The sequence below is a fragment of the Solanum verrucosum genome, unplaced genomic scaffold, assembly GCF_900185275.1.
Source record: "Solanum verrucosum unplaced genomic scaffold, falcon-dt-bn FXZP01000270.1, whole genome shotgun sequence".
In the NCBI taxonomy this organism is placed as follows: domain Eukaryota; kingdom Viridiplantae; phylum Streptophyta; class Magnoliopsida; order Solanales; family Solanaceae; genus Solanum; species Solanum verrucosum.
The window spans coordinates 216,976-289,064 of NW_026020035.1; the positions used below are offsets into that span (position 1 = coordinate 216,976).

At 32.2% G+C, this 72,089-nt stretch overlaps 3 protein-coding genes, 1 long non-coding RNA gene and 1 pseudogene across 4 annotated transcripts in view; 1 reads left to right on the plus strand and 4 right to left on the minus strand.

Moving 5' to 3' along the window:
• Positions 1–2,717: 2,717 nt before the first annotated feature.
• Positions 2,718–7,431, minus strand: LOC125821625 (uncharacterized). The gene is made up of 4 exons (XM_049501039.1): positions 7,093–7,431; positions 4,903–5,537; positions 3,734–4,249; positions 2,718–2,924 (listed from the first exon to the last, which is right to left on the minus strand). Exons 1-4 carry the CDS (start codon positions 7,364–7,366, stop codon positions 2,718–2,720), a joined length of 1,632 nt encoding a protein of 543 aa, XP_049356996.1. The 5' UTR covers positions 7,367–7,431.
• Positions 7,432–19,814: 12,383 nt separating this feature from the next.
• Positions 19,815–32,426, plus strand: LOC125821626 (uncharacterized; annotated as a pseudogene).
• A 678-nt stretch (positions 32,427–33,104) lies between these two features.
• On the minus strand, positions 33,105–34,810 carry LOC125821627 (uncharacterized). The gene is made up of 5 exons (XM_049501041.1): positions 34,736–34,810; positions 33,862–34,068; positions 33,689–33,781; positions 33,511–33,609; positions 33,105–33,431 (listed from the first exon to the last, which is right to left on the minus strand). Exons 1-5 carry the CDS (start codon positions 34,808–34,810, stop codon positions 33,105–33,107), a joined length of 801 nt encoding a protein of 266 aa, XP_049356998.1.
• A 12,766-nt stretch (positions 34,811–47,576) lies between these two features.
• On the minus strand, positions 47,577–48,298 carry LOC125821631 (uncharacterized). Its single transcript, XR_007442602.1, has 2 exons — positions 48,009–48,298; positions 47,577–47,789 (listed from the first exon to the last, which is right to left on the minus strand). It is a non-coding gene; the product is annotated as an uncharacterized LOC125821631 (long non-coding RNA).
• A 16,690-nt stretch (positions 48,299–64,988) lies between these two features.
• Positions 64,989–72,089, minus strand: part of LOC125821628 (aquaporin NIP2-1-like) — an 11,587-nt gene continuing 4,486 nt past the window's right edge. Inside the window, exons 3-5 of the mRNA XM_049501042.1 lie at positions 66,612–66,809; positions 66,023–66,084; positions 64,989–65,380 (exon numbers count right to left, since the gene is read on the minus strand). Of these exons, the coding sequence (XP_049356999.1) occupies positions 65,122–65,380; positions 66,023–66,084; positions 66,612–66,809 (519 nt within the window). The 3' untranslated portion in view covers positions 64,989–65,121. The remainder of the gene's footprint in view (positions 65,381–66,022; positions 66,085–66,611; positions 66,810–72,089) is intronic.

Here is a 72,089-nt window from a genome sequence, read left to right on the forward strand (position 1 = left end):
CTAAAACATAAAATCAAGAAAATAATCAAAATGATTAAAATAATTTGAGGGATATTTTTTTCTTTAGATACATTAATCCAAGGTATTAAATCCTATGTATTACTAATACAAAATGGAAGGTCTTAGTAACACATCTTATAATACCATGTAGGGTGTATAACTAATCCATGGATTAGTTATATTCCTAACAACATAGTACTAAATAATACATACATAATACATGGACTACTTCTCCTAATACTTCTACCAACCGACCCTTAGAGGGTTAATTGTGTAACTTATGTTGTCTAGGTAGTCACCAAATCTCGACAGTTCAGAAATATCAAATCTACCGATTGAGTGAGCATATCTGATATATGTTCACTATGGAAGTTCAAAGGGAAAACCTTTTTGTCCTAAGACAATTAATTCTTACTTACGAATCACACAGTTTTTCATGCATATGTTTTAACAACATAGTCATTCTCCATTCATGGGGCTTGTTAGGTTTCTTTAAGGGTAAGCTTTAAGAGAAAAGAGTGTGTGAACTGAAAAATAAAGGGAACATAAAGTTCATTTTCCTCATTGGTGGTGAAGAAGAGATCTTTTGTGAGTCTACTAAGAAATACTCTTTCTAGCTGCTAAAGAGCTTAGAAGAGGATCTTCCCTCACACCATTGTCGCTCGCTCACTTTGGCTCTTTGTCCGATCTGCTTCTTCCTCTTCCAGGAATGAAGAATTTCCAAAAAAAAAGATTTTCGTTTTTTATTTTTGTTTATAGATTTCTCTAACTTTGCAATGATGTGATTGATCGATAATTTTTTTAGACAATTTATTTATCATTCTCATTAATTAATTTTTTTCCTGATATTAATATTAATTCATGAAACTTTATTTATTAATTAATTCACATAATTTATTCGTTAATTATTCACACAATTAATTTAAAATTTGCGAAAAATATATATTTAAAAAGGACATTTTCCTTTCAACCGTACATTTTTTTCTCAACATGCACCATAATGTTATGAACGGGTGAGTTTGCAGCTCTTCAACTCAGATCATTAACTATAAATAGTGAAGTTTCTCCTCAATTTCTTCATCGAATTTAATTTTTCTATAGTATATATTTTTATAATTAAATATCAAGTTTTCATATTATTAGTTGTTGACTTTTGGGTTCGCTGAATTATTAAAGTTTGAGATACTATTACTTTTTTAACAAATATATTTGTTTCATCTTAGGAGAGAGTTTCCATAACCTCAGGTACAGTAGTGAGAGAATTAAATTCCTTAAGGACCTATAGTGAATTATGTGGTCTAAGATATTTTCTAATTTTCTATTCTATTTTCTAGTAAACTACATTTTTCTAATGGGAAATTTTCAAAATCAATAAACATTTGACTTAAATAAGACTCAATAGCTACAATTTCACTAATTATAATTCGCAGCTACACTTTGGTTTGCTACGCATTTGTATTCTTGTATTATTTTTTGTGGATTTTGGAGAGAAAAATACAAATGCAAACTGATTTGTATCAAATGAATACATATTAATTAGGAGGAGAGAAGCGAGCGAGATCATGTGAGGGAGGAAAGAGATTATATTGTATTTATTTTGCATAATATTATGTGTCCATATTAGGGTGTGCTTGGTATGAGAGACAATGTTTTCTAATTTTCCCATGTTTGGATTGTCTTAAATGTTTGGAAAATGTTTCCAATTAACCATTTTTCTCAAATTTAAGAAAAATGACTTCCCTTCCAAAATTAAGGAAAACACGTTTCCAAAATACTACTTCATTTTTATTTTCTTTCCTACCTATCACATCCCTGTACCCGACCCTCCCCATTCAAAAAAAATATTATTTTTTTGAAATTTTTCTTTTAAAAAGATTCAAAAAGAAAAATATTTGGAAAAATTTCAAATTTAAAAAAAAATCATTTTTACGCCACCCCTAAAACCTGCAAACCTAAACCCCCCCCCCCCAGCACGATCGCATTCTATATCAATTATCGAGGTTGATCAGAAATTATTTTCCTAAAGAATTTTTTTTAGTCTCAAGCCAAAAATAAAAGATATTTTCTGAAAAAATATTTTCATTCACCAACCAAACATTAAAAAAGTATTTTCCAGAATATATTTTCTCTCACCAACCAAACATGAGAAAATAAGTTAGAAACCACTTGTTTTCCAAGGAAACATTTTTCTTCATACAAAACACACCCTTAATGCATAATTATTTTGTATCAATTGTATTCGAAATGCTATGAATACAAATAAATGTATTCATCATTTCTTTGATTAGATACAATTGATACATAATACATTTGACAGAGAAGATGAATGCATATTGTATTCATATGAATACAGATATAGTAGATACAAAAATACAAACATAGTTTTACGAATACAATTGATATAAATCTCTCACCTATATATAATTGAATACAATTGATACATAATACATTCGAATAAATTTCTTCTTATTGGCAAGGAGAGAGAGAGTTTGCTATAAAAACAACCTATAGGGATTCTTTTAAACTATAGTTCGTTTTCCATAAATATGTTGACATTTTTGTCTTGTTCCATAATTTCTCTTTTCTGATTTACTCTTTATAACACAAACTAATAACATGACTCATTTGATCAAATTAATGATCTCGATAGAAAAATAAACTAAACAAACTTATTAAAATTTAAAATGTGTGTATATATACAAATAAGCAAAAAAGTGTTACCCATTGTACTGTATTGTATTGTATGGACAAGGAACATACAACAGGTACAGAACTGCCCTAACATCACCTTCATAATCTTCAGGAATGAATACATCGAAATCACTGACAGTCCATTCAGCAGTGGCCCCTTGGCTGCTAACATATATTTCCGTACCAACATTAAGTGAAGACCACACACGCTTTGCTGGTTTGGTTCCTGGATCCTGTATAAGTAAGGTCACTACGAATTAGTCGTTTAGGTATATCCAGAATAGACCATCTACCTGAGTACTGCAGCAGTCTATATCTGCTTAATCTATAGAGGTAGATGCAATATAATTTAAAAGGGCTCAACTGAACCCAATATACTTTCCACATAGTGTGTGTATTAATTTATTATAAGTATATATATTAAGTGTATGTGTGAAACAAAGCACTGACACTTCAACAAATATTTAGTTCCAAACCCGTGATTGCAAATGTGCAATGGGTTCAGTGGTGAGAATATAAAAGTTGAACCCAACAAGTTCAAATCTTGTTTCCGCCTTTGTATGCATCTATTGAATGGGGTCATTTTAAGCAAAGTTGACCTCCCCATAAAGAGAAGCAAGCTCAAAACTAAAGGCAGGATTGACGTATTAGCTCACAAGTACAAAATGAAATGCATTCTAAAGCTCAAAGGAAATGGAAATCTGAATACATGCTTTCTTGTTATCAAGCATTAAGCTGTCTCACATCCTTGTAGCTTAATAACTTTCTGAAAAATTAAGTACAGTAGAACCATTTTGATCATGAAAAACCTTTTATGCTTGAATCTTACGTTCCTAGTTTTACAGAGTCAAAATCAAAGTAGAAAACTGTTAAAGCTCCAAAAACATTGGATATAAGCAACACAAGTAACCAAATATATCATCCATGTTAGATCCACGGCACCTACTAAGTGAAAGCACTGGACAAAATCAGAAGCAACACGAAGAAAACGACATCCCTTCTGCAGAATTTACAAGCTAGATTATGCAAGAATTAAGGTTACCTGGTAAAAGTATAACCGATTAGATAATGTTCCTACATCAAGCTCCCAACTCCTAGCATCACCAATCCACCCCTCTCCATGTTTTGAAGGATAACCATGCACAGCCCACTCAGGATGTGGCAGGATTTGTATCAGTTCTTGAGCTTGTGGATTGCTGTATGGATCACAGATATCATATGGTTTCTCTAAATAGTTTGCATTTCCAGGAGCACAATATAGATGATAAGCAGAGTATGGGAACCGAGAAGTATCATTTCTGTATATTATCTCCCCATTAGGGCTAATGTGGTAGGGTGGACAGGACACGAGGTTATCAGGACGACACCAACTTGTCGTTGCTGGATTGATGATCATCTCACTGTATCTGGTCACATCTGTTAAAACATCTCCATCACATGGCTCTCCACTATTTTTCCAGCAGCTTCCTATGTCGAGAAGATAAAACTGGCTATTCGAGCCTCCTCCTTGTATAACTTCAAGTGTCAACTTCACCTTGAAATTTGGTGACTCCGGAAGCTGCAAGGGAAAAGAAAGCAGAAATTGCTTAAATATTAACTCACAGCTCTTATTCTATCTGAAAGTGATAAAACATCACAGCATGAGACTCTGGTACCCTGTCTACAAGAATCATTCATGATGATGAAACAAAATCACTATATACATAATACACTTGGTTCACAATCTTTTTTAATTTTTTTTTTTTGAAAACCAAGAAATCCCCATTTACTAGTGGCGCATGGTTCAAATTTCATTGGATAATGGACTCCCCCCCCCCCCCATCACCACCACACACACACACACACACAAACACACTTCTCTATTTAGATACCAGGGTTTTTGTTAGTGGAGGAAAGATTCAAACCCATGATGTGCACCTAACCGCACACCAAAGCCCTAGTGGCCTTAGTTCCAACTTTTTATACCAGTAAAATCCTACATTTATTCATCAAAAAAATGAAATGATGTCACTATTTTCATATCCAAGAGGTAAATAGGACCAACCAAGAAAAATAGGGAAGAAAAGATGTAATTCTTTATCTCGAGGGTGAACAACAGGAATATTCAGTTCCTTTATTTAGTAAATTTAGCACGTTATATTTTTTATATGAATAAATTTGCACATTTATTGAGTAAGAGCTTTCATAGGGAACAAAGTTGTTGTCACAAACCTTTTTCATAATTCCACGGCCACTGTAGTGATATCCTCCATTAAACCCTTTTGCTGCATCTGATCTTAGATACAACATAAGCCATGGATACTTGGATGATGTCGTCAATTTATTTGAGATAATCCAACTACCTGTGCTTAAATTCTTCCGCCATGAAACTGAGAAAAAAGATTTTCCATCTACACCGGCAGTTAAATTGGCATCAAGGTCATATGTTCCATAGAAGCCTCCGATCAAGGATGAATGCTCCCTATCGACTATCCTTGAGTAGTTATGGTAGACAAGTGGCTGATTCATGCAGCCCTCACCAAAACATGGAAAAGTTCTACCAGTCACTATCTTAGAAACTTTCCTACCATTTTCAGGACAAAGAGTCGTCGTCTTGTCAAAATTTCCATTTTTAAGCATTATCATCCAATAATACCATGGGTCACCAGAATCATGCACTTCACAAAGTGAACCAAGGTAACACTCCTTTTCCACAGCATAAAGATCAGGATTCATATCAGCATTATGGCTCCCATCTGGAATTTTATCTCCAACTCCTAATCTATTGTCTACTTCCGTCACTTTGTGGTGTACTTTACAAGTGCTCCGTTTTCGAGGAAGCGGACCGCCCGGAATATCTTGGTGACCTCACCATAAAAGTAAACCAATAAGAGGTGGGCAGATCATAAAGTTGTTCAATGCTAACATTTACTCAAGGCATTATGTCTATGATTCATGTAATTGAGTTCATCAAAATTCAAACAATATCCTATCAAATCTTTCTGCTTTTTCATCACCTTGGGAATCAAATTGTATAACCAAACAACTACATTTAGAAAAGGGAAAATAAAAGGAATCAGAGAAGGATAGAGCTTCAAAGGAAAATTCGACAGTTAACGTTGAACATAGTCATAATGATGGTTAGTGGATAAGGGAAACAAAATCAGGTTCAGGTTCCTTTCAACCACAATGGCAGTCAACTGACAGCAACGATGGAGTTATGACTTATGCCAATTAGTAACAGCTTAGAGAAGTATGAAAGCTTCTTGAACTCTGATGAGTCACAACTTCTTTTTTGATCAGTCTGAAGTATGACAATTGAAATTGCAGCAAAATGCTCATCCCAATTTGGTTAAATAGTATCAAAATCTGTTTTACTACAAAATGCCACCACAACAGAGAAATTCAATTATTGAATTGTATTTCCTCCATAATTTGTGGCACTGGATCGCTCCTCATGGCTCCTGCAGTCTTTTAGTCAGATATGCGCAGGAATAAATTTTCCATCTTCCTATAAATTACAGATCCAATGGTTAAAATTTTATTTCCTCCTTCTCCATCTAGCTCTAGACACATCAAGCTAGAATAACCCATAAATTCACCAATCTTTCAGCCAACTCAGTAGTAACCTTGACAAGTTTTGGAAATTCCCACAGTAACTCGAAACACAATGATGAAGAAACTCACAGTTGTAGCTCTCAGGGTGCAACAAACAAACTGTTAAAGATCAGGATTCAGTTATGTCAATTGTTGTAGTCTTGATATTAAAGAAATACCATGTGTTCAGTGTCAACTCCAAAAGCCCCTCAACTCTATCTATTATGTATAAACTACTAAATCAGAAAATATAATTAAACCAACTTTCGTATCAACTTATGTATCATTCATGCTATCAAACTAGTAAACCAAGAACCAACTTCATAACATAACACAACATCAACCTCATACAAGTTCATGGTGTTGTGCTGAATAAATCTTTCCAGAGTAGACTACAAATTCAAGATTTTTCCTTTCAACATCTTTTTTAATGGGTATTTTTGTCTTTCCAATATCTTTTTCAATCAATTGCAGACTCGTATGATATTTATACATGTTAATATTACCATTCTCCACCACGACAACATCATGATTAGGAGTTCTTTAATACCATATGAATCGACATCAACATGCTTGAATCAACTCGCTTAGGCACTAAATGAAAAATAATATCAAGATTAATAATTCTACAATTTCCCAAATGCAAGTTTATTCCAATTAATTTATGCTTCACTTTTTTGTTTCAAAGTTATTGATTTTGGGATCTCAGTAAATTATTAAATTTTGCAAACTACCTTATTTCAAAATTGAATTGAATTATAACTTTTTTATGTTTCTGTTATCAGTTGTGCAATATAACTAACAATAAAATAACTAGTGTAAAACCTGTGAGAGAAGTAGAACAGTGAAGATCAGCACAGTCAGCAAGCCTGGGGCTGCCCATACGGGGAGCCTCACTTCCAACTTCATTGCAGAAATTCCAAGCTTCAAATGCAAATCTTGAATTTGGGTTTTTCATTCCAGGGTCGCCAATTGCAGAAACATATGAATCTGCATAACCCAAATCACAAATATGAACTACAACAACAACAAGACTTAAAAGTAAAGATGACCAACAGAAACCCATCGCTATTTCACTCATCAAAACAGCAACAACCATGAATTTATGCCATGTGTTGTTTCATTTTCAGAGTGCTTTCGATTGATGATTAAGGAATAAAATAAGACTTCCCTTTCGAGTCACCCCATTTTGCCGTACAAGCTAAGTGTCCAATTTAGAACAAAACAACATTATTTAGGCTATGTTTGGAAAGCCGGAGAATTGGAATTGGTGTAATTACTAGGGTACTAATTATCAGTCTAGTAATTATACAATCTAGTAATTATATTGACCCGTTTGTTTGTTTGTCATAATGTAATTACAAGTATACTGTTTGGTTGCACAAGTGTAATCATAAGGTTATATTGAATTTTAAAAATAAAATTTAATTATTTAAAATTAAAAAATTATATCAGACAAATAAGGATCTTTATAAATGATATTAAGTTAAATATTTAAGATATATATTGTCTCTTGAAAATATATTAATTAATAAACATATGTTTTTAACTAATATTACAAGAAAAAATTGATTTATATTTTTCAATTTAGTATATTTTAATTAAATTACTCATAAAAACTAAAAGTACATTATTTCTATGAATATCATGAAATGCATGTTTGACAAAAGATTAATATTATAAATATAATATCATAAAATCATAAAACATTTGACAAAAAGAATCTATCAAGTCTAACTTAAAAATTAGCTTATAATGTAAAATATCGAGTCAATACTCCTAAAACAAATGAGATTGAAAATATAGCATAAGTTCTAAATTCAAAACAAAAAATTTAACATAATACTCTTATGCCACATTTCAACATAAAATACATAAATATAATTTAAAAGAAAAGGAAAGCGTAAGTTCATAACTTTATTCAACAATGAATTCTACTTTAATTTAAAAATTAGAATACTAACAAAATTATACTAATGAATTTTTTAGAAGATACAAAAAATTGCATGGAATCACATGAAGTAAAGGTTGAGAATAAGAAGGAAATGATATATAAATGATATAAAAAAAAATTAAAAAATATTAGATTAATAAATCAAAACAATTTAAATTAATAAAAATAAAAAATACATTAAAATGAAAAAAAAAATAGAACAAAAATAAAAGAAAGAAATTAATAAATAACGATCTGTACTAGTCAATCGTAGACCAAGTACTAGACCATAAAACTTACCCAATTTTGACGAACACAATCTACAACTTGTAGACCCATCTACGAACCGTAGACATCAACCGTACCAACCTTTGGCCTTAAAATTTTACTATGCCTGAAAGCTACCTACGAGACCTAGCTACGACTCGTAGATCAGTTGACGGACCATACTGGTGAGCATTCAAAGAAGTACTGAGACTTGATATTTAGAAAATTATTTCCCCTTCCTACGGTTGCCATCTACGGCTTGTAAAAGCTACTATGGTCCGTAGGTGGAAACCGTAGACACAGCCTGCAACCTAAAAAAATTATTTTCCTTCTTTTTCAAATTTGAGATTTTACATCGATGGTCAAACAAAGCGCACAATTATGACTATTGAGGATATGTTGAGAGCTTGTGTCATTGACTTTAAAGGTAATTAGGATGATGAACTAACTATCATTGAATTTTCTTATAATAGCAATTATTGTTTTTGTATTCAAATGGCTTTGTTTAAGGCACTTTGAGCACTACTAAAAAAACAGTGAATACCGACCTACAAATTTTCGACCTCAAATGGAGGTCGGTATTTACAAGTAGTCGGTTTTTATGCAAAATAAAGAGGGAAAACCAAATTCCGACCTCTGGAAGTCGGAATTTTTCCCGAAAAAAATGAATTACAATAAAAATACCAACCTCGTGAGGTTGGTATTTTTTATATTTAATTGAGAAAATAATACCGACATCAAGAGGTCGGTTTTTATTGTAATTCATTAAAAATTCCGACCTCCTGAGGTCGGAATTTTTTCTCAATTAAATATTTTATAATACTGACTTCCGAATGTCGGTAGTATGTAATTAAAATACCGACCTCATGAGGTCGGTATTTTTATTTCATCTAATTACTATTAATTAAAGCGACATCCGGAGGTCGGTATTTTTATTTCATCTACTTACTTTAAAAAGCGACATCTGGAGGTCGGTTTGTGGAAAGCGGGAAAAACAAATTCCGACCTCTAGAGATTGGATTTTTTCCCGGAAAAAATGAATTACAATAAAAACCGACCTCTTGATGTCGGTATTAAATTATTTTTTCTCAATAGGTTTTGTGTAAAATAAAAAACTAAAAAAATTATAATACCGACTTCCGTATGTCGGTAAAATTAAATAGTAAAAATAAATTAATATAAAATACCGACCTCATGAGGTCGGTATTTTTTATATTTAATTGAGAAAATAATACCGACATCAAGCGGTCGGTTTTTATTGTAATTCATTAAAAATTCCGACCTCCTGAGGTCGGAATTTTTCTCAATTAAATATTTCATAATACCGACTTCCGAATGTCGGTAAAAATTAAATAGTACTCCCTCCATTTCACAAAGAATGACCTCATTTTCTTTTTAGTCAGTTTAAAAAAAAATGACCTCTTTTCTTTTTTGGTAACATTTTACTTTTAGCTTTCCACGTGGCATGTTTAAGACCACAAGATTAAGGGCAATTTTGTACATTTGACATAACTTTAATTTAGGACCACAAGATTCAAAAGTCTTCTTTAATTTCTTAAACTCCGTGCGAAGTCAAACCAGACCATTCTTTTTGAAGCGGAGGGAGTAAGTAAATAAAATACCGACCTCATGAGGTCGGTATTTTTATTTCTACTATTAATTAAAGCGACATCCGGAGATCGGTATTTTTATTTCATCTAATTACTTTTAAAAGTGATATCCGGAGGTCGGTTTGCGGTTTGCGGGGTAAACCAAATTCCGACCTCAAGAGGTCGGAATTTTTCCCAGAAAATGAATTACAATAAAAATCGACCTCTTGATGTCGGTATTATTTTCTATTTTGATTTAATTTTATTTAAATCATCTTCCAGAGGACGATTTTGTGTTATGTAATAAATTAATATTTTCAATTAACTTTAAATAAATTGTCCTCCGAATGACGGTTTTATTCAAGTTAAAAAATAATTTAATATAAAATACCAACCTCCCGATGTCAATATTATTTAATTAACATGATTACCTTTATTTATCTTAAAATTTAATGTGATACCGACCTCATGACGTTGGTATTTTTTATTAAATCTAATTACTTTCAATAAAAGCGACATCCGGAGGTCGGTTTGTTTAAAATATTCCTATTAATACTCATAATTTTGCTATTGTGCATAATACTAAAATTTCATTTTACACCTACAATTAATTGTTCAAAAAGTGTAACAATTTTGTATACTTTTATAAATAAAAAGTTAGAATTCGTGGAATAAATAAAAAAATATCTATAATCCATATTTAGAGTATGAAACTACGTTGATATGAATTAGGAGATACTTATACTTATATTTCTAGAGTAATGTACAAATTCTATCAGTCCGTCGTCTAATCATGAACTTAATATCTCATGTCATGATGTAGAGGTGAAGAGCTAACATATAATTCATTCGAGTATGAAATGCGAGATAGTATTATTATATACGTTCGATCTAATTGAATGGATGTTAAGTGTAGTGATCACCTCCTAATTATGATGACATGTAAACGATATCTTATCGGAGTATGAAATATGTTGATTAATTATATACTCCTCGAGTAGTTTAACAAATCAAGTCTTATATACTAGTGGTTTAGATATGAAATACATTATCAATTAAAGAAATACCGAGGATCAATTCAAGGAGATTTATATATTAAATTTGATAATGATAAACTTTTGTTGATCAATAAAATTAAATTTATATAATTAGGAGTTATATAATTTAAATTTCTAAAAGGACCTTGATCGATAAATTAAATTTATTAAATTAAACTTATGATGATGTGTAGTTAAATTATATATATATGTATATATATATATATATATATATATATATATATATATATATATATATATATATATATATATTTATTTTATTTTTTTGATATTGATAAACTTTTGTTGATCAATAAAATTAAATTTATATAATTAGGAGTTATATAATTAAATTTATAAAATTGACTTGATCGATAAATTAAATTTATTAAATTAAACTTCTGTTGATGTGTAGTTAAATTATATATATATGCTTCACTATAATGATGTATGTAATCTGCCACCACTATTCCTTTCCATATGTCAATTACTGAGTTCCATAATTGAGGGTCATGAGCTGCTATATTTAATATTTTTCCTCTATCTCCTCCGTCTTGAAGTTTGATAGGGGCTTCTATTGGCATTCTTATCCTATTGGTCTCACCATTTCTGGTTCTGTTGCCGGGTCTTGCCTATATACCTTGTGACGTGGTAAATTACCTATAGTATATTCTACTGGCGTTATGGGGGTTGTCTTCTAGAAGGGACTTGAACTAGAAGAAGCGGTTTCCATGAATTCTTTTAGAATGCGTGTTTTTCGTCATCGCTTTCTTCTTGGGCTTCTTCTTTTCGTTCCTTTTGTCTATACCATAATTGTCCATTCTAAAATGGCATTCTTTAAAGTGTTTTTCTACTGTAAATATATCTATTTTTCCTAATTTACAACCTTTACATTTAAACAAAGTTGTTTTATTTTCTTGATGTACTTTTTTAGCCTTTGCTATCGATAAATCTACTTCGTAGTCTTCTTCATTTATATTTTGAATATTCATACTTTCCATATTAATGGTTGATTCATTATCTTTCAAATCTTCTTCTATTTCGTTTGATCTGTATATTTATAATCAGTGAATCTAATTGATGTCTCTCCTTTATTATTAGTGTATGTGAGGTGGTCGTTTGGTCGTAATACTTCTTTTTTACAGAATTTTTCTAAATTCTATTCTCTTCCTGCATATTCTTCTGAATTTATTTTTAAAAGGTTCATTAATTTATTCCTTTATTTCCCATTATTCCTACTGCATCGTCTATCTTTATTTTAAACCTTGAACTGTTGTTGGTGGCTAATTTTCCTATAAAGCCAACACAAAACTAAAAGATTGTTTCCACAGTTCATTTCTTTGTAGCCTTTGGTCTGTATGCCTATTTTATGTATTTTCCAAATTCTTTTGAATTTATCATAAAATCTGGACTACAGTAAAAAATTCCTCCATTATTACTCATGTCTACTTCTGTTAAACCTATTATTGATCTTTAGATTCGGACCATCTGCTATCGTACAAAGTAATCAATACTTTGGTACCTAGATTTTTTCTAGCTAAGCCTTTGAGCCCAATTACTACCAATCCCATGTGCATGAGATTCATTCGTCTTTTCTGTATTCTTGCATAGATTCTTTACTAATTAAATTTATACTTTCACTATCATTTTCAGATACACTAATTGTTCTCACTATAGTGTCTGTATAGATGTGTTGTTGATGAAAAGAAACCGGTATTGTAAAGAACTTGTGGATTTAAGATTTTTAATTTATTTTGTTTGAATATTTCTATGTCTCTATCTACATCTATAAGTTCATCCAACTGATGACTACTACTAGGTCAAGATGAATTATTCATTATTCTAGCTAACATATTATTACCTAATCTACCTTGAGAGAAACTGGTCCTTTGTCTTTCTTGGAGTTTCTATTCCTGTTTGAAAAATTGTCCATGGTTTTTCTTTTCTTGTAAGTCTATCCTTTGAGGTGTGATTTCCGTTCTTTTGAGCTGTTCTATTAGGGCTTGTATATCGTTTTCTTGCTTATTTCTTTAGTAGGGACTTTTGTTTCTAGTAGACTATCTAATTTTTATTTATTTCGTTATTGGTCTTCTAGGTTTTTATTTAATTCTAATAACGCAAAAATTATTAGATTGTTTTGTTTTACACTTATTAGGTCTGTTTTGCCTGGTGGTGTATATCTGATAATCCTTCAGGGTTAGCTTGAAATTGTGCTGTTTTCTAAAAACTTCCTTATAAAAGAAATTGTTCATGAAAGGGTTAAGTCTTAAGCTTTCCTAATCTTTCTTAATTTCTTTGTTTCTTTATAAAGGTTTTCTAGTTGATTATGTATTGTTTCTATCGATTGTTATCAGTTATTCTATTGCTACTATGTTTGTACCTTAGAGACTATATCTATTTATTGGTTTTTTAGAAAATCAAAGTTTTTTCTATCCTTTCTAATGATTTGTTTTGTTTATGCTGCAGGTTTTCGATGGTCTCTATTATCTTTAAAAGTCTATCGTCTTTGGACTGACTATTATCTGCTAAATTTATAATTAAATCTGTAATAGTATTTAAATGTTGATTCTCACTATGTAGAATATGGTCTCCTTCTGCGAAATTACACTTAAGTAATGATCCAAATTTTAGTCTTCGATATTTCTTTTCTAAAACTATTTCTAAATCTAAGTATTCTAACCTCTTAATACTTCCTATTATGCTAAATATAGAGTTCTGTTTTTGCAATCTTGTGTTTCTATTCTAATTTCCTTTATGTAGTGATAAACTCTAGCTCCTATAGTTGGTATTTGTAAATCTATTTGTTTTATTTCCTGGCATATGTTCAAAATTTGTGAGGATGTTAATAAATCTAAAAATAACCTTAATTGTTCGAAATATAGTTGTCTTTGTTCTATTAGAAAATCGTATATATCTTTATAGTTCTGTCTTATTCTCAATAAATACCAATGATATTCTTGGTCAATTATAATCTGTTTTCGTATGGCCTAAATCTTTTCTTATATATTCTAGATGACATATACTCTATTACTTGTATTATAGGTATGTACTAAGTTACTTATCCTAAAGGGAAATTTAAATTACAAATATAATTCCTTTGGACCTCTATGCGTCTATTAGTGTGTTGGATATTACTATTTATACTATGTAGTTCCCACTTCAAAGCACTTAATAATTTTGGGTTGACTAAGGTTGGTCGATTTGATGTATATAAACCCCCTTGATTACAAAGTTTGTCTGTTAGGTCTCTAGTTTCTAATATTTCTAGATATAGACTTAATGCCTCTTTTATCTTAAGCCAGTCGATTTTAGTCTGTAATTCTCTATATAGATACCAATAATATAACCTTAATTGGTTAGCAAAAGGGTGTTTTTTCATATATTTTAAAGCTAATATAAATTCCTAAACAGTGTTCCCAAAAAACCTTCTCGCTTTGATACCAGTTAAAATACGTTTAAATATAATAGTTAAGTCGTTTAAATATAACAGTTAAGTATAATAAATAATCAGGTTGTTTGTAAATTATAAGTGGGAACTACATAGTATAGATAGTAACATCCAAAACGCAAATAGACGTATAGAAGTTCAAAGAAATCATATTAGTAATTTAAATTTTCTCTTAGGTTAAATAAGCGTAGTACTCATTCTAGTTAAGTATATGTCATCTAGACTATATAGGAAAAAATTTAGGCCATACGAAAAACAGATCATAATTGACCAGGAATATCACTGGTATCTATTAAAAATAAGACAGAACTATATAGATATATACGATTTTCTGTTAGAACAAAGACGACTATATACAGAACAACTTAGGTTATTTTCAGATTTATTAACACCAAATCAAATATCTTTTATACATCAAGAAATAAGACAAATAGATTTACAAATACCTACTATAGGAGCAAGAGTTTATCACTACATAAAAGAAATTAGAATAGAAACACAAGATTGCAAAAACAGAACTCTATATTTAGCATAATAGGAAGTATTAAGAGATTAGAATACTTAGATTTAGAAATAGTTTCAGAAAAGAAGTATCGAAGACTAAAATTTGGATCACTACTTAAGTGTAACTTCGCAGAAGGAGACCATATTTTACATAGTGAGAATCAACATTTAAATACGGTTACAGATCTAATAATAAATTTAGCAGAACATAGTCAGTCAAAAGACGATAGATTTCTAAAGATAATAGAAACCATAGAAACCTGGCAACAAAGACAAAACAAATCATTAGAAAAGATAGAACAAAATTTTGATTTTCTAAAAAATCAGCAACTAGATATAATTTCAAAGGTACAAAACATAGTAGTAAATAAGATAACTGATAACAATCCTTTAGAAATACTAAATAGCCAATAGAAAACCTTTATAAAGAGACAAAAGAAATTAAGAAAGAACTAAGTAAACTTAAAGACTTAACCCTTTCATGAACAACCTCTTTTACCAAGAAGTCCTTAGAAAAACAGCACAATTTCAAGCTAACCCTGAAGGTTTATCTGATTACGTTCCACCAGGAAAAACAGATTCTATAAGCGTAAAACAAAACAATTTGATAATATTTGCTTTATTAGAATTAAATAAAAACCTAGAAGACCAAATAAAGAAATAAATAAAAAATTAGATATTTTATTAGAAAATAAAGCCCCTACTAAAAAAGGTAAGCAAGAAAACGATATACAAGACTTAATAGAACAGCTCAAGAAAGTAGAATTAACTCCTCAAGAGGATAGACCTAAAAGAAAAGATAAAACATGGACCTTTTTTCAAACAGGAATAGAAATTCCCAAGAAAGACAAAGGGCCAGTTTCTCTCAAGATCGACTAGGAAACAATATGTTAGCTCGAATTATGAATAACTCATCTAAGCCTAGTAGTAGTCACAGCTGGATGAATTAATAGATGTAGATAGAGACATAGAAATTTTCAAACAAAATAAATTAAAAATGCTAAATCCACAAGTCCTCTATAATACAGGTTTTTTCTCATCAACAGCACATCTATACAGACATTATAGAGAAGAACAGTTAAGCGTATCAGAAAACGATAGTGAAAGTATAAATTTAATTAGTAAAGAATCTATGCAAGAAATACAGAAAAGACGAATGAATCTCATGCACATGGGATTGGTGGTGATAGGGCTTAAAGGATTAACTAGAAAAAATTTAGGTAGTCCCAGATTTTATGATAAATTCAAAAGAATTTGGTAAGTACATAAAAATAGGCATACAGACCAAAGGGTATGAAGAAATGAATTGTGGAAATAATCTTTTAGTTTGTGTTGGCTTTATAGGAAAATTAGCCACCAACAGCAGTTCAAAGTTTAAAATAAAGATAGACGATGCAGTAGGTATAATGGGAAATAAAGGAATCAAGTTAATGAACCCTTTAAAAATAAATTCAGAAGAATATGCTGGTAGAGAATGGAATTTAGAAAATTCTGCAAAAAAGAAGTATTACGACCAAACGACCACCTCACATACACTAATACTAAAGGAGAGACATCAATTAGATTCACTGATTATAAATATACAGATCAAAAAGAAATAGAGGAAGACTTAGAAGATAATGAATCAACCGTTAATATGGAAGGTATGAATATCCAAAATATAAATGAAGAAGACTACGAAGTAGACTTATCAATAGCAAAGCTAAAGAATTACATAAAGAAAATAAAACAACTTTGTTTAAGTGTAAAGGTTGTAAAATGGGAAAAATAAATATCTCTATAGTAGAAACGCATTTTAAAGAATGCAAATTAGAATAGATAATTATGGGTATAGACAAAAAGAAAAAGAAGAAAGTGATGATGAGACAACACGCAGTCTAAAAGAATTCATGGAAACCGCTTCTTCTAATTCAAGTCCTTTCAAAAGACAACCCCCATAACCCAGTAGAATATACTATAGGAAATTACCACGTCATCGGGTATATAGACAAGACCCGGCAACAGAACCAGAAATGGTTAGACCAATAGGAATAAGAATGCCAATAGAAGCCCCTATCAAGCTTCAAGATGGAGGAGTTTGGTATCTATATAGAGAATTACAGACTAAAGCTGACTGGTTAAGATTAAAGAGGCTAACAGACAGACTTTGTAACCACGGGGTTTATATTCTTCGAATCGACCAACCCTAGTCAACCCAGAGTTATTAAGTGCTTTAAAGTGGGAACTACATAGTATAGATAGTAACATCCAAAACGCAAATAGACGTATAGAAGTTCAAAGAAATCATATTAGTAATTTAAATTTCTCTTAGGTTAAATAAGCGTAGTACTCATTCTAGTTTAAGTATATGTCATCTAGACTATATAGGAAAAAATTTAGGCCATACGAAAAACAGATCATAATTGACCAGGAATATCACTGGTATCTATTAAAAATAAGACAGAACTATATAGATATATACGATTTTCTGTTAGAACAAAGACGACTATATACAGAACAACTTAGGTTATTTTCAGATTTATTAACACCAAATCAAATATCTTTTATACATCAAGAAATAAGACAAATAGATTTACAAATACCTACTATAGGAGCAAGAGTTTATCACTACATAAAAGAAATTAGAATAGAAACACAAGATTGCAAAAACAGAACTCTATATTTAGCATAATAGGAAGTATTAAGAGATTAGAATACTTAGATTTAGAAATAGTTTCAGAAAAGAAGTATCGAAGACTAAAATTTGGATCACTACTTAAGTGTAACTTCGCAGAAGGAGACCATATTTTACATAGTGAGAATCAACATTTAAATACGGTTACAGATCTAATAATAAATTTAGCAGAACATAGTCAGTCAAAAGACGATAGATTTCTAAAGATAATAGAAACCATAGAAACCTGGCAACAAAGACAAAACAAATCATTAGAAAAGATAGAACAAAATTTTGATTTTCTAAAAAATCAGCAACTAGATATAATTTCAAAGGTACAAAACATAGTAGTAAATAAGATAACTGATAACAATCCTTTAGAAATACTAAATAGCCAGATAGAAAACCTTTATAAAGAGACAAAAGAAATTAAGAAAGAACTAAGTAAACTTAAAGACTTAACCCTTTCATGAACAACCTCTTTTACCAAGAAGTCCTTAGAAAAACAGCACAATTTCAAGCTAACCCTGAAGGTTTATCTGATTACGTTCCACCAGGAAAAACAGATTCTATAAGCGTAAAACAAAACAATTTGATAATATTTGCTTTATTAGAATTAAATAAAAACCTAGAAGACCAAATAAAAGAAATAAATAAAAAATTAGATATTTTATTAGAAAATAAAGCCCCTACTAAAAAAGGTAAGCAAGAAAACGATATACAAGACTTAATAGAACAGCTCAAGAAAGTAGAATTAACTCCTCAAGAGGATAGACCTAAAAGAAAAGATAAAACATGGACCTTTTTTCAAACAGGAATAGAAATTCCCAAGAAAGACAAAGGGCCAGTTTCTCTCAAGATCGACTAGGAAACAATATGTTAGCTCGAATTATGAATAACTCATCTAAGCCTAGTAGTAGTCACCAGCTGGATGAATTAATAGATGTAGATAGAGACATAGAAATTTTCAAACAAAATAAATTAAAAATGCTAAATCCACAAGTCCTCTATAATACAGGTTTTTTCTCATCAACAGCACATCTATACAGACATTATAGAGAAGAACAGTTAAGCGTATCAGAAAACGATAGTGAAAGTATAAATTTAATTAGTAAAGAATCTATGCAAGAAATACAGAAAAGACGAATGAATCTCATGCACATGGGATTGGTGGTGATAGGGCTTAAAGGATTAACTAGAAAAAATTTAGGTACTAAAGTACTAATTACTTTATATGATAGCAGATGGTCAGAATCTAAAAGATCAATAATAGGTTTAACCGAAGTAGACATGAGTAACAATGGAGGAATATTTTACTGTAGTCCAGATTTTATGATAAATTCAAAAGAATTTGGTAAGTACATAAAAATAGGCATACAGACCAAAGGGTATGAAGAAATGAATTGTGGAAATAATCTTTTAGTTTGTGTTGGCTTTATAGGAAAATTAGCCACCAACAGCAGTTCAAAGTTTAAAATAAAGATAGACGATGCAGTAGGTATAATGGGAAATAAAGGAATCAAGTTAATGAACCCTTTAAAAATAAATTCAGAAGAATATGCTGGTAGAGAATGGAATTTAGAAAATTTCTGCAAAAAAGAAGTATTACGACCAAACGACCACCTCACATACACTAATACTAAAGGAGAGACATCAATTAGATTCACTGATTATAAATATACAGATCAAAAAGAAATAGAGGAAGACTTAGAAGATAATGAATCAACCGTTAATATGGAAGGTATGAATATCCAAAATATAAATGAAGAAGACTACGAAGTAGACTTATCAATAGCACAAGCTAAAGAATTACATAAAGAAAATAAAACAACTTTGTTTAAGTGTAAAGGTTGTAAAATGGGAAAAATAAATATCTCTATAGTAGAAACGCATTTTAAAGAATGCAAATTCAGAATAGATAATTATGGGTATAGACAAAAAGAAAAAAGAAGAAAGTGATGATGAGACAACACGCAGTCTAAAAGAATTCATGGAAACCGCTTCTTCTAATTCAAGTCCTTTTCAAAAGACAACCCCCATAACACCAGTAGAATATACTATAGGAAACTTACCACGTCATCGGGTATATAGACAAGACCCGGCAACAGAACCAGAAATGGTTAGACCAATAGGAATAAGAATGCCAATAGAAGCCCCTATCAAGCTTCAAGATGGAGGAGATAGAGGTAAGATATTAAACATAGCAGCTCATGATCCTCAATTATGGAACTCAGTAATAGATGTATGGAAAGGAATAGTAGTAGCAGATTACATACATCATTATAGTGAGACAGATGCAGAAAACTATGTATAGATACATGGAAACCTTTTTAGGAGAATCAATCAAAGGAATGTGGGAAGCATACAAGGTAACTTACCCTCAAGAATTCCAAGAACTAGTAAATATGGGACCAAATCCGTATAATTTCACTAATAAAATACACAGCCTAATAACAGGAGAAGACCCTAATAGGGATTAGTAGTTTCAAAAGAATGCATTAATAAAACTAGAACAACTTAGCATTACAAATTGGAGCCATATCAAAAAACTTTTTAAAAGATTATTTTTATTTATGTGCTATAAGCGGCAATGCGTTTGATCAAAGCTTAGGAAAAAAGCTTTTTAATAAACTCCCTGGAGCATTAGGAAGAGAAATAGAAGAAGATGGAGCAAAAGAGAAGGAGTTATGCAAAATCCAAATGTAATTGGTCTATTGGACATAAAATACAGCATGTTATGGAAATATTACAAGAAAAGTGTACAAATATACAAATACAAAAACAATTAAAGCAAAATGAGACTGGTTTTTGTAAAAATATATATACAACACAAAGCTATGATCAAAGTACACCAAATAAGAAATATAGAAGAAAATATCAAAATAACCAAGACTACAGACCAAGGAAAAAATATTATCTAAGAAAATCTACGGCAAAAAAGCCTTATCTAAATAAAGATAGACATGTAAGAAAACATAATAATAATAGAATCTATAAAAATAGACTATCTTGTTTTACATGCGGAAGTGAAGAACATCTTGCTAACACTTGTCCAGGAAGAAATAATAGTAGAACGAGAAATTCCCAACTCATAGAAGATTTCCAAGAAACCCTGATAAATGTAGATGAATACATGTCAGATAACGAAAGTATATATTCAGTAATAAGTATAGATGCTTTAGAAGGAAGACAACACGACTCGTCTGATTCAGAAGAAGAAACTTTAATAAATGAGATAGGATTAGAAAAATTAGACATCAAGGATTTTACATTTGTCAATCTACATTGCGATCACCAATTTTTAAAAGGGAAAGGTTTAGATAGCCAAAATGTTTTAATTGTACAGGATATCCCAGTAAAGACAGAAGAGCTAAATGTACGAATTGCTATATAGAAGGATGCCTCATGTGCATCAATAAAATATTTAACATTAAAGTTATAGACCAGACCACGAGTATAAAAGAAAAACATTAATGTCTCTAGAAAAAAGGATTGATAGTTTAGAAGACAGAATAAATAAATTAGAAAAAGGAAAAGAAAAGGTAGAAGAAGAGGTAGAAGAAAAGGAAGAAATTGAGCTCTTAAATGAAAAAGAAGAATACAAATCGTTTGAAGGATTAATTTGTAATGAAGACAAAAAGATCAATACTATCAAAATATTAACGAGAATAAGAATTCAAACTATGAAATAGAAACTTTAGCTCTAGTAGACTCGGGATGTACAAAAAGTATAATAAATAGAAATATCCTGCCTACAGAAATAATAAAAGATTTTCCCGAACCACAAAGCGCCATGCAAATGGACGGATCTTCAAATATATACAAACATTATGTTAGTAATGCTCAAATAAGTTGCTTAAACACATGTGCAGACTTCTATAAACCCACTTATAAATTAGAAAAAATATGGGTTAGAGATTTAAATATTAGGATAGACTTTGTTTTAGGCTTAGATTTCTTATTACATAATAACGGAAGTTGTCTCCTCATTAGAGACGGAGTAATATTTTCCAAAAACATGACTCAAACCTCCATAACAACAGAGCCAGTTCCTACAAAATCAAGGTATGTTAAAAATACCGATACAAATACATTAAAATGTAATAAAGGGAAAGAATGCAACTGTACTAAATTACATGTTATGAAAGAAGAGGAAGACATTAAAGAAATTGAATTATTAGAATTAAGTTTATCTGATGTACAAATAGAGAAAAGCTATGACTTAATAGAAATAAATACTGAACTTTATAATTTTAAGAAAGGATTACAGCATATAGGACTTATAAAAAACCAGAAAGACCTAGACGAAGTAATTTTCATCTTAGATAAACTAGAAATAATTGGAGAAAGACCCCTGAAGCACTGGGAAGCCAATCATATAACCTGCAGACTTGATATTATTAACCCAGAATATACTGTTAAAACTGCTTCAATAGAATCCACGAATGAAGACCTGAGAGAATTTGAAGATCAAATAAAAGAATTATTAAATTTAGGGGTAATAAGAAGGTCAACTTCAAAGCATAGGTCAGCCGCATTCATGGTACGAAATCATAATGAAATACTAAGAGGGAAAGCTAGGATGGTAATAAACTATAAAAGACTTAATGACAATACTAGAATGGATGGATATAAATTGCCAGACAAATCAGAGCTAATAAATCGGATACAAGGAAGAAATTTTTTAGTAAGTTTGACTGTAAGTCTGGATATTGGCAAGTCAAAATGCATGAAGATAGTATAGAATGGACAGTTTTTACCTGCCCAGAAGGACATTTCGAATGGTTGGTAATGCCCTTCGGTTTAAAAACCGCCCCTCCAATCTTTCAAAGAAAGATGGATAATATATTCAGAGACTATAAAAACTTTATTTTAGTTTATGTAGACGATATTTTAGTTTTTAGTAATAATACCAATGAACATCTAGGACATTTACAAATGGTATTCAAACTGTTCGTAGACAATGGAATTATAATTAGCAAGAAGAAAATGGAATTATGTAAGACTCTTATAAAATTCTTAGTAGTAGAAATTGGAAATGGAAAGATAAAATTACAACCCCATATAGCAAAAAAGGTCCTAGACATGCCTGATAAATTAGACAATACTAAAGACTTACAAAAAATTTTAGGAATACTAAATTATGCACGAAGCTTCATCAAAGATCTAGGGAAAGTAGCAGGACCCCTATACTCTAAAACAGGAAGTCATGGACAAAAGACTTTTAATGTAGAAGACATAAAACTAGTACAAAAACTCAAACAAATGGTTAAAGATATACCAGATTTAGCCCTCCCACTAGAAACAGATTACCCAATAGTAGAAACAGATGGAAGTCTCGAAGGATGGGGGGCAGTTTTGAAAACAAAAAACAATAAATATGGAGATAAAAAAGACGAAAAAATTTGCGCTTATCACAGTGAAAAATACAAAGAAAAAGGAAATATGAGTAGCATAGATGCAGAAATTTTAGCAGTTATATACGGATTAAATAGTTTTAAATTATACATTATTAATAAACAAGAAATTTTGGTAAGAACAGATTGCGAGGCTATTGTAAAATTCCACCAAAAAATAGAAGGAAAAAATAGTAGTAAAAGAAGATGGTTAAATTTTTTAGACGCCACATCAATATACAATATATCTTTAGAACATATAAAGGGGAAAGATAATTCTTTAGCAGATCAACTAAGCAGACTTATGAAAACTAACTGTTTGTTTTCAGCATGAGTACAGATAAAGACAGAGCATCCAGTTCAAGTTCAAGTGGACAGAAAGACAAAGACTTGTTGCAGACTCTCTTAGGAAATACTTTATTTCAACCACAAACAAGACAAAATACAACGAGCATGGAAAGAATATATTTTGGAAAACAAAATTTAATTTTCTATCCTCCATCTAATCTAAGTTTCAGGGTAAAACTAGAAACGAAGATAGACAGACCTCAAAGATGCTTAATAGACAACCTATGGATAGCATACAACAAGATTCCTCGAGACAACAGTTATTTCGTGTCAGTAGTAAATTCATTAAGCCATTATTTTACGGACAAAAATGAAGACAAAAAATTCAGATTTTATGTAGTAGTCCAAGGAAGATTACAGGGAGTATTTCAGACATGGATAGAAGTAGTAGATTCAATTAAAGACTTTCCTACCCCACTGTTTAAGGGATTCAATAATTTGAATGAAGCACTAGACTATGCCAGAGGAACTCTCGGGCCTAACTATTTCATAAGCCCAGCTTTGAGACAAATTTCAAGACCATCTTTGCAATACAATATTCAGAAAGACACAAACAGAATAATTTTCTGCGATCATTGTTCCTCAATGACAGAAGGATTCAAAAGACTAAATCAGACGATCGAAAGACTAGAAACAGAAAAAGGGAAAATGACACAACATATCCACTCATTACAAGAGAGGATACGATTTTTACTTGGAAATATCGATCAAAGTAAGAGTTCTCCATCTCACTACAAAATGGATAAGACGGGTGTACATTCCCCAACGAATGTAGAAAAAGTTATTGTACCAGCTCAAGGTACAGCTAGTCCCGTTCAAACGGTAGCGGGTAAAGACTCATCAAACCCGTTGATGGTTGACACTTTACCAAAAAGTGTAAGAATTCTGCCGGCAAGTTTCAGTTTGGCGGAGACAAGTAAAAAGACAAGAGGATTCCTCCAAAAAAGAAAAAAAATAAAAGGATAGAAAAAATAATAAAAAGTTCCCTTTACAAAATACTCACAGAAAAAACTAAGGAGGTAATACAAGAAAAAATTATATGCCAAAACCAGACCCAGCAAATTCTGACCACGAAGACATAGAGAGTAGCAGTGACGAAAATAATTTATCAGACCAATTTAATCAACATTACGACCCAAATGAAGACAATGATTCAGGGATGAGTTTTGATTCCATAGCACTACACAACCTGGATACCTAGAGGAAGAAATACGTAAGCAATGACATCAACACAAGAAGACAAACAAATAGGTAAGCAGTGACATCACAAGCCATTATAATAAAGAAGACTCCACTCATGTCCATTATGATAAAGGAGACTCCACTACATGTCCACTACTAATAGAGACGACTCCACTATCACAAGAAGACAAGAGAAGGACACTCAATTTCAAAAAAGGTTTCACAAAGCCATGTGACGATGGGGCCCAAAGAGCACCCGGCAGGTGAAGAAAGTTTTGAGAAATTGGAATCCGAATTTCAAATCCGGATGGACTTCTATAAATAAGAACCATGTTGCAAGAAGAGAGGTAGAGCGAAGTACAAGAAGAGCATCAAGTAAAGAAGTTTGTACGGATTCATAGTTTACAGATAGTTTACATATTCCCCTTCCCTTTCAAAAAAAAAAAGAGTGTGTACAAAGTGTGTGAGTGCTTTAATTTTCAAGTAGCTGCAAGGTCATTCGGGGACTCCCGAAAGGGAAACCTCATTCCGGCCATTATCATGTAAGTAGTCTTTAGTTTTCAAGATCTTTGTAATTTTCTCCCTATATCATGTAGATATTATTTTTGTACTATTGCTATGTATAATTATTTACTATTTATATAAATAATGTTTATATTACTATAATGTTTATTTAATAGTTGAATTACTCTTAGTAAATGGTTAGTTCCTTATCTTCTTAGTAACCCCGATGGATTAACATGTAAATACCTAAGGAAGTTGAAAGTCCGCCATGGTTATGGAACCAAAAGGACTGTGTATCCCAGGGTGGGGTTAAAGAAGCAGGTGCTAAGAAAAGGGGTAAGGAAAAGAGATGAACAGAGTAAAAAAAAAAAAAAAGTAATTTTGGGAGAAATTACATAGATTTAGTAACAAATCACTACTAAACAAGATAACGGAGTAGGAAGAGGGAGTATTGAGTAGAATTTTACAAGATATTTTACAAACGCGACCACTATTTACAAACAACTTAAGTGACACTGCTTAACATAATTTAACATACCTTGAGGTTGATTTTATTAATTAAACATATATAATTTAACTACACATCAACATATAATATATATATATATATATATATATATATATATATATATATATATATATATGTAATTTAATAAATTTACATATATATATATATATATATATATATATATATATATATATATACATATACATGTATATGTATATGTATACTCTCTCTCTCTATATATATATATATATGTAAATTTATTAAATTAAATATAAACTCACCTCTTGAGGTTGATTTTATTAATTAAACATATATAATTTAACTACACATCAACATATAATATATGTATATGTATACATACATATATATACATCTATGTATATATATATATATATATATATATACACATCTATATATATACACATCTATACATCTATATATATACACATATATACATCTATATATACATATATACATCTATATATACATATATACATCTATATATATACACATATATACATCTATATATATATATATATATACACATATATACATCTATATATACATATATACATCTATATATATACACATATATACATCTCTCTCTATATATATATATATACATATATATATTTATATATTTATTAAATTAAAATTATGTTGATGTGTAGTTAAATTATATATATATATATACATAATTATTTTAATATAAACTCACCTATTGAGGTTGATTTTATTAATTAAACATATATATATATATATATATATATATATATATATATATGTATCACATTAAATTTTAAGAACACAAAATGGTCCTCCGGAAAACGATTTAAAGAAAATTAAATCAAAATAGAAAATAATACCGACATCAAGAGGTCGGTTTTTATTGTAATTCATTTTCTGGGAAAAATTCCGACTTCTTGAGGTCGGAATTTGGTTTACCCGCAAACCGCAAACCGACCTCCGGATGTCGCTTTTAAAAGTAATTAGATGAAATAAAAATACCGACCTCCGGATGTCGCTTTAATTAATAGTCGAAATAAAAATACCGACCTCATGAGGTCGGTATTTTAATTACATACTATTTAATTTTTACCGACATTCGGAAGTCGGTATTATGAAATATTTAATTGAGAAAAAATTCCGACCTCAGGAGGTCGGAATTTTTACTGAGGTCGGAATTTTTAATGAATTACAATAAAAATCGACCTCTTGATGTCGGTATTATTTTCTCAATTAAATATAAAAAATACCGACCTCATGAGGTCGGTATTTTATATTAATTTATTTTTACTATTTTATTTTACCGACATTCGGAAGTCGGTATTATAATTTTTTTTGTTTTTTATTTTACACAAAACCTATTGAGAAAAAATAAAATATTGTTATTTATTTATTTTTTTAATACCGGCATCAAGAGGTCGGTTTTTATTGTAATTCATTTTTTCTGAGAAAATTTCCGACCTCCAGAGGTCGGAATTTGGTTTTCCCGCTTTCCGCAAACCGACCTCCGGATGTCGCTTTAATTAATAGTAATTAGATGAAATAAAAATACCGACCTCCGGATGTCGCTTTAATTAATAGTAATTAGATGAAATAAAAACACCGACCTCATGAGGTCGGTAATTTAATTACATACTACCGACATTCGGAAGTCGGAATTATAAAATATTTAATTGAGAAAAAATTCCGACCTCTTGAGGTCGGAATTTTTAATGAAATACAATAAAAACTGATCTCTTGATGTCGGTATTGTAATTCATTTTTTCCGGGAAAAATTTCGACCTCCGGAGGTCGGAATTTGGTTTTCCCTCTTTATTTTGCATAAAAACCGACTACTTGTAAATACCGACCTCCGGAGGTCGGAAATTACCAACCTCCATTTGAGGTCGGAAATTTTTAGGTCGGTATTCACTGTTTTTTTAGTAGTGTCCGCGATTTTATGATGCTCTATTTATTAAGTGTGTATTTGACATTGTTGTTGAGAAGTCAAAAGTGATATTTTGAGAAAAGAACACTTTTTTTAGAAAAAAATTGTGTTTGGTGAATCTTTAAAACTGCTTTTAAATTAGAAATAAAGGTAACAATAATATTTTTGTAGGATTAAAAATATGAAGGACTTTATTTATTTTTTATGGTGAATTTTTCTTATATAGTGGTTTAATTTGTGGAATGATTTTAAATTTATACTACTGATATTTTTAATTATACTTAAATCATCATGTTAATTAATATTAATATTTAAGTAATTTATATATGTATGTATAATATTGATTAGAAATTTTAATATGTACATTTTAAATTAAAATTTTGTAATAGATATTTAAAATAGTTTATCCCTATAAAATAATCTTAATATTAAAATTACATTGATACTTACCCTTTCGTTGTAATTTGACTCTCAAAAATAAATTTTTTTAAAGAGGAGTCAAACACAATTTACTTATCAAAATAACTTTTCAAATGAATTAGCCAAACCAAAGTATTGTTTTTTCAAAACCTTTTTTTTTTTAAAAGTTCTTGTTGTAAAATAAAGAATTGGATGTACATGTGGATGGGGCCCCTCATCTTGGAGGCCAAGTAGATTACTGTACAGCAGGGGAAATGGTCTTTAACGAAGGGAAATATGGTCGTTAAAGGTCCAAATCCGGTTGCTACAAGTCATTAACGACCGTAATAAATCCAGTCATCACCAGACGTTAAAAGTTAACGACCAAATTAACAGCCGGTCGTTAAAAGTTTTTTTAACGACCAGATTTGCCCTTAGTACAAGTACTTTTAACGACCAAATGTTCTTTCGTTAATTATATTCTAATTTCAATACCAATACTATTAGCGACCTCATTTCCTGTCGCTAATTGTTGTTTATTCAAAAATTTTAAGAAGCCAATTATAAAAGAGTTTAAAAGAACCAATTTCATTTGTTGTTTTACAAAATTTTATACGATGAATACAGAAACACTCAAAATAAACTAAATAATTTAATTCATTATATAAAATTTCATGGTCAATACAAAGAACTAATTAAAGAAAGATATATCATATTCAAGTAGCATAATATATCTTTATCAACTCCTAAAAAAGAAAAAAATTGCAAAAAGTAAATAATAAGACATTGTCTTTAATTTAAACCACCCGTAACTAAAGTAAAATCCCTAGCTCTTGAATTCAACTTGCTCCGTACATTGTTGAACGATATATTATTCATATTCAAATGCTTGATCTGTAAGAAAAAAACTTATGTCAATTTAAAAACAAAGAATAAACTCTTAAAGAAGAACCATAAAATCTCAAAAATATTTACTAAAAAAGATGCAAAACATTAAAGTTTGAAAGAAAAGAAGGCACGTCAACAATAACTTGTAGTCTCGTCCCGACATATATTATCTATTTAACGATTTTTTGTAATGATCAACAATTAGTTCGTAAGGCCAACAAAATAAAACATAATAACAAGGGACTAGTATAACTCCTTCCTGCTTTGGATGACAAGGAGGAGGATCAAGAAGTTTCAAATATAATGGAGAGTACATACATGAATTAAAGCTATTTGAACCTTGCAAACTTTGGATGAGTCATCTTTTGGGAAGCAGACTGCCTGTTCAATATAGAAATCACACAAGAAAAAGTATGACAGCCATCAGACCAAAATAGAGAGCACATTCGAGGCACCAACTTATTTTTTTTCTAAGACGGAGGCATAATATGTTTTCTGTTTGCTACAGTAACATCTCTAATATGAAGGAAGCAGAACATGAAAAGATTCCAGAGTTTCCAATATCAAGAGTCGAAGGTAGCAAGAGAGATAGTTGTGCACATGCAAATTAAGATATGCTCAACCACATTCCCTGAGGACATTCACGAAAAGACATCTGAAGCTCAAGCACACTAGATAACTTAGCAAATTGTAGTAGGCAAATATCGATAATCAAATTGTAATAGAAAGAGAATCTATACTCAGTACCTAATTAAGACTGTTTGTTGTTTTGGATGGGTCAGGCGGCCTGTTTGATTCGATGTTAAACTGCTGGATGCTGTAGTTCACCAGACTGAGCTCACCAATTTCACTAGAACTACTATTTAGTATTTACTTGTGTCATCTTTAAACAAACCCAACTTCATGAACTACCTTTTGACTTTGAGTTAAGCACAAAGCACATTTTTTAGATTCATTACACTTGAATAAGGAAAACCATATAGAGTACTCTACACCATATCTAAGGATATTTTGCATTTAATTAATTATTAACTTTACTTATTTGTAGACAAAATGATTGCCCACCTTATCATACATCACATAAAACTTCCTCTATAAGGAGGCAATCTTGTACATTGTGAGTTAATCAAGTCAGGAAGAAGTTTTCTCTTCTAATTTCTAAGTTTTTATGTTTGTTGTTCCAGAGAACAGAATAAAAAGATGTTACACAAAGAATCAAAATCAAATGCTTGAAATGGAGTGCTACCAGTTTTATGTGATAGAACAATGTGTAGCGAAGTGAAAGGTAAGTTCTATAGAATATTTATTAAGACCACCAATGTTATATGGAAGTGAATGTTAAGCCATTAAAGTACAAGACATCCCCAATTATAAGACCAACAATGCTATATGGAAGTGAATGTTTTGCTCCACATGGGAATATAGTGTTCTGTTTCTAAGCAAATTCACTAATTAAGATGAAACAGGAAAATGACATGGAAGTTCCTTTACACTAACAGAGAGGCCCTAAAATTCCATTACATTGGAGAAAGTGTGAGCAACAAAGGGATAGGAGAAGTACGAGAAATTGAAGTTTTCTTATTTTGTTCAATTTTAGGGAAAGAATAAAAGGATAAGGAAGAAAAGCTTAAACATACTTAAAATTTGCCAATGACCAAATTACATACTAAGGACAGAACACAAAATAAAAGCATTGCTTATGTTTCTTCAAAGAATCTAAATACAAGATAATGTGTGCTTTTAAAACAAGCACCAAGGACTATTATCTATTTCCTTCCTTCCTTCCAACTTCATTTGCAAGCACTATTTCTATCAGACCAAATGGTCCAGAAAATACATAAATAGATAGGCCTCCAAAACTGTTTCTGGAGGTTTACAACCTCCTGCCCATTTCAACTTTCCAGTATATTTATAAAATCAGAAGGCATTAGCCAAACTACATCACATTTATAACTTCTAAAATCTATAGCTTTTAAGTTAATAAAAACATAAATGATCACAAAAGCATCTTTAAAATGGAAATACAATTGAAAAGGAACATAAAGGCAGCATTATGCCATGACTTATAAATAAAGGTTGCATCTGTATAGAATATGCCATGCCACTAGGAATAGAGACCAACTTTGTAGAAACTACGGCTTTGAAGACTGGAATCCATTCACTGGAGTGGAATTGTGATTCACTCGTTTGGTTGAACTAATTTCTAAACAATAGCATCATTCCTTAAAAGTTACACTATATTTTCAAAAACACGAGAGATGCTGAAAAGATTTGATAATATGACTTTGAAGAAAGGACTCACGTCACTAGATTGGAATGGTGTTGTACTAATAGGGTGAGGAAAGTTGAAATTTGATGTGATTCACTCCTTTTACAAACAAAGGTATCACTCCTTGGAAGTTACACTATATGTCAGGTGGTTGAGCCTTGGTGTTTGAGGATGGGTATTCAGGTAAGTACTAATGTCAAGAAACACTCTTTACTTATCGAAAATTCAAAGAAATTATCTATCTATGAAGAAACAAATCCAGCAAGAGAAGTTGTTTATAGGGATATTTTCATTTAAAGTTGCTAATATGATGTCTAAGATTATTCATCTTCATAAATCTTTAACCGACTCTCAGATTCTTAAGCTTAAAAATGAGATCTTTAAGTCTATAGAAGTAAAGGCTTTAGTTTCTGATAATGAAGATAAGTTTCTTGAATTAGTACTTGTTGAAAAACTTGATGATTTGAATAGGGTTGCTAGTGTAGTGTCTAGGCTTGGGAAAATGTACAATTTCTGCCTTACAAGGGTTTCAGCATGCTTATGGGGATGTTATTTCTGGGGTTATTGATGTGAAGGATTTGGGATTTTTTGTTAAAGATGTGGAGGGGATGGTTAGGAAAATGGAGAGATATGTGCATTCTACAGCTAGTTTGTATGGTGAGATGGTTGTTTTGAATGAATTGGAAGTGGCAACAATGAAATTTCAGCATAATCAACATGAGGAAAGTAGAAAGGCATTTGAGCAGAAATTGGCTTGGCAAAAACAAGATGTGAGGCATTTAGAAGATGTTTCACTTAGGAATCAGACTTATGATAAAGTTGTTGAACTTTTGGCCAAGACTGTGTGTACTGTATATGCTCGGATTAGTACGGTGTTTGGTAATAATGTTCTCGTAAAGATGGATCTTTTAGGTAATCAAGGATTCAATGAGAAGTCCAGTGTAATTGTTGCAGATAGCAAGTCTGAAGTCATGGATGCTGATTTCAAAAAGCCTGTTTTGAGGAACAACAATGGAAGCTATCGATCGGGGTCAATTGAGAGAGGGGCGTCGGGGAAAAGGAGCATGATCCATAGTACTCAAACTAAGGTTGGAAGAAATGAAGGGAGATTATTTGATACTGAGAATTTTAATTTTGCTTTTGGAATGGGACCTAAGAGACTATTCATGGAATGTCCAAGCTTGAGTTCTGCTTCGAAAATGGATTTTGACAATGATGTTGGGACTGATGACAGAAGTAGTCAGATATCTGAATGTTTTAGTGTTTCAAGTGGTATGAAGAGGGACGAATCTAGCGTTTAGGGTTCATTCAACATAAGAGAAAGGCTCAACAAATTACTGTGGATAAAGCTCCACCATAGCACAAAACAGAAATGGAAAAAACTAGGCTATTCTACTAAGATGAGCAGTTAATGATTGGGAAATGCACAACTTGATGGAACTGCTAGCAGAAATGGAAAAATACAAAAAATGATGAGACCAAAACAGATACTATCTTTTGGGAAAGCAATAGCATATTCACTATGAAAGAATGCGACAGGCAGCTTGGTACTAGAAAAAGAGGTGTTACTTGTATATATGCTGAAATACACAGACAGCCAGCATGATCATTTAGATAAAGCTGCCATCTATTGAAAGATGGTACCATTAGCAACCTCCTAATAACATAGATGTCATATAGGAACACTACACCTAAAACATAAAAACATAGGGTATGCTTGTCCAAATAACCAGATGAAGAGTAAAACTTAGAAGAAAGGATTAAAATACAGCATTCACTATGTAATGGCACTTGATTTTGCACTCTACCAGAGGCAATTAGGATGTTGATGCTTGGAATCAATTGTACATGGTAAATAGCCAGCAGGTTATAACAACAAACTAAGGAAAAAAATTGAGCAGTCAAAGTCCTTCCATGTCTCTTGAGTACATCATAAAGAGAAAGAAAAATCGATTTACTAACCTGTTTAATGGTACCATCTATTGATCACTTGAAGACGCAGGTGTTGAAGGCTGACCAACCAGTACTCTTGCAAGTTGTTCATGTTTACTCTCCAACTCATCCATGCGTTCACATTTATTCTCTAACTCATCCATGCGTCTTTTTAGTGATTCATTTTCTTTTTCACGTGCATTCAATTTATCTAATAATGCAGCCTTTGAAGAGTTCCCACCTTTCAACTCTTTAGCCGTTATCCCGCCACCAAATCCAATTACATGACTCTTACATTGAGGTCCAAAACACTTTTCTACGACCTCAATATTTGTAAGAGAAGAATCAGATTGAACCAATTTTTGGATTTCAGCCTATAAAATACAAGAACACTTAAAATAATACAACACATAAAGTTGAATGATTTAAAATAAAATTTATCACTAAACATACATATTTTGCATTTGTTTCAGGTTCGACAAGCTTGTTATCCTTCTTACGAGTCTCGAAGAAGATAGTATCCATGTTTGGTGGCTTACCATCTTTACCTCCCTTAACATATAAATAAACAAGTCAAATAAATCATTTTAGCAAACAAGAGACTTCTTAAAGAGTTACAAAACTTACTTACCAATTCATAAATCATTTCTCTAATAGGCTTACTCCCCGTACGATGAGGCATACTCAACTTAGACCTGTTGACAATGTTTCTTGTACTTGTTTCCTATATTCACAACATACCATAAAAATTATAGTTAGTCGCTTCAAATAACATGTTAATAAATAAATACGATGGAGTTGTACCTTAAACTTGTCACTTAAGAAATGCTCCTTAACCAGCCATTCCCAATCACTCTTATCTACCCCTCTTGGAACATCTTTTAGAGCATCACAAAATGGCTTAGACTTCATATTCTTATGAAGTGATCCTCTCCAGTTATTCCACAACCTTCTCATAGGTTGAAGGACATGTTCTTTCTTAGCATTCATGTCGTCACAGCTAAATTTATCCTACAATATTTCACATGTACCATTAAACATAAACTCAAATTTTCAGCCAAACTAGAAGTCAATTGAATCTATATTTCTTGCTTATGGCACTCTTCCAGTGGAAGGTGATATATATGTCATGAGAAATGAGTGATTATCCAGAGGATTGTATCAAGAGAAAGAAGGAAAAACATACGAGAGATCAAGAGAGCAGATAACACAAACTACAACAGCAACATATAGGTTATTAGGAAAACATAACTATAACATTACATAGATACTGTTTGGCATAAAATGTGCCATGTTATTTTTGCTCTTTCATGATGAGAAGTCAGCAATGAAGCTATTAGCTATAGCTCTCTAAATAATTATCATAACATCCCACATGTTTGGTATAAAATGTGTTGTGTTAGTGTTACTTTTTCCAGATGAGAAGTCAGAAATGAAGCTATAACCTAATAGCTCTGTAAATACCTACCTTAACAGCATCTCAAAGGTTTGGCATAAAATGTGTCGTGCTAGTTTTACTTTTTCCAGATGAGAAGTCAAAACTGATGTTATCAGCTAATAGCACTCTAAATGCATACCTTAATAGCATCCCACATGTTTTGCATAATTATAGCTCATTAATTTTCCTTTTTAGATATGAGAAGTCAGATATTAATTTAATAACTCTATAAATACTTACAGTAACAGCATCCCACATGTGTTCTAGCTGATCTTCTTTAATGTCTGTCCATGAGTGTACCCGTAATGGGCACATATTACGATCACGAATTAAAATACCCAAGTGTCTCACAAATGAGGCATAATTTTTTACAACAACTCAATTTTGGTAAAAAGTGATCTTTAACTTTTCTCCAGGTTTGAGTCGTGCAACATTTTTACAAATGTTTGTTCCTCCAACTTTTTTTGCATTTTCTGACTCACATGCACCTGCAAATTAATTCAGATCGGACATAAAGAAGAGTTTCATCACACCAAAAACAACAAAAAAAATATAGTTTGAGACAGTAATACTTATTTCATTTGTTTGAGCATCTTGCATCAGTTCGACTTCTGGAGAGCAGGGAACAATATCTTCTGTTGGATCAAAACCAAGAGGTACAGGAACAATATTTTGTACTGGATCATTTCGATAAGATGTTGATGGATTGATGTTTAGACTTTTGTTGATTGGAGTTCTTTTTTCAACCCTTACTCTTACAGAGCCCAAAGATCGTAAGCTTTTCCCACGTCCCCTAATTGCTAAAGAACCAGGTGGAAGGTATGCAAGTTTATTAGGCTTGATAGTTGATTTCATTCCAGAGTTTTGAATTTTTGATGGATCCATGTAAGCCTAATACAAAAATCACTTCTTTGTTAGTTCATCCAATAAGAGAAAAGTCATTGAACAAGTTTTCAATACTACATCCCTTTCTTTATTTGAAAAGTAAAAGTATTTTATTTATCAAAGAAATTAAACTGTACAAAGACTGTGTAGGTACAACTACCCAAAAAAGTGAGCATCAAAGGAGCACAACCACTTAAGACTAGCTTCTGGAATGAAAAATGACATGAAGTTGACATTTCGTAAGTGGTTAATTTCCAGATATCTACAACCTAACTAATCTTCATCTCAAAACAGTGACTGTAATGACCCGTAAGGTCATTCTGAGAACTAGTCCTCTCTCTTTCACGAAATACCCTTTTCGTAAATTTAAATAGAAATTTTAATTACTCTCTTTTAGTTACAATTATATAATTAAAGGGATAATTTTTAAGTAGTTTATTTAATTTGTGGTTAATGGGTCAAACCCATGATTTAGTTAATAAAACTGAATTAAATTAAAGGGAGGTTATTATTATTTTATCCCAATACAATTAGTTGCGGCTGAAACTATCGTGTGAGAGAACTCAACTTTGACGCCGACAGAATTGATAAAAAACTTCTCCAGGTAAAAAGCTTAATCAATCTTCAATATTACTTTTACATATACTAATTGATTGAGGGAGGAGAGAATTGATATCATTAATTTATAGTTGAATAGAGATTTGAAATTGGAAAAAAATGGGTTTCTGTGCAACAGGGGGTTATTGAATTGGGTATGCTAAATTGTTAAGTAATTATCTCTTGTAATAATTATAAAATAATGTAGATGTAGAAATTTATTATTATATGTTTGATTGAGGGTAATGGGGTTACACCGGTTGCATAATTGTGAACGAGTACATTTTTGTCGTTTTCCCCTTCTTTTGCTATTGTTGATGTTATTAAAAAGTTGGAGACAAATTCCATGGTTGATGATCGAGTAATTACTCTTAGGATTATAGGATAACGATTGGAAGAGCATGATGGGTGGTATTGGATAAATGACAAAAGATTTTACTTGTGCATAATATTCTATAGTTACGGGTCTAGATACATGATAGTTGGTATATATTCATCTTTCGTGGTTGAATTTTTATTATACAATATCATATCACGATTCAAGTTTTATATATATTGAGATAAGAAATTAAATATTAAGGACATTGTATCATATAAATATCATTAGAGTTGTGGAATTGGAGAATGGAAACTTAACCCTAGACTTGAAATTTGGAAGTATGAGGGTTGACATGATAATTGACATCAAAATTTAGGAACTTGATTTTAGGTTTGTGTAAGTTTTTGGGTCTAGGCTAGACCTATAGTAATATGGTTGTTGTTAGTTTGAAAATTGATTGTGATTAATTATTTGAATAGATTGCATTGATTTGGAAGCCTAACGAAAAGGGAAGACTCAAGAGTCGGAGTGATTGTTCGATGATTCGAGGCAAGTGGATTTCTAAACCCTTGTTAAGTGTATGGAATTCATGTATTTCCTTGTAATATGTGTTTAGGGTAATGAGGCTTGGTGATGGATTGACTTGTCCACATATTCTAATGATGAAAAAGAGATAATAAAAGGCAATGTGATCAATTGTTTGTGTGATGTGTTGAGAATTGTTTGAAAGGCTTGTTGAATCATTGTTGATGTTGTATCCTGATTGTCTTGTTGTGAATTGTGCAATGTTATGAAAATGGTCATCTCGTCATTATTTGTGTGAACATGTCATTTGCATTGTTCTGAGACATGGTTGTGACCAAGTGTTATGTGCATTGAGAAAGAATAAGAAAATAAAGAGGATGTACCATTTCGAGGGACGTATCGCGCGCCGCGATGGATACTATATTTCGAGGGACGTGTCGCGCGCCGCGACGGATACTATATTTTGAGGGACGTATCGCGCGCCGCGATGGTTACTATTATCGAGGGTCGTATCGCGCGCCGCGATGGATGCATGGACAGATATGTCCCCCATGGATCCCGAACTGAGAGACAGCGGGTGTGTATCATTAGGTCAGACATGCATCACTATACTTGACATTGCATTGCACTTCTTTATTATTGGTGAACTTGATCTTGTGTGTTGCTGATCTTGTGAGTGCCTTTCTATAGAACTTGTGACTGATGAATATTGAGCTTGTTGTTGAAGATATGCAATTGTTAGAGTGTTGTTGTTGAGGATATGAAACTATTGTTGTTGTTGAGGATATGAAATTGTTAGAGTGTTGTGTTGAGCTATGTGCTTTGTAAACTGTGAACTGTTATGTTGGGCTGGTACTAAGCAGGTTATAGTTGTGGAGGTGGTAATTGATGAACTTGTTGTTGAGAATATATGGTTGTTAGAATGTTGTTGTTAAGATATGTGCTTGTAAATTGTGAAATGTTAGGTTGGGTTGGTTTTTTTACAGATTGTAGTTGTGAAGGTTCGGTTGGGGTGTAAGGAGTACTTGTATTCTATCCCCTTGGCTCGTGTTTAGAGGTTTACTTGCTGAGTACCGTGTGGTTTGGTACTCATCCCTTGCTTCTACAAATTTTTGTAGGTTACGAGCCTGGATTTTTGTGGTACTTGTTATTCTCTTCTTTTTCGAGGCTTCTGGGAGATTTGTGAGGTAGTTGTTTGTCTTCTCAGCGATCCTTCTTACTCCTGTTTATGATCTTGTTCTACTCTAGAAACAATGTCATATGAGACTTGTATTTTTCTTTTGATTCAATTGTAATACTGTAGAGGCTTGTACACGTGACAACCAGATTTTGGGGGTATATTTGAGTTTATTATAAAAATTTCCGCATTTTATTGTAATGGTTGAGTTTTAGGCTGACTTGTCTTGGTGGGTTAAGACGAGTGCCATCACGTCTATTTTTGGGTCGTGACAGTGACAGGGATGTGGTCAGCCCAGGAATAGAATATCAGTTTCAGAAGATGGATATTATGAAAGAAGCTTTGACAAAGAGAAACAATTAATTACAAGTCACTCAGAATCTGCGAATAAAATTCCAACAAGCTTCAAAGTTTTGAAGCACAATTTACATGTAAATAAAGAATATTACGTTACTACTAATAAATAGTCCATTTGTAAGCACCGACCAAAGAATCATGAAGAAAAATACTCGAATACAGAAACTATAACATCAAGAGTACTTTTAGGATCAAATTCAATACCATAGTAATAAAATGAGAACTCAGAAATAAAACATGAACTCAACAAGGAAAGGGAATGCTCTCAGGCGCTCTTCCCAAAAACTCTCTCTCTCCTACGTCCTAGGAGAGAGAGAACCCTCTTTCCGGTAGGTCACCTGAGAACTGCCTTCCTAACCTTCTCCTTCCTCTATATCCGGTGATCCCTTCCGATCATTGGAACACCTTCTCGTTTCTTCTCTCTCTCTCTCTCTTTTCTCTTTCTCTTTCTCTTTCTCTCTCTTTCTTTCCTTTCTCTTTCATCCTTAGCCAAGCATTAGATGGAAGACATCATTTATTTCGCGGTGGGATTCAAATCATACGATATTGCAAGAACCTTAGGTTCAACAGGAGATTGGTATGACTGGACAGAAAGAAACAGGAAGTCCGTGACGAGAACAACATTCAATGGCAAAGATATGGAATGGATTTCTTGGACCTTGCGAGAAGCTTCCAAATCGAAGGGGAACTCAGTTAGAAGATGGAAGAAAAAAGATGCATTTTCAGAAATCTATTGCGCCAGGAATTTTAACAAGTTTGGCAGATATATAAGCTTGATCATCATTATACCGGAGCTAAATTTTAACTCAGGTTGGACAGGAATTGCAGAGAAAGTTGGGAGATTCATTAGTAGTCACAAACGTGGGGGGAACTTAGAGAAGCATAGACTGGTTGACAACAACATTTCCTATGCGAATATGCTAAGGAGCACTAAATGGGGGAATGAGGGGAGGAAAAACACGCAAACAGTGAACATGGTTAAAAGGGGGGACAAAATCTGCATTTATGAGGACTTAAATTCCCAGAGTGATGTATTAAAGAAGAGTTTGGTGGGAAAATTTATGGTTAGTAAAGGTGAGACTCCAAATCTTACAGAGGTCAGGAAATGGGCAAATAATCTCTGGAAGCAGACTCATGGTCTCAATATTTACGAAATGGGGGAGGGAATTTTCCTATTCGAATTTGCATCCAAAACCACTGCAGAACAAGTGGTAGAAGGTGACTGGGTGTGGAAGAATTCTCCGGTCAAAATGCAGTGGTGGAGTCCGACAATAGGTACATCGGCAGATTATGACCGTCCCAAATCCACTTGGGTTAGAGTGGTAGGCCTGCCGTTGCATCTTTGGGCACAAAAAACATTCAAAGCCATCGGTGATTTTTGTGGAGGATGGGTCGAAACGGAAGAGGAGACTCACCTCCGAAACCATCTCAAATGGGCGAGAATCAAAATTAATGGTGATGGCTCTTGCGTGCCGAAGGAAGTGACGATTGACGACAGCTCTTTCCAGTACACGATGCAATTATGGACTGAAGCTCCAGTGAGAGTGGTTGCCGGAGAAGATGGAATTCAAATTCAGCCTCAGATGGTTTTTACCCAGCAGTCAACCAGTCGCGGACCAGAGGATTTGGTAGAGAACTCTGTTTTAGTAAGAGAGGGGACAGATAAAGCTGCCCAGCCACGTGCTAGGGCAGAGATACGTGGGGTAGCTGCCAATATCTCAGATCCGAATTTGGGCTTGAAAGTATTGTGCAATACAGACCTAGGCCCAAAACCTAATGTGGGTCTTTTAATGAATGGCCTTTCTAGCCCAATTAATTCAGCAAAGCAAAAAGAAGAGGCACATGAAGAGCATGTGGGGATTAATACAGGGCTAAGTGGACTTAAAACATTGGCTATGCAATTTTTAAAAGCCTACGATGCCTGGGAAATTTCTTCGATGGAAAAAAGTAGTGAACCCAACGCAAAGAACATTCAGGTAGAAGTCGCAGATATGCATCTAAAAGAATCTGAGCAAGTCAGGTCAGATGAAAGCGAGGGTAAGCAATCACAGGAAAAAGGAGAGAGTTCAAAGGGATGGGAAAGTAACAGTGATGAACACAACATGCAAATACAACAAATTCTTGATGTTGAGCCAGTAACATCGAATATGCCTGGGAACTACAATGAAGAGGAGATAAGGGCATCCAACTGGGTTAACCAGCATATCCTGGAACTAAGTGCCGCTTATGGAGTGGCTTTTGAAGGCTTTAGAGAAGAAACCTTTGCATTACTGAAGAGGTTGGATGAGAGAAAAACTGTTATGGAAATCAAGAAGGTAGGAAGTACAACTGCAACACCCAGACCTCGAGGAATTGGAAAATATGAATTGAAAAACTTGCAGTCCAGTTTAAACCAGCAGGTGGAGGGTTCCAGAACCAAAGGGAGAGTCCTTAGCTTAGCTTTTAAATGATGGTAAAATTACTTTCATGGAATGTAAGGGGGATTAACAATAGTTCTACTAGGAATATTGTTAAGAGTGCTTTGCTGAAGTGGAAAGCAGATGTTTATTGCTTTCAAGAAACAAAGATAAGTAGGGAGGTAGAGAGTATTGCAAAACAATTATGGGCTAGCAGATGGATGAGGTGTGGTTACTTAGAAGCTGATGGTAGTAAAGGGGGAATCCTAATCATGTGGGATTGTAGAATATGGACAGGAAGCTTAGTAGAGACGGGGCAATTCTCAACCACCTATAGATTAGATGCAGTCCAAACTACTTTTAGTTGGTATCTCACTGGTGTATATGCCCCTCAGAGTAGGAATGAGAAGTTGAAGTGTTGGGAAGAGGTGGCAGCAATCAAAGAATTGTGTGAAGGTCCATGGGTCACATGTGGAGACTTTAACACGGTTAGAGTCATGGCAGAAAGAAGAGGATGCAATAGGATCACAAATGTGATGAAAGATTTTGCCAAATGGATCGAGGATATGGAATTACATGATCCTCAACTAATTGGTGGGAACTTTACATGGTTCAGAGGGGCAAACCATGACAGTGCAGCTAGGTTAGATAGATTCTTATATTCAATGGAATGGGAAGAGACCTTCAAAAATATAAGGCAGACGATAATGCCTAGAGTGACATCTGATCATAGCCCTATTATGCTATACTGTGGGGACTGGGGTTAGAATAAGTCCTATTTCAAGTTCGAGAATTGGTGGCTCAAACTGGATGGGTTTGAGGGGATGGTGCATAGTTGGTGGAGTGAGTTTGTAGTGGAAGGTTGCCCTGATTACAAGCTCAGTATGAAACTGAAGTTGCTGAAACTTAAACTCAGAGAATGGAGTAAGCAAGTGGGTGGGGACCTAGTCACTAAGAAAAACAAGTTATTATCTGAATTAACTGATATTGATCAGGCACAAGACTCAAGACAGCTGACAGAGGATGAGCTAATGGTGAGGGCTAGAATTTTGGTAGAATTGGAAGAACTGGCAAAAATTGAGGAGTCTAGGTGGAGACAGAAATCCAGGATTTTATGGCTGAAACAGGGAGACAACAATACTAGGTTTTTCCAGAGGATGGCTACTGCTCACAAAAGATATAATAATATAGACAGACTGATAATTAGAGGAGAGGAGGTTAAAGAGCCAGAAGTCATTAAGGTGAATATGATTGAGTTTTATAAAAAACTCTATACTGAAACAGAGTTATGGAGGCCCTCTTTCGAGTATGTAAACTGCCCTAGAATCTCCCAAGAGGAACAAGACTGGTTACAAAGACCTTTCAGCGAAGATGAAGTGTTAAATATAATCAAACAATGTGATGATGACAAGGCACCTGGACCTGATGGATTCACCATGAGTTTCTTCAAAGTGTGTTGGGAGACTTTGAAGGAGGACTTGATGCAGACAATTCACAATTTCCACCAGAAGGAAACTTTTGAGAAATCATTCAATGCCACATTTGTAGCTTTAATTCCTAAAAAGCATGGAGCAGAAGAGTTGAAGGATTTCATACCAATAAGTTTGATTGGTGGAGTATACAAAATCATAACCAAGCTTCTCACAGAAAGAATGAAGAAGGTCATGGGGGCTTTGGTTGATGAGCACCAAATGGCTTTTCTTAAAGGAAGGCAGATAATGGATGCATCATTGCTAGCAAATGAACTAGTGGACGGTAGGGTGAAGCAGAATCTACCAGGAGTCTTATGCAAACTGGACATTGAGAAGGCCTACGACCATGTAAATTGGTCCTTCCTTTTGAAGATTCTGAGAGATATGGGCTTCGGAAACAAATGGATCAACTGGATTAAGGTCTGTATATCTACTGTGAAGTTCTCCCTTATCATTAATGGCAATCCTGAAGGGTTTTTTCAGTCACAAAGAGGTTTGAGACAAGGTGACCCCATGTCACCATTCCTATTTATCTTAGATATGGAGGGTCTCAACTCCATGATCAGGAAAGCAGTTGAAAATGGGTGGTTGCAAGGTTACAGTGCAAATGCAAATAGGGGAGATGCTATGGAGATCTCACACCTGCTTTATGCAGATGACTCCTTGGTCTTCTGTGGAGCTGAAGTAAATCATATAAGACACTTGAGGGCCATCTTAACCATCTTTGAGGGAATATCAGGACTCCATGTCAATTGGCATAAAAGTTGTTTATACCCAGTTAATCAGGTTCCTAATATGTAGGTGCTAGCTGAGAACCTAGGATGTCAGGTGGCCTCCCTCCCAACAAAGTACCTTGGAATGCCCCTTGGTGCTAAGAACAAAGAGGTGGAAGTTTGGAATGAAGTACTGGAAAGATGTGAGAAGAAGTTGTCAAGGTGGAAAAGCCAATATCTATCCTTGAGAGGCAGAATAACTCTTATCAAATCTGTGATGGATACACTTCCTACTTATATGATGAGCCTATTCCCAATACCAAGAAGTATAGAGAAGAAAATCAACAAATCAAGAAGAGTCTTCCTGTGGCAAGGAAATAAAGAGAAGCTTGGGTATAATCTGGTTAAATGGGATGTAGTGACACTCAACAAAATGCAGGGTGGTTTGGGTATAAAGAAGTTGAATATGCAAAATATCAGCTTGTTGAAAAAATGGCTATGGAGGTTCTGTAGTGAAGATATGGCTTTGTGGAGGAGATTCATATCACAAAAATATGGTCTCCAAAACAATTGGATCACTGAAGAAGCAAATGGTACCGTTGGTTGCTCTGTCTGGAAGACAATCAGAAGACTGTGGCCATCCTTTATCCCCAATCTATCCTTTAGGATTGGGAATGGGGTGAAAACCAGTTTCTGGAATGAACTTTGGCTAGGGGAAGAGAATTTGAAGATCATATTCCCAGATCTTTATGTATTGAGCCTACAACAGATGGACACTGTGGCACAAGTGTGGAGCCCTCAAGGTTGGGATTTGATCTTTAGGAGGGCTTTAAATGACTGGGAGGTTGATAGAGTAGCAGGATTATTACACACACTATATGCTTTTCCAGGTGTCACTGAAAGTCCTGATACTCCAATCTGGAAAATGCACAAGAAAGGGATTTTTTCTGTGAAGTCTTGTTACTGGAGCTTAAACTCTAACCAGGCTATGGAAATGGAATGGCCTTGGAAACTAATCTGGAAAATCAAGGTTCCCCACAAGGTCTCAGGTTTTATTTGGTTGGCAATTAGGAAAGCATGTCTAACTCATGAAGTGTTACAAAGAAGAGGTATACAGATTTGCTCAAGGTGTTTCATGTGTGGGGAAGAGGCAGAAGTTAATAGTCACTTATTCTTACACTGCAGAACAGCTGCAAATCTGTGGGACATGTTCTTATGTATACTTGGAATTAACTGGGTAATGCCCAAAACTACTTTAGAGTTGTTGAGACAGTGGGAAGGAGTGGGCAGAAGAAGAAGATCCAAAGAGGACTGGTGGAAATGCATCCCAGCCTGCATCTGGTGGACATTGTGGAAGTAAAGAAATGAAAGATCACATGATGGGAAACTTAACAGCACTCAGAAAATCAAGATGAATAGCTTGGGCCTGCTGTATTTTTGGTGTAAACAGGATTTGGTGGGGGAGGTAGATAGCTTAGTGGATTTTAAAGCTCAATTGTAAAGTTTTGCCCAGTTTTTGGCTTTTGAAATTACCCCCTGGGGGCTGTAAATCCCACCTCATCAGGCTTTACTGATGAGTTTTGATGTGAATATAAAGTTACCTTATCAAAAAAAAAAAAAAACATGAATACAAAGTCACAACTGCCTCCTAGATTCCTTGAAGCTATGCCGCATCATCATCCTTTTTTCCACCAACATCAAAAGAATCATGAGCTTGAACCTTTTGTACAATATGCCAGCCATTATTTGCAAGATCATCAGCATAAAACACTTGTGATGCTTGATTGGCTAATATAAAAGGCTCATTTATTTTCATAAATCGCTTGCAATTGACACTTTTTTTTTTTTTTTGATGACAAGGAAACCCGCAGCCGCTACCCTTTGGGTGCGCACAGGGTAAAACCCCCGCTCCTATGCAATAGCTCACAAACCACATAGGAGAGGTAACCCACACTAGGCAAGCCCGATGCGACGAGCTCGACCCAGAAGGCAAACCCCTTGCTATCGCAAGTAAGGGGTTTCGAACTTGAGACCTCCAACATGAAAGTCCCAAGCCCAAACCACTGGGCCACCCCTAAGTCATATTCATCTACTTTGATTCCCCTTTGTTGATCATATACGTCAAACCACATACATCGAAATAAAACCACTCTTCTCCCACCAGTAAATTGTAATTCAAGAATCTTAGTTAACTCTCCGTAATAATCAATATTTTTATTCTCTTCATCTGTCTCACAAACTACAACCACCCCGCAATTTTGAGTTCTCAAACCTTTATCATGATCTCGCATATGAAACCTATATCCATTAGTAACATAGATTTTTAAACATGTCACATATGGAAGAGGACCACGTGACAATGAGAGCAAATCTTTTATTTTCTTACTCTCAACGTGTTTGTGCAATTCCGCAACCTATCAAATTTTAGTACATTGTTTAGAAAATATTATTCATAAGTTGATTTAATATATACAAATGCTTAACTACTCACCTTTATTTTTAACCAACTAATGAATTGTCTAATCCATTCGATCTCTGAATGATTTTTGGATGTTTCAATTGAAATTTGTGAAAATTCTCTGCAAATTATTTGAAGTATAACATGTCATTTTATGTAAGGATATGGAAAATATAAGAGTAAATTATTTGAATGAGTCATTACTTACTCGAGAAATGGTTGAATTTCATCACAGTTCTTCAAAATATAAAAATGTGCAAGCTCAAATTCACTTGAATCAAGATTGCGTGGTTTTCACCCCTCAAACTTTTTCCAGGTTGAGAAAAAATTTCTAAACCTCCATCAGATTCAATAGAACCACCATCATAATTCCTTTCATGGCGATTAAATTTTGTCTCCATCGTATGCAAATACCTTGAACATAAGGTCAAACATTCAAATGATATATATCCTTGTGCAATACAACTTTCTGGGCGAGCCATGTTACGAATAAATGATTTTAGAAAGTAATCGCTCCACTGGATACATCCATCAATATTGGATAGGTCCAGCAATCTTAGCTTCATTAGCTAAATGAATTGGCAAGTGGACCATGATATCAAAAAATGCAGGAATTAAGACTTTTTCTAACTTGCACAAAGTTATTGGAATTTGGGCTTCTATTTTCTCTAGCTCATCTATTCTTAAACATTTTGCTCCGAGTATCTTAAAAAATATTGACAACTCAATAAGTGGTTCAAGCACAGATTTGCAGAGCATACCACGTAAAGCAAGTGGAAGTAAATGTTGTAGAATAACATGGCAATCATGGCTTTCTAATCCTGAAAGTTTTCTATCTTTAAGGTTGACACACTGAGAAATATTTGATGAAAATCCATCTGGAACCTTTAAATTCTTTAAGGAAGTGAAGAATTTGTGCTTCTCTGTAGGAGATAATGTGTAACTTGCAGTAGGTAACTCATATTTATCTCCCTCTCTATCGGATGCAATTCCTTCTTTATGTTCATTGCTTACAAATCCAATTGAGAATTCAAGGTGTCTTTGGTTTTTCCTTTGACATTTAAGATTGTCCCCAAAATATTATCACAAATATTCTTCTCAATGTGCATCACATCTAAATTATGTCGCAACAATAGAGTATTCCAATATGGAAGATCAAAGAAAATACTCTTCTTGTTCCAATTATCACCCCTATTCTTGTATGATATTTTAATCTTCTTCCTTGGATCCTTTGTTTGTGTTAGACCTTCTGAATAACCTACTTGATCAAGTATATCATTACCAGATAACGTTTTTGGCAGTAATCTTTGCTTATTTGTGCCATCAAAGGAATCTTTATCTTTCTTCCATTTGTGATTAAGAGGAAGAAAGTGTCTATGATGCATATAACACTGCTTTTGACCATTATCCAACCTAATTGAAATAGTTTCTTTATTGCCACACGGGTAAGCCAATTTTCCTTTGGTACTCCATCCTGAAAAAATTTTCATATGCTGGAAAATCATTAATGGTCCATAACAAAGCTGCATGTAGCATAAAATTTTATTTAGCTGACGCATCAAAGGTCTCAACTCCAGTTTCCCATAATTCCTTTAATTCATCTATCAAAGTTTGGAGATACACATCAATTGCATCCCCGGGACTTTCAAGACCAGGAATAAGCATTGATAAAATAAAATTTCTTGCTTCATGAATAACCTAGGTGGCAAATTATAAGGAATAAGTACCACATGCCAAATGCTATATGGAGTTTTCGAATTTTTAAATGGTTGAAAACCATCACTAGCAAGTCCAAGTCGAACATTACAAGGCTCAATACCAAAAGATGGATGAAGTTCATCAAGTCTCTTCCATGCAACTGAATCAACTGGGTGCCTCATTATTCCATCATCAACTCTTTCATCATGATGCCATCTCATCAAAGAAGATGTTTTTGAGGACATAAACAATCTCTGAAGTCTTGGCTTTAGAGGAAAATAATGTAAAATCTTGCATGGTATTTTTTTACCACGTTTAGATTGTGCTTCCCCATTGCGTTGATTCTCCTTCCATCTAGATGCGCCACACACTTTGAATAATTCGAGAATCTTATCATCCTTCCAGTATAAAATGCAATTGTTTTTACACGCATCTATATTCTGATAAGTCCAAGTTTTCGAATTACCTTCTTTGCCTTGTAATATGAATCTGGCAAGTTTGATCCATCAGGCAATAAATCTTCCTTTAGCATCTTCAACAACATTGTGAATGAAGCATTACTCCATTGGCCAATACTTTTAATATGAAGTAACTTAATCAAAGTAGAAAGTTTTCTTGCTTTCGAACCTTCATATAATGGTTGTTCATAATCATTTAATAGGCCGTAGAATCGTTTTGCTTCAGGATTTGGTTCTTCCTCAACAAAATCATCACTGTTAGTGTTCATATTCTCTTCAATGAAATCAGGGTGTAAATCCCTTAAGAGCTCATGCATTTCATCCTCATCATCATCATTTTCAATGTTATTGTCCTCTACGAATTTAGAATTTGACTCTGGCTGACCTAACCTCCCCCCGTGATGATACCAAAAAGTATAACTCTAAATTATTCCTTACACTAATAGATGTGACCTAACCATCTCATGAGTTTTGGAAGATGCATTACAACACCTGATGCATGGACAACGTATTTCTTGTGTTTCTCCCAATTTTGTAAAAGCATAATCCAAAAATTTCTCCACCCCAATGATGTAAGCATTATCAAGTCTATCTTGAACAAGTTGCATCCATTCCTTATTAGGTGCCATAATCTTCATTCAACAAAAGATATTATAAATACACCAACATAAGTAAGAACTAACCATTTATTGTTCAAAAGTTGAAGAAGACCTCTTTCTGAAAGATTCTAGGTAAGTTTCAGAAAACTGATTATGTGATTTTCAATTAGTTATTTGTGTAGTGATTGCTCCAATTATAAATGTACACTTAGTTCATGTACATTTACAGAAGTCAATATTTATTATGTCTTATTGGGAAGTGAAATATAATCCGGAGATATTTAACATTAGAGCGATGTTTCAGTTATAACTTTTGAGATAGATGATGGAAATATATATGGATAATACATAGAATAGTAAACACATGTTTCTGAGTGAGAAGTGCAGTGAAGATGACATGAAAATAGTATAAATCAAGAAAGGTGTGATTCTTAGATGATGCATCAAAAAAAACAAATGCTAAGAGATTTAAGAGACTTGATACATCACTATTCTCTTTTGTAAGTACAATAAATATTCATCATTTTAATAACGGATTAACTAGCTAGCTAAGATTACTAGTCAATTTAATTACTATCAATCACTTAAGAAAGACTTACAATTACATTTTATCTTTATATGTATCTTAAAATTGTTTCACTCTTTTAGATAGGAGGCTCGAAGGTTCGGAGATTATATTACTTTGCTGAGATTATCGAAACTCTTTACAATTTGTAGATTGTCATTTAGCACTTATCCAGATCTTTAGGCCTTTGTTACTAACTCTGATCTGTTTACTTTCGGTTATTACCATAAGGGGCTGCAATTTTAATACCTAACATATCATTAGTAATAACAAATCCTCAAATGCTAAGATTATTAGTTTCTTACCTTATTCCTTGTGAAGAAATTTTTTATATCTCTAATGCTCGCTATGGAGTAGGACTTCAGAAATATATTAGCAAGCTGGGTAATGAATTCTCCAAAAGGTATGGTTCAATTCAAGTAATGAAGAGCATGTCAAATTTTGGAAAGATAAATGGCTTGGTAGAAACACCTTATCTTGGTTTATATGATATGGAACTTCACAAGGTCTTCTCAATTGCCAAAAACTGGAGCAACAACATCTGGAATGTACATTTAAGAAGACACCCTCAAGCCTAGGAGTTAGAGGGCTTGCTGGAATTACTAGCCAAGGTGGAAGCTTCCAATAGTGATGCAAGTATTCCGGACAGAATGACTTACAGAAGTTTATTTTGGCATTTGGAGCTTATTTTTCAACATTTTTGGATTGAGATGGGTTACCTCAGGTTTAGATAGAGGCATATGTGAGCTGGAGTTGTTGGAAAGTTGATAAGACCATCAAGAACACCTTGTTGATGATCCCTGCTGCTATTTTTGGAGCCTTCTGAATGAGAGAAACAGAAGGTGGCTTGATGGAAAATATTGTCCCAAATAACTCCAAGTCGTCATCTTATCCTAGTTTATATGATATGGAACTTGACAAGGTCTTTTCAATTGCCAAAAACTGGAGCAACAACATCTGGAATGTACATTTAAGAAGACACCCTCAAGCCTAGAAGTTAGAGGGCTTGTTGGAACTGCTAGCCAAGGTGGAAGCTTCCAACAAGGATGCAAGTATTCCGGACAGAATGACTTACAGAAGTTTATTTTGGCATTTGGAGCTTATTTTTCAACATTTTTGGATTGAGATGGGTTACCTCAGGTTTAGATAGAGGCATATGTGAGTTGGAGTTGTTGGAAAGTTGATAAGACCATCAAGAACACCTTGTTGATGATCCCTGCTGCTATTTTTGGAGCCTTCTGAATGAGAGAAATAGAAGGTGGTTTGATGGAAAATATTGTCCCAAATAACTTCAAGTCGTCATCTTATCCTAGTTTATATGATATGGAAGTTGACAAGGTCTATTCAATTGCCAAACACTGGAGCAACAACATCTGGAATGTACATTTAAGAAGACACCATCAAGCCTAGAAGTTAGAGGGCTTGCTGGAACTGCTAGCCAAGGTGGAAGCTTCCAACAAAGATGCAAGTATTCTGAACAGAATGACTTACAGAAGTTTATTTTGGCATTTGGAGTTTATTTTTTAACATTTTTGGATTGATATGGGTTACCTCAGGTTTAGATAGAGGCATATGTGAGTTGGAGTTGTTGGAAAGTTGATAAGACCATCAAGAACACCTTGTTGATGATCCCTGCTGCTATTTTTGGAGCCTTCAGAATGAGAGAAATAGGAGGTGGTTTGATGAAAAATATTGTCCCAAATAACTACAAGCCGTCATCTTATCCTGATTTATATGATATGGAACTTGACAAGGTCTTCTCAATTGCAAAAAACTGGAGCAACATCTGGAATGTACATTTAAGAAGACAGCCTCAAGCCTAGAAGTTAGAGGGCTTGCTGGAACTGCTAGCCAAGGTGGAAGCTTCCAACAGTGATGCAAGTATTCCGGACAGAATGACTTACAAAAGTTTATTTTGGCATTTGGAGCTTATTTTTCAACATTTTTGGATTGAGATGGGTTACCTCAGATTTAGATAGAGGCATATGTGAGTTGGAGTCGTTGGAAAGTTGATAAGACCATCAAGAGCACCTTGTTGATGATCTCTGCTGCTATTTTTGGAGCCTTCAGAAATGAGATAAATAGAAGGTGGTTTGATGGAAAATATTTTCCCAAATAACTCAAATCCGTCATCTTAAAGCTAGTTTTAGTTCTATCCTTTTTTGGACAAAATTGTCCCCAGTAACTAGTTCAGTACAACTCAAGGATTTTACTAGTTCTTTACTTCTTGATTGATTTCGTATCAAGTGATAGGTGAATTGAGAGAGGATAGAGGATCACGCTTACAAGTAGTCGTTTCATCATCATTCGTTGACCCGACATATATTTGGGTCAAACAAAACAGAACACTAGTGTTGAGCAGTGACGACGAAAGGCTATATTTCTTCTTTCAACACGTGTCACTATTGAATAAATTCTCAACTTTTATGATTTTTCCTATTAAATATATCATAATTAACAAAAGAAGATTCTGTAAATATCATATTATATTATACAGTTGCAGCTAAACACCTAAGAACCCTTGACAATACTTCATCATCTATTAGCAGTAACTAAAGTAGCAGGTTAGCAGGTAAAGCAACAGCTAAATACCTAACAACAGCTGCTAGCAACAACTAAGTCGACAATCCAGGCCAACAACATGTTGTATACTTTATTTTTTTTAAAACACAGCAGTTTGTAGGCACTAACAGAAGATATCAAGTTATGACAATAATACAAGCTTCAAAAGTCCATCAGCTCAGACACAAAGAAACAGAGAGTACACATTATGCAATAGATAAGAATACTAGTTAAACATCTAACAAAAGTGATGTGGATGTCTTAGGGAAGCCTAAAAATCAATTGATCAGTGTTAGTACAATTATCATTTCTAAGCAAAGACACAAAATAGTGGAGCAGGGATATAAACAGTGAACTGTTGTTGAATTTCGTAAAGATGAGGAACTAACAGTTCATATTAGAGGCAATAATTTTTTCCATTTTCTTTTCCTCTTGTCCTGCAAGAGTTGTAAACTTCTGTTCAAAGCCTAAAAATGAAATGTTTGTCAATTTTTGTTGGTAACAGTTTAGTGTTCAAGTTACTCGCCCTCTTTTATGAACTTAAACTTTCCTTACTACACAGCTTACATCCACTAATAATTGAAATTTACGGTACATAAGTTATTGATATTTTTCATGCTCTTACTCACTGTTTGGCTCAAGTTCTATATCACTATAAGTGGATCCTCCATCAACTATCTAACTCGACAAAAGTACGCAAAGTGGACCACTCGCACACACAAGTAAGGATGGTGAAAATATCAATATGAATAATATATATATAATATATATATATATATATAAGTTCAAGAACACCAAAAAAAAAGAACGAAAAAAACCCAGATGAAACCCATAATTGGGAAAAACCTAAAATCGAACAAAATCAAGCATTCCACAAGGCAATTCATAGTTATAATAACAAAATCATACCTGGAAGATATGTAAACACCAAGATAGGGTCTGAATAATGTCAATTGAAGCAAAGTTACAACAAGTCGTAAGAAGAGAAAGACGATTTTGTTGTTCTGCAATCAAACAAGCGAGATGCAGATCATATTTTTATAACGTTTAACAGAGAAACATGTGTTACTGTATATGCTAATTTTCCTCTAACAAACCTTGGAGAGACGCACCCAATTAGATCTCTGCTTAGCTGATTTTATTCAAAGAGAACATGGGAGAGAAGGTGCTTGCGAAATTTCCTCCAACGATTCCTGATTTTTCTCTAACCATCGCTCCATTGACTATAGATGCTGAGAAAATTGAGCTTTTTTTTCACTTCTAGAGAGAAAAATATGGCAATGAGGAAAGTTTACGCAGGACTTTATGTTTTCTTTTTGGAGAAGTGGGAGAGTGGTAACACGTGTGTAGTGGAAAAATAAGGAAATAATGAAACTAAAATTTCAATACTTTTTTTAGTATATAAATAATTAATAAATTGATATAAATACTTTTAACGTCTGGATATTATACTAACTCTAATTATATTAAATAAAAAAAATGGACCTTTAACGACTGGAAAAAAAATGTGTCGCTATAAATACACTTTTAATGACCGGATTCATATCCCTTCATTAAGAAGTGGTCGTTAAAAGTACAATTTCTTGTAGTTATTACTCCAAGTTTGAAGGCTTATAAAACATTCCAATAATAAAGATATACAAGATATAAACAAAATATAGTTACTACTTTTTCTCTGTTTTTCTTTCTTTGTTATTTTAGTTTAATATTCTCCTTTTATTTTATAACACGTTATCAGCACGACACTCTAATTTTCTTGAAAAAATTATATTTCTATCTCAACCAAGAATTATATGTTCCATGTGAATGTGATAGCAATATATTAAAAGTCTAAAAGACGACAATATGACTTTATGGCTGAACATATGAATATAGACATAAAGGGACAAAATAATAATAGTCATTGTTATAATTATAAAAGAAAGAACATTACGAGTTCTCAAATTGATCCTTAGAAGAGTGAAAATAATTTTTGTCATCAAATTTGATATGAAAGGTATTAGGCAAACGGTTGATATGTAACCTAATAATTTGATAAATCTATAAATCCTTCATCTAAAGAAATGAAAGTAAAGTGATGGTACACTTTACCTTCAAAGTGATGTTGAGATGTGTCATATAAATATGATAAATGTCAAGATATGACAACAAAATTATAATGAAAAATTATGAAGCATGTATATATGATTATAGTCAATCCCTTGACAAGAATATGACTTGTGATAAGTATCAACAAACCTTCGATCATTCTTGAAGTGAATGTGTCAGCAGATAATGAAAATTTTGGATAATGTCGTGCTCATGTATGATTGGATAAATATCAGTGCTCACCTCTACGGAAGGTTTGAGAGAAATAATGTAATGATTTTGACCATGACAATGATGATATATATTTCTCCTTGAATGAGATGTTCACCACACAAACAATGTTATGAAATATGTGGTAGTATCCAATATTAATTGTGAGCTTTGGTAAGCTAATATGCTACTACCCAAATAAATAAAATTACTCATGATATTGGAATTATAGTAAGTCTCAAAAGAACCTTTTTAAGTTTCAAAGAAATAGTCAAGAAAAAATTATATTGAGACTATAAAATATGGAAAGATTTAAGATCTTCATTTATTCAGAGAGGGTTATAAACATTTATGTGAAATATTAACCATGTTTTCATGTTGTTTGTGGTAACTAAGTATGGGCATGATGATGTAATCACATGAAAAACAAAGTAGAAGTTTATTGAAATAAATATCAGTTGGCATGACTGGTTGATGACCATTTCGGTTCAAATATGATACAAAGATAAATGAGAATTTATGTGGTTATATATATATATATATATATATATATATTGAAGAAATAATAAATTCTTCAAGAATTGTCTTGTGTTGTTTGTTCTCATGATAAAATTATTGTTGTACCAGCTATCATTGAGATTTTATCTCCTAAAATTTTTTAAATGTATAAAAATGTGAATTTGGACCCGTTCACCCGCCATGTGGACCATTTACTATTAAATGATTTTAATAGATGCATCTATGCTAGGGTCACATGTGCTTTATTTTCAACTTATAATTTGATATTTGCAAAGGTTGTTTGCTCGAATTGTTAAATCAAGAGAACATTTCAAATTATAAAATTATATAGTAGTGATGTTGATTTATAGCCAAGTGGTTTAAATAGAAATTATATGCCTCCAATTATAGCTAAACCATTAGTTATGAGAACAAAACTCCCAAAAGAAATTTGATATGAGAGCTGTTATTTAAAGTACAGTAACATGTGTACGTATCAAGCCAACAAAGTTCCCCTATCACAATTGATTTTGGGTCAGGAACCAAATAATTCCCATCTATAAATTTAAATGTGTGGTATATTATTTCATTGCTCCACCATTATGCAATGCACAAAGATGAGTCCCCAAATGAGGTTGGGTGAATGTTAGATTATCTAACATTAGGGGGAGATAATCAACTAGAAATAAGTTATACGTAATGAATTATCATTGATATGATCTTCATTGAAGAGATAATTTAAGTCAATTGTCAAACGCATTCGCTGACCCTTTGTTATAATTCAGTTATAAATGCCCCAGTAAAAGGTCCTTGAGGAACATAATTTATGGCATGCATGAAGCGCGATAGATTAACCGATTCGAAACATAAAACTTTTTTAAGAAGAAAAGAAGAAAATGATCACGATGGTCATAATAATGAGGCATGTGCTTTAGAAAGAGCACCGTGACATAACACTTTATAAAAACCTTGGTAAAGGTTCAGGTACCTAAAAACGATTAAAAACAAAGTGAGCTTGATAAGTTATGTCACATTAGAATCGTTATCAAATAATCGTTGACGATATCTGAATATAATGTAGTGCTCAAAATTATAAATGGTGATGAGGATCTTGATATTAAATATGTCGAAAGTTGAAAGATAAATGGTTGGCCAAAGAATTCAAGTATATTTTTATTCACAAGGAAAAGTGATGTTTTTGAACTTATTTTATCCATATATCAAGATATAATGTCAGTGGGGTACAAATGAATTATTGTGCAGTAAGTGAAATCGTAAAATATGAACTAAGGCTTATACGTTGAAAAATAAGGATTTTTGCAAAAGTCCTGATATTATTGTATGGAGATATATACTCCTAAGGTGGATGCGATGAGGTTTCTATCAATCTGACAATATATGAAAAACTTGAATACGCATGATGAATGATTATCATAGAGACAGTAAATGTTATATGTAAATCCCTAAAGGATTTAAAAGATTTTAAAGTGATTCCATTGAATAGTACCCCAATGATTGTGAGATCACTTAACATAAAGATAAGTTTTTATCTCATTAAAATGGTAAGAAAGTACCATGTCATAGTGCAATTAGTGCACTTATGTATTCTGCTATTATTATTATTGTTATTCATGGTACGATAATTTTATTAATGTGCATGAAAAATATAACATTATTCTTATCAATAGTGATATCAAAGTGAATTAAATATTGATTTATTTATTCTAGCAATCTTGTCAAGGTTTATTGATTATGAAACTACAGAAAATCATTTGATTTATACCAAGTTTGATCTCAAAAGAGATATATGTTTTCATGTGGAAATACTATCATATTATATTATACAACAAGACAATCAATCTTATTATCAAGAAAGTTTTTGTCACTTGAATATTGCTACAAACAAGTTATATGAACAATTTGTCTATGCCGACGAAGTCACAAACTAAGTGATTGTCAAAAATGTTTTTGGCTGAATTCAACATATCCAATGGACAAGAAAACAATATACCAAGATAAGCTCAATGATGCAACATCTTTATGAATGTGATTTGATCACAAAGACACAATTAATATCAACATTTGGAAAGCTAAGTATAAGATTGGGAGACATCCTTTACAAGAATTAAATGATGTTTTAATTAGGGGGAGTAAATACGCACTGCACTCTTTTTTTCATAACCAAGGGTTTGTCCCACTGGGTTTTCCTGGTAAGATTTTTAATGAGGCAGATCTCAACGTGTATTTCTAGATTTGTGTACTCTTTTTCCTTCACTGGGACTTTTTCCCATAGGATTTTTTTTTCTAGTGAGATTTTAACGAGGCACATTATCTATGAAAAAACTCCAGTGAATCATATTGTGATGCCCATTACACAGTTTCCTAGATAAGCTTGAAATCAAGAATACAACTTACAAGTAGCTCCGCATGCAAGTTCCTATAAATAGCTTACACAAGCAGGTTTTTATAAGCAGCTTACAAGTAGCCCTACTATCTTTCTTCAAGCTGTTTGTAATGAGGGAACAAACAATGTGTCTTAATTATAACCATACATATTTGTTCTTTTACTATCATTTTTCTTTTACATGAACATCCAAAGAGGAGTGTTGTAAAATAAAGAATTGGATGTATATATGGATGGGGCCCACTCATCTTGGAGGCCAAGTAGATTACTGTAGCAAGTATACTACTCCAAGTTAGAAGGCTTATAAAACCTTCCATTCTATATGAAATAAAGCTATACAAGATAGAAGCAAAATACAGTTACTACTTTTTCTCTCTTTTACTTTCTTTGTTATTTTAGTTTAATATTCTCCTTTTATTTTATAACACTTCTATAAAATAAGTACTTTTTAGCATCAATGTCAAATAGTCTCTAAGTTAAGTTGATGGGTCACTAGAAAATTCATCTCGGATGACTTAGGGATTATTTCTTTTAAATTCTCTTCTCTCCTTAATCTCCAATACCAAGGTATGTTTCTCCTATGTATTTAATTTAATTCTAAGCAATCTCAATCTCTTATCACAATTCTTAACAAGATTCTAACATCAAGTCTTTCGCCTATATCTAGAAAAAACAAAAACTCATCCTTAAAGTTTAAGAAGAGAGTTTTGGGGTTCCTCTTCAGAGTTAGAGTTTCCATTAGAATGATAGTATGTAAGCTATTCATGGTGATGAACTAAGTTTGTGCTCACTCTCTATCTCTAAAATTTAGTTAGTAAGAGTTAAATCTAAGGTTTATACCAAGGTTTTCATGAACTTCAAATTGACTTTTATTCCTTGTTATTGAACTTTGATTCTTATCATTGAGATTATAGTACTTCATGTATCTCGGTTCTTAAATTGTTGTTCATGCTTATTTTATCACATGAACCCTATTTAGTTGTGAATTGTTGAAAGTTTTTACATAAATATTTTCATGCTTGACTTCTAAATTAAAGTAAAGTTCAAGTATTTTAAGTTACTCAATTGAGAAGAGTTTTTAAGGGAACGCTAATGAAACCAAATGAACTATTTTGTATTGAGAAAAGTATAACTAATTCAAGAAGAGCATAAATAGTTTTAGAAGAAATCTCAGTTGGTAAAGTAAAGATTAGTTTTCCTTAAAGAGGGTCTTTAGAGTAGTAACTCAACACAAATAATAGTATGAGCATTATTGCATATTTTGGGAGTAGTATTGAGTACCGATTTGAGTAAGACTTTAGATAGCTCAAACCCCATAACCTGTGCCACAGTGTAGATATGATTGTGCCATTGATTTGGGTGAATCCTAACCCGGCCTCATTGAGGGATTTTTAGATTGATCCATAACTTAAGTTTTGTTGTCATATACTCCGACAATGTATAGGACATCTCTGGAAATGTGAACTAGACGTTGTGTCATCACAAGACTCATAGTGATCCCAGAAAAGTAAAGTATATTATTTTAGTGTTTTTGGCTATTAGTGCATATCTCATTGTAAAACTTTAATGATTTTTCGTTCATGTCCATGCTTTACTTCTATCTCTTTTATTAAGTTCAGTTATGTATTTCATTTAGTCTTCTTACACACTGTATATGTACTGACATCATTTTACTATGCAAATTCAGATAATTTTGATAGAATACGTTCGGTAAGATTTCTTTCCATCAGTTGTTGGAGAGACCTCCTTGCTTCGGGAGGACTCAAATTTACTTAGTTCAGTTTATTTGATTTTTGGTCATCGTTAGTGAAATAGTCAGGTAGTCATGTTTCTTGTCCAGACACCTATCTTCAGTTAGTAGATGTTTCCTAGATAGACAAAATTAAAGAGCCGAATCAGTCATTATCATGCAAAAGTTTTAAACATTATTATGACTATTATTATTTATATTCAGATTTATTTAGACTTTTGCATGAGATATATTTAAATGATATAAAATATTTATTTTATAAACCTTATTTATGTTTGTTTAGTCATTCGCTCAGAAGTCAGTCTGGTCAAAGGTTTGCTTGGGAGCAAAAATAGTTTTTGTGTATTGGTCATGCCTAGGGTGTATAGGCTTGGGTGTGACACAAATCAACTTATTTTTCTCAAATTTAAGAAAAATTACTCACCTCCAAAATTAAGAAAAATATTTTCAAAAACACTTTTTTAACTTTCCACCCTAACGCATGTTTTGGGTACCGATTCCCAATACTAATACGAGATACAACTCTTGATTCTCCAATTAGGACCTAACTTGTAACCTCGATTCGATACCCAACTCCAAAGTCTCGAACAAGGTTGGATCCCATTATGGATATCGGGTTCCGACTCAAGATTTGAGGTCAAATCCCAGGTCAAGTATCGAGGTCAAGGTCAAATCTTGAATTCGGTGTCGGGTGAGGTTTCAAGTCATTTTTTGTGTTATAGGTCGAGAGTCGAGGTTAGATCCTAGGTCAGATGTCAAGTTTGGGTCTCAAATTGATCATCACGGTCAAAGGTTGGGTTTGAGATTGGGTCTCGAGATCTGATCTTATTTCGAAAGTTGGATTCTGGGTCAAACATCAAGGTTGAGTCTTAGTTCAAAAGTGAGGTCCCGGTTTGGGAGTTGGGATCGAGTCTTGGGTGGTAAGTCGAGGTCATGTCACGTTGAGGTCAAAATTGAGCCACGAGTCAGGAGTTTGGATCTGATTGTAAGTCAGGAGTCAGGGTCAGGTCATGCATTGGGAGTCAGAGTCGGGTCCGTATTTAAGAAGTCGGGTCATTCATCAAGTGTCAGGATTGGGTCTTGGTTCAGAAGTCTGTTCTTGGGTCAAGAGTTGAGGTCAGTGTCACGACCCAATTCTACACCCTGGACGTGGCCAGCACTCGAGAACCATTATTGGTCCCCAAGTGAACGCTCATCCTGGCTAACTACAAGCAGAAGACTAATTCAAGCATACAAAGCTTAAAAACTGAATAAAAATAATATATTCAACTCGCCAGAAATAGGCATCTCAAGTCTTTAAAACATTTAACAAAATAAATGAAATAGACTTCTCAAACTCTACTATCTATCTATGAAGCCTCTAAATGAAAAAGATGGAAGTCGGGACAAGACCCACGACATCCTCACAAAACTGAAAAAAGAAAATGAAATTCTCTGAAAACAAAGAGGCTCACCATAGCCAACTGGAACTCCATGTGGTATCAACGAAGCTCTTATTGATGACCCCGAATACCTGTTTCTGCATCATGAAACGATGCAGGCCAAATGGCTCAGTACGTGAAATGTACGAGCATGTAAGGGGAATTCTAAAGCATAAACATAGGCTTGAACTTGATAAAAAGGAAACATACTTACCTCTTCTCAACTCAACTCAAGAATAAGATACTCAACACAAAGATATGATACTCAACTCAAAGGTACTCAACTCAAGAGACTCAACTCATGATACTTAAGGATAAAACAATAGTAAAAGATGCAATATATATGGAAAGATTTTAAAATAGTAGATAGAAACTCAATGTATTGAAGAATACAATAATAACTTGGTTTGGATATATAAAAATACAATATAACTTTGTGGGAGTTACTCTAACCGACAACCATCACTATGAGCTATGTGATAATACATCGTCTCACCCACGCTGCCAGAACCGTCCTATACTTTGCTGGGGTATAGAACATCTCAACTAAGTGGATCCACTAGTCTATGCTAAAAAGTATTAAGGAATCATCTAAAAGTATGACCCTTTCTATCCACATTAGCTATATAGTTTATGGAGACTTGAGTTATCTGAACTCGTCCCCATATCGGTGCTCAATACTAGTCCTAAAAATATACTTAGCTCATATGTTTAAAAACATAAATTTTTTAGTGGTTTGAAATTATTACTAAAGAATCTTTCTCTTAAAAGAGATGGTACTCAAACTGCTCAAAACTCTTTTGAAAATCTCAGTTTCCTCTCATCTTAAATGTGAAAACATTTAATCTTAGGAATACTTAGTTCCCATATATAATTTTTAAAAACATGAACTCAACTCTACTCTTTCTCAAAAATATTTCAAAATCATATTATAATGTGATCATTGATGACTCGGGAAGTCATACTGCATAAACATTGATGGTATATCTAGATACCATACTGCTCATACATTGATGGCATACTCGATTCTCATACTAATCATATTTTAGAAAACTCTTTTCTCAAAACTCATCTTTAATTTCTCAAAACTCAATTTAAGAACTCAAGTGTTGGCTTTAAAAAGCTTTCTAAAATTTATAACTCAAATCATAGGGTTCATGTGGAATTATGAACATGAACGACTCAACATTGGGATCTTATAGAAATAAAGAACTTTAGTATTCAGAACTCAAGACTCAATGATACTACTCATCTCTAGACTGCTCGACTCATAGGGTTCATGCGGATTTATGGTCATGAACAACTCAACTCAAAGGCTTCATGAGTAACATGTAGTAGTCCCATCAGTAGGAATATAATCTCAAAAGGATTAGAAACTCAATTCTCAAAGACTTAGAACTCGAAGATACTACTCCTCTCAAAGATATTCAAATTATGAAGTTCATGCGGAATTTATGGGCATGAACGACTCGACTCGAGGGTCTACATAATAATATAGAACTCATGTATACGACTCTTCTCATTCTCATACTTACTTCCTCAAAACTCAGTTTAAAACTCAATAATTAGGAATATAATTTTTAAAAGAACCATGAACTCAAGAACTCAAATCAACTTATCTCAAGAATACTCAAATCTAGGAAAGAATCTTGAATTGCTCTTTTACTGATTTGAAAGTAGATGGAGGGCGTGAGGACGAACTAGTCCAACACTATGATAGCCTTACATACCTGGAAAATCAAGGTTCTTGAAGAATCTTGAAAGGATCTTGAAGAAGAACTTGATTAGAAGCCTTGAAACCCTAGCTTGAGGTAAACAATCAAGAAAACCTTTCTTGAGATTCTTGAATTAGTTTCTTGAAATCTCTATGGCCAAGAATTATGATTTTCATTAGTGATTCATAATTGTATGGAGGAATTTGAGTTGAAAAAATTGGAATTCTTGGAAAAAGACTTACCTTGAAGAAGAATCTTGTAAAAGATTGAAAGAATCTTGAATGGAGTCTTCTACTTTGATTTTTCCTTAGGGTTTTTCCTTAGGGTTTGAGATAGAAGAGAATAATGGATTAAAAGATGAAAATCATATTGTTTTGAGCCTTTTATTTGTCAAGAAATGTGTTTAGGGTTTTCTTGGAGGTAAAAAAACAAAAACAACCCTTTTAATGTTTTCCCGTGGGCTAAATTTGTAACAACACTGTATAGGTTACTAAAATAGTCATAACTTTTTACTCAGAAATTGGATTAACGCAAAATTGGTGGCGTTGGAAAGTAGATTCAAATACCTTTAATTTAGTAGGTTATGACTCATGTAACTATTTATATTCTAAGAGATATGGTTTTTTGAACTTGACTCAAGTAGAATCTTACATCAAAACTTAATCGATAAGGAAACTTCAAGAACACTTATCAAGAACTCATCAAGAAATTAAATTGCTCAATATTTATGGATAGATTCGCAAAAAAAAATGCATTATTGGCGTCTGGGTGAACAAACCCAACACTATGGAAGCTTACATACCACAAATAACTAGGTTCTTGGCGAAATCTTGAATTTTTGAACGAACGCTTGAAACTTTGAACTTTTTCTCCTCTTGAATCTTCTCTCTAAAATCCTAAACGCTTTTGGGGATGAATGAAACTAATTCTAATCAGTTTAGACTACTAAAACGTTACTAAAACACTTAAATCCAATTGGGTAAGGAAAACACCAAAATACCCCTCATATTTTTGGGTAACTTTCCTTAATTGGACAACCCGTCTTCAAACGGGCATATCTCTCTCACACGAGCTCAAAATTTAGCAAACTCAGTGGCGTTGAAAAGATAATTCGAAGGCCTTTCATTGGATATCTTATGGGTCACATAACTCATTATTTAATGAAGATTATGGTCATTTTAAGTTGACCCAAAACTTAGAAGAACCTAGGAATTGAATGAATTCTCTTTAATTCTTGTTGGAACTCAAGGTGCTATATCTAGTGATCTTAATACTTAAGAAATTTTGAATTCCTTGGTAAAATCCTACTCACCAGAAAGGATGGTTCAGATTTTAGTTCAAAAAATTCTAGGTGTTACAATAAGGTCCCTAATCGAATTTCAGGTTTGGGTCCTAAATCAGGGAGTCGATTCCCTAAATGGTCACCCAAGTTTAGGTAATTGCCTTGAAAAATCATTTATGTTTCATTTAAGACCAAAATATCACTCAACTATCACTATTTTCCTCCAGATATACTTGACACTTCAAAAGCCTCACTCTCTCCTAGTTGGTATGACATGTCATTAAAGTTTTTTATTAATAATAGACTAATTTTATTCATTAAACCCATTTAACTAAAATAGTGATCATATTATAATTTTTTTTATATTAGTTTATTAAGAATAAATCTTCATACTTAAGAATCTTTTATTATAATTAAACTTTTTATTTTTTTATGTTATGAAGAAAAGGTTTTTAAAATGTACTATAATATAATCAATTTTGAATACTTATAAACATATACATTCAAAAAAAATATTGATATACAAATCACTCATGAATGCTAACTTACATCAAGTAATCATAAATTTTATAATGAATCAATAATATTAAATATCAATTAACTATTACAATAAAATTAATTGTGTATTTTGAAATTCATGCTTACAATATTTTTTTCTTGAAAAAAATAAAAAGTGAATAATATTATTACTATTTTTATCTAATAATAAATAAATACTAAATATTTCAAAAGTCGCATTCTATTCTAGTTGATATGTCATGTTATTACATTATTTTAAAAAATAATAGACCTATTTAATTCATCAAACGTATGTCTCTACATAACAATATATAAATTACATGAGCATTTATGAAGATTACAAAAAAAAATTAAAAAAACTAATTCCTTTATATTTTTTACCAAACAAAATTCAATGAAAAAGACTTTGTGTGCAATTATTACTTGGTAATTTTCAAAATTCCTAAGTAAATTATTTGAAAATTTTAAGCAATTTTTTAAATAAAAGTATTAAGAAAAAGAAAATTATTATTTAACTTTTTTTTAATTTTATTTTTTTATTTTTATTCTTTAATTGCTATATTATATCATACTTTAACTTATCATACAATTAAACACCAATATATATATATATCATCCCAAATTCATGAAATACAAGTAATAATTAATTGAATTGTCTATTTTAATTTAGTAATATACATATTATATGAGATTAATATATTGATAAATAAAGATCAAAATTTTATTTTCTAATATAAATATTATTCACTTTCTATTTTCTTTTCAAAAAAAGATATTGTAAGTATGGATTTCAAAGTGCCCAATTAACTATTTTTTTAATAGTTAATTGACCGTTAATATTATTGATCCATTATATAATATATGATTAATTGATGTAAGTTGACATTCATGAGTGATTTATATATCAATATATTTTGAATATATGTGTTTATAAGTATTCAAAATTAATGACATTATAGTAAATCTTAAAAAAACTATTCTTCATAGCATAAAAAAATAAAAATTAATTATGATAAAAGATTCTTAAGCATGAAAATTTCTTCTTATAAACTAATATATACTTTTTAGAAAATAATAAGATCATTATTTTAGTTAAATGAGTTTGATGAATTAAATAAGTCTATTCTTAAAAAAAAAAGCTTCAATGACATGGCATTCCAACTAGGAGAGAGTGAAACTTTTGAAGTGACAAGTATATTTGGAGGAAAATAAGGATAGTTGAGTTATATTTTGGTCCTAAATGAAACATAAATGATATTTCAAGGAAATTCACCTAAACTTGGGTGACCATTTAGGGAATTGACTCTAAATCGGGTTTTGGTTCAAAAGTAGGGTATTAATTCAGGTGTCAGGACTTTTTTGGGTGTTGGGTTCCGAGTTAGCATCGGATCTTGAGCTAGCTTTGGGTCTTGAGTTGGCATCGAGTATCGGGTTCGGTGTCGTAATCGGGACCCGAATCAGTCATTGGATCAGGTGTCAGTGTTTGGATTAGGGTTGGGTCTACATCAAATGTCAGGTCTCGATCGAGAATTGGGGTTAGATCCCAAATCATGTGTCAGGGTCGGATTCTAAATCAATCTTTGGTCTTGTGTCCAAGTTCGGATGTCGCGGATGAGTCCTAGTTTGAATGTCGGGTACCGAATCGGGAGTTGAGGTTAGGTTTTGGGTAATTGGGTATCTATGGAGGGTCCTAAATCGATCGATGGGGTTATGTCCTAGTTCAAATGTTGGATCAGGTCCCGAATTAGTTATCAGAGTTTGTTTTTGAGTCAGAAACTATTTTTCTAAAAAGTATTTTAAATTCTTTACCTAAAAATAAAAGATGTTTTCTGGAAAATGTTTCTCATTCACCATCCAAACAATGGAAAATATTTTGAGTCACTAATCAAACATGAGAAAATAAATTAGAAACCAAAATTGTTTTTGAGACAGACGGGTGAAATGGGATTGGAAGAAGTTCAATCATTTAGAGGGTCTTTGTTTACACATTGTTCTTCATCGTGATTGCTCTTCATTCTTCTAAGTTTAAATGAGGAGTGTCCGGGTGCTATTGCTTGTACTGGTTTATCATTAACCTTGATGAAATTATAGGACCATGCCCCAAGTAATGTTCCACAAACGGGACCAATGATATACACCCATATTGCTCTGTAATCATTGCTAGCCATTGCTGGTCCAATGGTTCTAGCTGGGTTCATTGATCCTCCTGACACTGGCCTACAACAAATTCAATATAAACATTTATGTAACCGAAACTGATTTCTCATACTCCATTTATCCAATTTTATGAAGGCTTTTCAATCGAGCACAAAAACAAATTTTAAAAAATGTTTTGAAATTTGTAGTTTAATTTCATAAATGTTTGTGTTGTTTATAAATTATTTCATAAGAGATTAAATATATTTTTCAAAATTTTTGTTCCGAAAAAAATAATCAAAGTTAATCTATTTTTAAAAGTAAAAGTGTCATTCTTTCTTAAATAACAAAAATTGGGATAAAGAAGACAATATTTAAAAAATTCTTTTATGTTTCTTTAAGGCTCTTGATTAATGAAAAAAAACATTGTATTAAAAGGTTAAGTTCTACCATTAATCTTACACGATCATGTCCGTTTATAAAGTAATTATAAGTAATTAATTTCTTAAGTAAATATTAATGGCTCAATATTAATTGCTAAGCTTTGTAAAATGATTGATAATCAATTATTACAACTTAAATCATACTAAATATATAAAAATAAAAATTGATTCAAATAACTTTGAATTTTTTATAAAAAGATTTTATTTTTTTCAAATTATGCATTTATTTGTTTGGTGCTCGTATTTTTATATTCAAGATTTGAGACCAGTACCGGCTTACCCCGCCAAGATAGAAGTAATACATACGGCCGAACCAACTGCAATTCCCGCCAGCTCACCAATCTATTAAACACAGGTTCAACAAAAAGAAAATTATTTTTGTCAAGAAAATGTATTTTAAAAAAATAAAATTAGAAAAAGGATATTTTTAACCTATTAAGTAATAATAGGGCTATTTCTTAGAATAAACTATTATCGAAGTATATTTTTTGTTCAATTTTGTATAATCACATTTTTTTTTATCATTTTCTCTATTTTAAAGATTCATAAAAAGTTAGTAAAAACAAAAGTATTTTCATAAGCTATTAATAGTGTCTAAAATTTCTTAATTTTTGAGAATAATTTTTTTAAAATTTTGACTATAAATTTAATTATAAAATTTAATATTTTTTAAAATAAAATTAACATATTTAAAAACTATATAAAACATGTTATAAATAACAATATTTAAACATTCAAAAAAATGATTTGAGTGTGGAAGTGCATGTCAGCCGAGTAAAAGGTTATATAATCATAAAAAGTTAATTACTTAAAAATTAGTCCAAAAAAAGTGAATTAGTTATAACTTATAAGAAAGAGAAAATAGTTACAGCTTTGGTATCAGTGGCAACTGCAGAGGTGATGAACATCATAGAGAATGTGACGACAATTTCCATGATTAAAGCTTGAATGTCTGAGCCTGAGGGAGTTGTAGTTCCCACATGTTTAATTACTGGATGAAGTAATACACGCAACGTGAATGCAGCAGATATTGCTCCTGTAACTTGTGCTGCTGCATACACTGGCACCTTTACAAACAACATTCCAAATTATCTACCTGTTACCTCTTTCTTTGTGTAGTAATTCTAGAAAACCATTATATTGAGAATTGAAATGCAAATTTAATGGCAGTGATTCACTTTTTAGCACTGCTTATCAATCTATGGTTAGTTTTGACATATTTCATCAAAGTATATGTGTATATACACCACAACAGAACGGTGTGGCTGAAAAAAAGCACATGACTATTTTATACATGGTCAGGGCTCTCAAACCATCAGCTTGAGTGGCAGAGTGAAAGATTAACAAGCTACCATGGTTAGATAAGTCAATAAAATCAGTTAGAGTTAGTTAGGAATAAAACATAATACACTGTATGGTCTAAAAATACAGTATCTAGTTGTTCATGTATAATTAGTTGGTTATCAATGTATTATCAATGTAACTGTTTTTACTCTTTAGAGTTCTCTGCATTTCTCTCCTTTTCTTTTACTTAATTTAGATGATTCACAAACTCCGTTAATGGATTTATCATATATCCCTTTCAATTATTAATTAGTAGTGTTTTCCGTCTCAAATAATGTAACACAATTGCAATTATGAGAACAAATTAATTTATTTTTTAAAATATTTTAATTGTTGTTATTAATTATTATAACTTATAGTAATTTCTATATAATTTTAAAAAAACTTAACTAAAGATTATATATCTGAATTTACAATAAAAATTTTATTGTACCACGTAAATTAGGATAAAGAAAATATTACTTTGGATGAAAAATTATGTTGTTTGGTTTCGAAAAGCAATGGAAAAGAAACGAAATTCGAATTTTTGATGTGACGGGGAAAAGAAAATTGAAAAGCCCAAACCTTTTTATGGAAGGGAGAAAGAGATTACGTCATGAACAAAACCTATACGGGAATAATTATTACTACCTCCGTCCACTTTTAATTGTTATAACTTCCTCTTTTAAAGTTAAACTATAAAAATTTTGACTAACATTTTAAATATATTTTTTCATCATATTGATATGCGAAAAATTACAATTTATAGTACTCTTCGTGTAGTTTTTGAGTATCTAAATTTTTGTTTAAAATATCAAATTAATAAAAGTTAATTTAACTTTGCAAATTAGTCAAATTGACTTTCGAAAAGCGCAATATGACAAATAAAAGTGGACAGAGAGAGTATATGTAGTAAAAATTGACACTCAGGAATAAGTCAGAAACAACCCTTAAAATTATCCAGAAAATTCATTTAGAAATTTGAAGTAGAATTTATTCCTCTTTGAAATTTGTACATGTTAAGACACTTTGATATCAAAAGTATAAAAAATGGGTCGCTCTATTTGTTTGGGGCAAATAAGTTATTGTAAAGTTTTGATTTTAAAAGCTAAGGAGGAAGAACAATAGTATATTAGATTTGGAGGCAAACGAGGTGGTGAACTGCCGGAGAAACAAGGGTGGTGGCAGCGGCGATGACATTTGATGTGCGGTAGTTGAAGTGGTGGTAAGAAAATATTATAGAGAACAAAGATAAAAAGAGTTTTTTGGCCAAATAATGCAACGATCCGTTATATTATTTTAAGTACTAGAACTATTTTGACTTTTTTCGTAAATTTTAAATGGTAATTTTGAACTATTTGTATAACTATGTTTATTTAGTTGGCGGGTATTTATAAAATAATTAATTTTTATTAGTTGATGCTAATGGACAAAATAGATAATTTATTTAATACCACATGACCCATGTGTAGAAAGAAATTAGTGAAATTTAATATTTTATTAGTTCACAATTTTTGCCCTAAATAATTAAAAACAAATTGAGAAAAGGACTTACATGTAGACGACGAGAGCAGCCGCACGTCTTGATCAGGTAAAACTATTTTTAAGTTTAATTTTCGTATACGGGAAACTATTTAATTCTCATGTAAATTGGTTGGGAAAGGGTGATTTGGCTGATTACTTATGATTGAAAGGAGATTGGAGTTGGGAAAATTGCTCATAGCGTGGATTTATACAATTGGATTGGTAATGAATTTTTGGATAAGTATAAGCTTTCACAAAATAAAATAAAATAAACAATTCTCATATTTCCCTTTACAAAAGGTATACGTGTTTCATCATTTGACTAAAAAGTGATTTTTTTGGTTAAGTTGGGTAACTTGCCATCTATATTTAATTATTTTCACTTGCTTTTAAGGAAACCAGCAAACTTGTGTGTTGGGTTGAAATTTCATTGAAAGATATTATATAATAAATCAAGTTTTGATATATTAAGATAGATAATTAAATATTATGATATTGTATTATATGAGTTTCATTAAAGTTACTATGATTTGAGAAATTAAGACTTAATTCTAGGCTTACAATTTGAGAAATACGAGAGTGGACATATTAGTTGACATCAAAATTTAGAAAAGTGATTATAGTGATATGGGTGTCTATAGACTTATTTACTCATGAATAATGCATACTTGATAGATTGGAAACATTTTGAGGCATTGAGGAAAGGAAAAGCATTGGGGAGCTATAACTTGCTTGACTTTGGTTCTTCGGTGGAGGTAGGTTATGGTTTATTCTATGTGATAGATAGACTCTTAATAGTGATTGATAGTCATTGAGTCATATTATGATTTTTTTTTATGTACTTGCTTGTTGTTGTTTGGATAATTCAGGTGTTGTTTGTGATTGGTCTGTATTCCCAAGACCATGAAATCTATAATCTTGAACTTGTTCTATTAAAGTGATGCCTTGAATAAATAAGGCTTAATGAAATATTGTTAAGGAAGTTGAAAGAGATGATATAGAATGATGAATTAACGATATTATTGGATCGTATGCCACGAACAGACACAATATATTTGGATTGGGTGCCACGAGCTGACACGATATATTGGGTGCCACGAGCCGACACAATATATTTGGATCGGGTGTCACGTTCCGACACGATATGGATCGGGTCTTACGTTCAGGCATGGTAACATTAAAGGAACATATATTAAAGTAACTTAATATACTCAATCTCAAAGAACCTAATTCCCAAAAGAGAGTGGTGAGGAGGCATGAGTCCTCATGTGTGTTCTCGATATTGTGGACTGATTCGTACTTGTTTCAGTGTTGTTGTCACTTATTCATGTTGGTTGTTGCTTGTCCCTGCTAAGTGCTATAGTTGACTTCATGTTATTACTTTATACATATTGATTTCTATTTTGAGTCGGCCGATGATACCTACTCAGTACATGTGGCCCTGTTTGACCCCCTACTTGTATTTTCTTCGTTTTCCTTTTGTGGAGTGCAGTGAGTGTACTAGTGACTTCGACTCGCCCTCAACTCTAGTCAGTCTCCAGCACATCAGGTTCCAGGGTGAGCTATTCATTTTAGATTGTGTTCGATTCTCTCGGTTATGGCATGATGTCCTTAGTTTTCGGGCATAAACTATTTTATTTATTTATTTTGGTGTCTTTGATACTCTTAGACTTAGTATTTGGAGATTAGATGTCCTTAATGTGATGATTTTCAGGTTTTGGGAAACGATATATAATAAGATTTGAGCTTCCGTTTTATGCTTGTATTTCGTAAGTTGGGGTTGAATTTGTTGGTTCGCCCACCTAGGAGTCTAAGTGTGGGTGCCATTCATGACTAGTTTTGGATCGTGACAAATAATATTTTGAATCTATTTTATACATTTTGTTATGTCATTACAAATTGTCTAATATCTATAAGTTTTCTACAATTTAAGTGCCTAGCTAATAGAAACATAATTTAGTTCAAATAAATAAATAAATAAATTTTATGAAATTTTTTAAGTGGATGCTTATGACTTAAAGCGTTACATTAATCTAGTTGTATGTGCCATGATTTGTTGTGTTGTTCTTCCTAATATAAGGTAGGTTCAATTTTAAAAATATCTAATCAGGGATGACTCGATTATAAGGCCATTAAGATAATATTTGGGGTCTTAAATTTGGAGCCCCACTTTTTCTTAAAGCTATATTTTATATTTCATATGTTAAATTTTTTAAAAGAAATATTTAGTGGAAAATATAATAACTTTTTTTTTTATCTTATTTAATATAGGAATGATCGAAACAATTGAAAATAGAATAATATTTAGCTAATTGTAGTTTATCATTTCTTATGTTGCTACCTATTATGTTGTCTTGTTTATATCCTGACGAATAACATGACATTATTATCCTTATATATACTTCATTCATTTTCCTTTCATTATTTTTATTCTCTTATTATTAAATATTCTGAAGCCTCTCAATGGTCAAACTTCCTACATTATGCACAATCTATTATTTTATGTTTATATAAAATTTACTTTCTGGTATATCTTTTACAAATTTCAAGCACAACAAGAAGTCTAACATCTTTTCAAAATCATAGTATCAACTTATCAAATTTAACACAACACTTTCAATATCACTATATTAACTTTTCAAATTCTTTTATTATTATAATTATATTTATTATATTTTTTTGTAACAATCTGTTAGGTCATTTTGAGTACTAGAACTATTTTGACTCTTCCATTAAATTTTAAATGATTATTTTGGACTATTGGTTAATTATAGTTATATAATTAATGGGGTAATTTAAATAATTGATTTAATTAGTGGTTAATGGGCTAAGTTGATAATTTATTATGGGGGAAACTTACATAAATAAACTATATTAAAAAAATATTTACCATTTATAGTAATAACATTTTTTTTTCACTTGATCACTTTTAATTTAGTTTTAATACAGTTTTAATACATATTACAAAGAACACTTTATTATTCATATATAATACAAGTTTTATTGATGGATAATATATTTATCACATATTTTAATACACTTACAATACAATGTGTCAATTTCTTACCAAACAAGCATAATATATTTTAAAAAACAGTTATAATACATATATATTGCATATTTAATTCATTTTTAATACATATTACAGATTTAACATAGTATTGCTATAAATGTTAATAAATAAAAAGTATCGCTAAAATCAATAATTATTTATTAAAAGGTACTTATCCAAGTAAATTTTTCTTTATGTAATAACTTATATCACTTGGCATATGTTTATTAAAATAAAATAATATAATTTAGCAATTTTAATACACAATTATTTTATTTAGAAAAGAAAAGAGGGGAAGAGGAAAAGAACAGAAAGCGGCGTGGAACGAAAACCAAATTGAAACGATTGTGCATCAGGTAGATATTTCACGAATTCATTTACTTTAGTATGTTGGAATTGTTAAATAGGTAGTATCCATTATTTTATATATTGTTGAAGGTGGAAGCTT

Excerpts from the sequence above, each read along its gene's own strand:
- LOC125821625 (XM_049501039.1), bottom strand. The coding sequence starts at position 7,366 with ATGGTTGTTGCTGTTTTGATGAGTGAAATAGCGATGGGTTTCTGTTGG. Across the intron at positions 5,538-7,092 it reads CTGTTCTACTTCTCTCACAG|GTCACCAAGATATTCCGGGC; the intron begins GTTTTACACTAG and ends TTTTATGGTGAG. Across the intron at positions 4,250-4,902 it reads GCCGTGGAATTATGAAAAAG|CTTCCGGAGTCACCAAATTT; the intron begins GTTTGTGACAAC and ends TTTCCCTTGCAG.
- LOC125821627 (XM_049501041.1), bottom strand. The coding sequence starts at position 34,810 with ATGTGCCCATTACGGGTACACTCATGGACAGACATTAAAGAAGATCAG. Across the intron at positions 33,782-33,861 it reads TCTTAAGTGACAAGTTTAAG|GAAACAAGTACAAGAAACAT; the intron begins GTACAACTCCAT and ends TTGTGAATATAG. Across the intron at positions 33,610-33,688 it reads GAGAAATGATTTATGAATTG|GGAGGTAAAGATGGTAAGCC; the intron begins GTAAGTAAGTTT and ends TTATATGTTAAG.